This window comes from Panthera tigris, chromosome E3 (genome assembly GCF_018350195.1).
Source record: "Panthera tigris isolate Pti1 chromosome E3, P.tigris_Pti1_mat1.1, whole genome shotgun sequence".
NCBI classification, from domain to species: Eukaryota; Metazoa; Chordata; class Mammalia; order Carnivora; family Felidae; genus Panthera; species Panthera tigris.
This window is the reverse complement of record NC_056675.1, coordinates 16,886,699-16,950,120: the sequence shown is the minus strand read 5'-3', so window position 1 is coordinate 16,950,120 and position 63,422 is coordinate 16,886,699. Positions and strand designations below refer to the sequence as shown.

General features: G+C 41.3%; 1 protein-coding gene across 3 annotated transcripts; it reads left to right on the top strand.

The window, feature by feature from the left end:
- The first annotated feature begins 6,403 nt into the window (after positions 1-6,403).
- On the top strand, positions 6,404-36,358 carry LOC102950314 (integrin alpha-D-like). Of its 3 annotated transcripts, XM_042972110.1 has the most exons (30): positions 6,420-6,610; positions 8,380-8,485; positions 11,103-11,206; positions 11,339-11,409; positions 11,535-11,649; positions 14,867-14,997; positions 15,657-15,802; positions 17,294-17,447; positions 17,544-17,694; positions 17,890-17,963; positions 19,264-19,393; positions 19,508-19,650; positions 19,802-19,942; positions 20,036-20,245; positions 20,947-21,077; positions 21,196-21,353; positions 22,245-22,399; positions 22,658-22,789; positions 23,615-23,688; positions 23,918-24,059; positions 25,592-25,705; positions 25,819-25,898; positions 25,998-26,081; positions 28,357-28,435; positions 28,599-28,706; positions 28,814-28,891; positions 29,095-29,208; positions 29,359-29,460; positions 29,728-29,838; positions 35,967-36,358. In XM_042972110.1, exons 1-30 carry the CDS (start codon positions 6,577-6,579, stop codon positions 36,063-36,065), a joined length of 3,471 nt encoding a protein of 1,156 aa, XP_042828044.1. In that variant the 5' UTR covers positions 6,420-6,576; the 3' UTR covers positions 36,066-36,358. The 3 variants fall into 3 exon arrangements, with proteins under 3 accessions (XP_042828046.1, XP_042828044.1, XP_042828045.1); XM_042972111.1 differs by lacking the exon at positions 19,802-19,942 and having other exon boundaries at positions 6,421-6,610; XM_042972112.1 differs by lacking the exons at positions 28,814-28,891; positions 29,095-29,208; positions 29,359-29,460; positions 29,728-29,838; positions 35,967-36,358 and having other exon boundaries at positions 6,404-6,610; positions 28,357-28,433; positions 28,599-28,667.
- The last annotated feature ends 27,064 nt before the right edge of the window (positions 36,359-63,422 follow it).

The following is a 63,422-nucleotide window of genomic DNA, read 5'->3' as shown; positions in this document are numbered from 1 at the left end:
GACTTCTTTTTACTCTGGGGTCACTTTTTGTACTACTTTTATATCACTCCCCCCCCCCATTGGTATCTATGTTATTTAATGTTCCTAAGAAGAGCATTGGGATGTCTTCCTTCTTTGGTCTTTTAAATATAAGATATAACTCACTGGGTTGGGAAATGAGGCCAACATCTGGAGTTTCTTTCCACATTAAATCTTAAATAAGACTCTGGGGGTCCTCAGAAGTTAATATATAATCCAATCTACCCCTAAACCACCCCCTTGAGTAATTTGTGTATGGTTAATAGGTGAAAGATATTTGGTATTGCCCTTTTGTCTTTCACAACAGTGTTCAAAGTTTAATTTTACCTTTTAAAAATGTTTATTTATTTTTGAGAGAGAGAGAGAGACAGAGAGAGAGACAGAGAGAAGTGGACAGAAGATCCAAAGCAGGCTCTGTGCTGACAGCAGAGAGCCTGATGTGGGGCTTGAACTCATGAACCATGAGATCATGACCTGAGCTGAAGTTTTATGCTTAACCGACTGAGCCCTGCAGGTACCCTCTAAGTTTTATTTTAAAGGTGTTTAATAAAGCATGCCAAAATGTTCATAATGGTAAATCAGTATTACAATAATTATTGTGGCCAATGTTAGCACCCAAACTATAATAGCTCTATAAATTTTGTCTATTCACAGGCTGTTTATAATTTCCATAGAATGCCATAGATGGTAAATAGCATATTTAATTTAAACTTTGCCAGTTCAATAATGGGCTTTATCAGGTTTTGGTCAATTATGAATTGATCAAAAGTTGTCAATCTGTATTTCAAATTTGCAATGGGTATGATATAACCCACAGCACTGACGGCTTCAAATATTATTACTTCAGGTTAAGTACTAATTATGCCAATTATTTTGCTTGGTGGATAATTAACCCTCAGAAACTAAGTTCATCTTTGCCGGCAATTTATTTAACTGTGGGAATTTCACAAGCCAATAACATGCAGGATAATGTCTCTTAATAAGTCATTAAAGAAATAACATACTGCAGGGGTGCCTTGGTGGCCCAGTCTGTTAAACACCCAACTCCTGATTTTAGCTCAGGTCATAATCTTAGTTTGTGGGATTGAGCCCCACACTGGGCTCTGTGCTGACAGCACAGAGCCTGCTTGGGATTCTCTCTCTCTCTTTCTCTCATTCCCTTCCCTGCTCATTCTCTCTCTCTCTCTCTCTCTCTCTCTCAAAATAAATAAATAAACATTAAAAAAAAAAGACATAACATACTCCAAAACAATGATGGATTTGTCACACTATTGTTCCAGGTGAGGGGAGATGAAAGGAATAGAATCCAAGTTTAGTTGTGGTGTTGTTTATAGAGTTGATAATCAGCAGAGACAGTTTAGCCAACCAAGAACTGATGTCCAGCTGCCAGTGCGAAAGTAAAATTCCCTGGTTACTACAGCATGTTGATAGGAAAAGATGCCAAGGTGTAGGTGGGCAAGATGATCTCCTTCACAGAGTTGCTGCATGGCTTTCACCATTGCTAGTTTTACCATGGCAGGAGTTAATTTCCCCAAGGTCTTCAGAAGGCTATTCAGATCAGTAAATTGTAGCCTTGCTCAGACTAAATACTCATGGATATCCCTCACAAAATCTTGGTATTTGTAGTCTAAATGTCCCCTTTTGAGAGTTGCTTCTTCATATATATTTTTAAATATAATTTGTTGTCAAATTGGCTTCCACACAACACCCAGTGCTCATCCCAACAAGTGCCCTCCTCAATGACCATCACCCACTTTCCCTTCTCCCCCACCCCATCAACCCTTAGTTTGTTCTCTGTATTTAAGAGTCTCTTATGGTTTGCCTCCCTCTCTCTGTTACTCTTTTTTCTCCTTCCCTTCCCCCCATGGTCTACTGTTAAGTTTCTCAAGATCCACATGTGAGTGAAAACATATGGTATCTGTCTTTCTCTGACTGATTTATTTCACTTAGCATAACACCCTCCAGTTCCATCCACATGGTTGCAAATGGCATGATTTCATTCTTTCTCATTGACAAGTAGTATTCCATTGTATATATAAAGCACATCTTCTTTACTTATTCATCAGTTGATGGACATTTAGGTGCTTGTTGAAAGCACTGCTATAAACATTGGGGTACATGTGCCCCTATGCATCAGCACTCCTGTATCCCTTGGGTAAATTCCTAGCAGTGCTATTGCTGGGTCATAGGATAATTCTATTTTTAATTTTTTGAGTAACTTCCACACTGTTTTCCAGAGTGGCTGCACCAGTTTGCATTCTCACCAACAATGCAAAAGTGTTCCCATACCACCTCACACCGGTCAGAATGGCTAAAATGAACAACCCAGGAAGCTTCTTCACATATTTTGACTGGTAATCCTTCTTCAGCAGGGCCCTTCAGCAGCTTAGCTACTAAGTTCATATCAGTGAGAAGAGATGAGATACTGATATACTGACACAACTCCTTTATTTTTATATTAAAATGACTTTACTTCTTTTTTAATTTAAATTTTAGTTAGCCAGCATATAATGCAATATTGGTTTCAGGAGTAGAATTCAGTGATTTATCACTTACATTCAATACCCAGTGCTCATCACAACAAGTGCCCTCTGTAATACCAATCACCCTTCTAGCCCATCTCTCACTCACCTCCCACTGCCAACCCTCAGTTTGTTCTCTGTTGTTAAGAATCTCTCATGGTTTTTTTTCTCCTCTCTCCACTTTCTTCCCCCTTTCCATATGTTCATCTGTTTTGTTTCTTAAATTCCACATATAAGTGAAGTCATATTGTATTTTCTTTCTCTGACTTATTTTGCTTAGCATAATACATTCCAGTTCTATCCATGTCATTGCAGATGGCAAGATTTCATTCTTTTTGATGGGTGAGTAATATTCCATTGTATGTATATGTATAGATATATATCTTCTTTATCCATTCATCAGGTAATGGACATTTGGGCTCTCTCCATAGTTTGGCTATTTTTGAAAATGCTGCTATAAACATTGAGGTGCACGTACCCCTTTGAATGTGTATTTTTTTATCCTTTAGGTAAATATCTTATAGTGTGATTGCCGGGTTCTATTTTTAGGTTTTTTTTTTAAGTTTACTTATTTATTTTGAGAGAGAGAGAGAGGAGACAGAGAGAGAGAGAGAGAGAGAGAGAGAGAGAGAGAGAGAACAAGCTGGGGAAAGGCAGAGAGAAGGAGAGACGGAATCCCAAGTAGGCTCTGCCATTAGCACAGAGCCTGATGCGGGACTTGAACCCACACACTGTGAGATCATGACCTGAACCGAGATCAAGAGTCACATGTGTAACCACTGCGCCACTCAGGGGCCCCTCTATTTTTAGTTTTTTGAGTAACCTCCATAGTGTTTTCCAGAGTGGCTGAACCAGTTCGCATTCCCAACAACAGTGCAAAGAGGTTTCCCCTTTCTCCCAACACCTGTTGTTTCTTGTGTTTAATTTCAGCCATTCAGACAGGTGTGAGGTGTTATCTCATTATGGTTTTGATTTATATTTCCCTGATGATACATGATGTTGAGCATCTTTTCATGTGTCCATTTACCATCTAGATGTCTTCTTTGGAAAAGTGTCCATTCATGTCTTCTGCCCATTTCTTAACTGGGTTGTTTTTTGGGTTTTGAGTTTGATAAGTTCTTTATAGATTTTGGGTGCTAACCCTTAATTAGATATGTCATTTGCCAATATCTTCTCCCATTCTCTAGGCTGCCTTTTAGTTTGGTTGAATGTTACCCTGCTGTGCAGAAGCTTTTTATCTTGAAGTATCAATAGTTCATGTTTGCTTTTGTTTCCCTTGCCTTTGATGATGAAAACAACTTCACTTCTAAAAGCAATTTTATTTTGTCTTGGTTATAAACAAGGGGATTTGAAATCATATTAAACCAATATACAACACATGTGCTTCTGACCCATTTCTGATACATTGGAGGTCCCAATGACCCCTTTCTTGGGTTTGATTAATTTCCTAGAGTAGCTCACAGAACTCGGCAAAACATTTTACTTACCAAATTACAGATTTATTATAAAAGGATATAACTCACATACAGCGAGATGGAAGAGATGCCTAGGGCAAGGAATAGGGAAAGGGCATGAAGCCTTCATGTCCTCTCCAATCATGGCCTTCTCCCCAAATCTCCATGTTTTTGCCTACCTGGAAGCTTCCAGAATTCCGTGCTTTTGGATTTTTATGAAGGCTTCATTACATAGGTGTGATTAATTAAATCATTCATTGACCATTGATGATTGAACCCAATCTCCAGCCCCTCTCTCCTCCCAGGAAATTGGGGAGGTGGGACTGAAACTTCCAAACCTCTAATCCCATGATTGTCTCTACTGGCAGCCAGTCACATTTTTAAAATAAATATCTATTCATTTTTGAGAGAGAGAGACTGAGTGGGGTAGGGGCAGAGATAGAGGGGTACAGAGGATCTGAAGCGGGCTCTGCGTTGACAGCAGTGAGCCCAATATGGGGTTTGAACTCATGAACCATGAGATCATGACGGAGCTGATGTCAGACATTCAACTAACTGAGCCACTCAGGCACTGTGACCAGTTTCCATTTTTAGTTGCTTCCCCAAGGTCCCCTTGTAACATGAGACAATTATATTGTTCTTATCACTTGGGAATTCCAAGAATTTTAGGAGCTCTGTGCCAGAGAAGACAAAGACCAAATATATGTTTATTATAAATTATCATATCAAAAGCTTTAAAAGTTTTACAAAGAGTTGGTGGTTCTGCTAAGTGTGAAACCCCTATTAAGTGCCCTGAAGATACTAGAGTTGAGGAACATCACCTACAGCAACTGTTGAAGGAGTCAGAGCCTTGGAAAACTCATTACCAGGCCTAGGAGAAAGATACTTTTGTGACACTGTGTGGTTTTCATAAGTATTTGAATATCTTTTTCCAATATGCCCTTATTATTGTTGTTGTTGTTTTTTAATGAGTGGAAATTAACAGAAAAACTTTTGCTGAGACAAGTGATAATAAAATTGAGCAAAATTGGAAATCTTTACAGTTGCTGAAATCAGTGAAATATTAGTTACCCTCAAGCTTTGCTTGGGAAAGGAAGTCCCAAATTAAAGATTATGTATGAAATGTTAATTCATTTGAGATTGTGTCTAAAAGATGAGGTGTGCTATAGATGGAGGACACGAAGAGATCTTTACATTTTGTGTTAAGAAAGACCACCAAAAATTATTTTGTGGTTCCAAACACAGAGAGAAGTTCACAGGTTCACAGGTTCACAAAACTGATGAGAGAGTGCCGTTTGCTACAGAGGCTTAGCACAAGAGTTGAGCTAGTTGCTCAACTGTCCTTGACATTCTTTGCAGGAAGTAGGTAAATCAGCCTCAAAGCCAGCAATCATACATAATCTTTGGCCCCATTCCCTGCATCAGTGCCCTTCCCACCATCTACTTTATTTTTTTCTGTATATTAAATATCAACTCAAGTAAATTGACCTAAAATTTTTGTTTAGAGATGATTTTATATTGTCTATAGTTGACATGTAAACTACATTTTCAGTATTTTAACTGTCACATATATACTTAAAATAACATGCCATAGTTAGGGATTTTGTCATATATTTTAGCCTTCTAATTCTATTCCTGGTACTATACTCAGTACCTTTTTTTCATGTTTTTGAGAAACATTCATATATGCTTAATTATAGAATATTCAAAACACAAAGAATATTGCAGAGAATAAATAACAACCACGCATTTATCTATCTTTTCCACATTGAAAAATGTTAAAATATTAAAGTATTAAATGTTAAAATATCAAGAGTTGAATGTTAAATTTAACAAATGTCAGAAGTTCCCTGTCCACCTCATCACTGAGGCAATCACTGTTCTATATCTATCCTTAACAGATTAGTTTTGCCTGTTCATGTGAAACGAATCAAACATTTTGCAGTCTGGTGTCTGATTTCTTTTACTTATGACAAAGTTGAGATTTATCCATGTTGTTAAACCTATCTGTAGTCTCTTCTCTTTTATTGTTGACTGGTAAGCCCTTTTATGGCTACTAAGCCCATTTACCAGTTTGATTATCCATTTTCCTCTCAATGGAGTCCGGTTTTATAAACAACACTGTAACTCCTGCTACACCCCCAACACTGCTATCGGAGGTGGAGGCCTGCCGTTCTCCAGGCTCACATCCATGAAGTGAGGGCTCTGTAGCCATCTGTTTCACCCCCTTTAAGTCATATGCACTTTGGTTTCTGGGCCCCAGGGGGGTCCCAGAGTTCCTTGGGTATCAACTGGGTCTCAAGGGATGGGGGAGGGTGGACTTCTGGGAAAGCCAAGCCCTGGACAAGGAAGCCAGATCTCTAAAGGTGGTGGTGGTGGGAGAGTATGGGCGATTTTCCCCAAGAGTGTCTTTGGCCTCCTGTCCCTGCCTCTGTTCTATGATTAACCAAAGACTTCCTCACTGTGCCCCTCCTTCTGTCACTTGAAGGCCTGAGTCATTATTTTAATTCTCCCCGAGGACACTGAGTATCCTTCAGTGCTCTGCTGCTCAGCTCTTCACGCCTCCTTCGATACGCTGCTCAATGATGGCTTTTGGAATTATGCTCCTCTTAGGTGGTAAGTGGGGCCTCAGAGCTGGAAGAGGTCTGGGCGGGGGCGTCTCTGTCTGATAGGGCATTCTGGGGCTGGTGGTCAGCTCATATATCTCTGTGGAGGAGGTGAGGCAAGGGAGTGCCTTAGTGTCTAGAGTCTGGTGTGGAAAGAGGAATGGCCTGGAATCAGGGGAGGGTCATAACCTGAGCAAAGATGAGACAAGATGGACTCATAGGCTAAGTTTGGGTGGAGAATAAACTACTTCTCCACATTCCCCAAGGCTTCCCCCCACCTTCTGTCAGGCCCCTGGTGTGTGTGTATGTGTGTGTGTGTGTGTGTGTGTGTGTGTGTGTGTGTGTGGTATGGTTGACAGGAGTCAGCCTCAGAGCCCCAGGGGGGAAGGCCATAGAAGTCACTAGGGAAGGGAAACTTTGGATATCTCATCCTTGGTCCTTGGTTTTGATTTCAGGTAGGTTGTTCCACGACTGCCAAGAGAATAGTCCAGAAATTGAACCTGTAACAGGATCACATTTCTGTGTCATTTGAAATGATTTGTGTGTCAGTCAAAATCAGATTCCACACAAAAATCCAGACTTTCAGCTTCTCTTGAGAAATGGGAAGGTCTGGAGCTCTGAATTCTAGACCCTGGTAATGCTTACCTCCTTTAAAAGGGCCACATTCTCTAAGTGCCCATAATTCCTTGGTACTCACACCACCCACTTCACTCACTGATGTCACCCTCTTGGCCTCTGAGACATTTCAGTCTGAGACTTTTGGCATCATCCTACTTGTCTGGTCATAGGTTCTTTTTTCAGACTCAGAAATAGAATCATCCTTTGAGGAGATTTGGGATGTGAAGCTCCCTTGCATGTGGCCATGGTAGGGTTATGGCACCTTCAACATCTGGCCTTTTCCCAGAACCCCAAGATTCAGTTGTTTGGACCTTTCCTGTCACATCCTGGCCTAATGGTTTATATTCTTAGAGCTTCCCTACTTTGGGGTTGGAGTTGACTCCTCAATCCAGAGACAGCTGGGAATTCTAGTAGAAATGGAGAAGAAACCTGCTGTCTAGGAGTGAGAGTTGTGGGAAAAGCCCTTGAAATGTAGGGGACCTTCCACTGAGGTTTTTGAGCTTAGTCACCAGAGAGGAGAATGTGAAGGATCAGGAGAGTGGGTTGGAATCCTGGCTCTACCAGGGGCTTCCTGTGCAGTTCTGGGTCAGCCAACAAATAGTAAGTAATTAGTCACCTGTTAAGGGCCAGGCACTGCCTCAGGCACCAACACAAGATGGTTGCAGTCCTTGTTGTCTTAGAGCCTAGCACCAAGGAAGGGGGGCATGGGAAACACATAATAATAAATAATTAATCAAAAAATTCTAAGTCTGTTTCCCCATCTGGACCTTAGGGTGGGCCATGATGTAATTATTAGTGGTGTCCCTTTCATTCTCAGAAGGTCTCAGTTTAGGAAATGAATTGTATTATCATAAGGGGCATTCTTGAGCTAACATACCATGAGGTGACAGGCTCAATTTCAGGTTGTACATGTCCTTTGAAATATCCTTGAGGGGGCATTTCTCTGGATTGTTGCCCTTTGTATTGTGGTTTGATTATTGTTGAGGAAGGGAGAGACAGGAGCCACACAGATGGCAAATCAGGAAACAAAAGAACACCCTTCTCCTGGGAAGATGAGCTGGACTGGGGTGGGCATCAAGATCCCAAAAGTCAGGTATCCAGAGGAGATGAGGCTTCTCTGACTGTTCCTCCCACCCTCACTTCCCTCTCCATATTCCTCAGTCATTGCTTCTTATTATGGGTTCAACTTGGATGTGGAGAAGCCCATGGTCTTTCAAGAGGATGGAGTTAGCTTTGGACAGAGTGTGGCCCAGTTTGGCAGATCGAGGTAAGCCCTGCCCACTCTCCCCACCCTCACCCCTTCAGCCTTCAGGCAAATGGATGAACATGGATTAGGAGGTATCTGGAGGAAGGGCAGCATGGGCAAAGTCTGACACCACTGACACCACTACTACCAACTATTCACGGTCCCAGGAAGGGTCACAAACTCTGGACAAGACACTCCTTCAGGAGGGAGATCTTGAATCTCCTCCAGACAGGTCTCGCCTCATGGCATGTGACCAGTGTAAGTGACGAGTACAGTTACCCTTGCACTTGTAATAATGTTTTGCAGTCTTCTTCTTGAAATTATTAAGAATTGATCTTAGCATTTGTGTGTGGTCATTAAGATTGATGGGGAAGTGGAGATGTGCTGGAGGCTTGGAGCTTTGGCTCACATGCAGTCTAGCCTTCTGTGGAGTGGTTCTTAGCTTCCTGCTTCCCCACACCTATCCAGTGACCCCTGCTGCCCTCAGCCCCTGGTATGAGTTAGGCAAGGTCAAGGTTGGCTGTGCACAGTTTTCCCAGTCTGTGGGGTTTGCACTGGCCCTGGGAAAATCCCTGTGCCTTGGGGAAATCAACACTAAATAGCAAACAGGTAAAGACAGGACAGGTAAAGAGGAGGATCATGGGGAGGAAAAAAAAAGGGACAAAAAACTTTTTTTCTCCCAGAATAAAAGGCCCACATTTTTATCTCACACTGGGACTGTCAATTATGTACCTCACCCTGCTTCCAGAAACTCACATTCTCAGGTCCCAGCAGCAGGGACCCAAGTTGTTAAAGTCCCAATGTGATGCAAGTGTAACGGAAATCTGGAGGCATAAGAAGGAAGAGATCAAACCCAGGAGGGAATTCTAGGAAGGCTTCACAGAGGAGGTCAAGTTGGCAATGAGCCTGAGAATACAAGAAGATTTCATTGGCCAAGAAGTAGCATATTGAGGAAACTGAGTTCTAAGAGCACATCTGTCCCCCTTCCTCACCCAGCTGTCAGGCTGGGACATGGAAGAAAATGCCAGATGTCAGAGTTATGGGTGTTTTTTTTTTTGGTTTGTTTGTTTGTTTTGAAATATACAAGGCAAAAACTGAAGTGCCCAATCTTGGAAGGTCCAACTCAATAAATTTTTCATATGTGTATACCCAGGTAGCTGCCGCCTGGATCCAGGTACAGAAAACATCCTCAGGTCCCCTCCCCTGGATTCCCTTAGGCCTTTTCTGATCACTCAAAATCCAACAAATTCAAAGATAGCCACTGTCCCACTTCCATCACCATCAGTTACACACACACACACACACACACACACACACACACACACATCTATAAACTATTGATTGACTGCTGTTCACCAGTATTTACAAAAAAGTAAATATATAGATTGGATGACATGCTGATTGCTACAAAGTTATTGTTTTTCCTGTTGTCTGTTGAAACACAACCCAAACACTGAAAAGACTAAGCCTATGAATCAGGAATAGATAGGGTAAAGAAAAACATGTAGATGAAAAGTTTGCTCATCCATTTATGCCAGCAGGTCCCAAACTGCTACATCTCTAACCATCTATTTAGATTTTCATCAGCAAGTGTTAGACCCACAAGGATTTCAGTTTTCCATAAAGGAATAGCTTTCTAGAAGGAAGATTTAAATGCTAACCTAATGTGGTTTGCCTGGCTAATTAGTTAAAAACACACAAATATTTGTCTAGTTTTCTCATCTGAGTGGAGAGATTGTTGGCAGAGATAACATTTTTTTTAAATTAAAAAATTCTCTCCTCTCAAAAGGTTTTGTAAACAAATTTTTGCACTTATATGACTGTAGATATTGATATGGAGTCTGATGCTTTTGCTTTAAGTTGTCCAACTCAAATTGCTTATGTTATATTTAAATTATCCAATTAATTACAGAATAATATTTTTGTTTTGGTACCTTATGGCTTAAAATTTTTCCATGTAGGGGTGCCTGGCTGACTCAGTCAGCTAAGCATCCGAGTTTGGCTAAGGAGATGATCTCACAGTTTGTGGCTTAGAGCGACACATTCAGCTTTGTGCTGACAGCACGGAACATGCTTGGGATTCTGTCTCCCCTCCCCTCTGCCCCTCCCCAGCTCATTCATGCTCTCTCTCTTTCAAAAATAAATAACCTTTAATTTTTTTTCCAGGGCACCTGTTGGATTGAGCACTGGGTGTTGTATGGAAACCAATTTGACAATAAATTATATTTAATATAAAAAATTCTTTTTTTCCATGTAACTTGAGGTGATCTATTTCTTGGGTGGCTCAGAATGATGGTACCCCAGAAACAAAATGCACTTACTCATGGCTGGAAAATGTTTTTCTTTTGAATATATTTATTTTTGGTTAATGTTAAAAAACAGCACTCAAACCATTTGTATATATAAATACAAATTTATTTATGTATCCTCACACATACCCAAACAAAAAGTCCAGCATAGTCCTTCAGCACATGTGGGTTAAACTGAAGCTCTCCTTTTTGAGTAGCCTCATGAGTGGCAAATGCCAAGAGCTTCTCTCTCAAACTCTCACTTCCTTGTCACATGGTGATACTTCCTCACTTGAAGCGCCCTGTGCCCTTACCCCTCATACAACTATATGTCATGCTTGTGCCTCCAGACTCGTGGTGGGAGCCCCCCTGGAGGTGGTGGCGGTCAACCGGACAGGACAGTTGTATGACTGTGCAGCTGCCACTGGCCTATGTCAACCTATATCACTGCACAGTGAGTGACTCCACCTGGGAATTGGGGCCCTCAATCCTCCTGTACCAGAATGTCTCTCCTTGGCCTCTAGTCCTGATTCTCCCCCCAAATGAGGGTGTGCCCATGAGTATGATCATGTGTATCTGCCCTCAGCACCACCAGAGGCCGTGAACATGTCCCTAGGCCTGTCCCTGGCAGCCTCCAACAATCGCTCCTGGCTGCTGGTGAGTTTCTCTGGGTCATAGAAGGGTCACAAGGGCGGGATCAGGGGCCAGAGGAGGCTTGGGCTGGGGGAGAAGAAAATGGAGAATTCTGGGGCCCCTTTGCTCACACAGGTCTCTGCCTCTAGGCCTGCGGCCCAACCATGCACAGAGCCTGTGGGGAGAATATGTACGCAGAAGGCTTTTGCTTCCTGTTGGGCTCCCACCTGCAGACCATTCGGACAGTGCCTGCTGCCCTGCCAAGTAGGTCCCTTTAGAGACAGCATTTCTGTTTTATACACATACTGGCACAGAGGAGCGGGCAGAGCCTAAGACTATGGTCTTGGCTTCCTGTGCTCATGGCCCCTTCCCAGAGGCCTCAGTGAGCCCAAGAAGGTCTGGGAACATGGTCTGGCCTCGTAAGAAGGGCAGCTTACAACAGGTTCTCTAAGCTGGTCAAGGGGAAAAGGAGGCATGAGGACCTCACAGTTGCCAACAGGTGCAGAGATGCTTCTTGGGCTTTCAGAGAAAAGGCCTTGGATGGTCAAAAATGTGGTGAGGATGATAGATCCAGGGATCCAAGTACGAGACCATTCCTGATCACTCACTGATGAGTTTCTAAAGGGAGCAAACGTTAGGACCATGGAAAATGTGATGCACAATTTTGTTGCTGATGTCTTCCACAGAGAGTGGTGCCAGGGACACTGAACATCATCTCTCTGAGAGTCATTCTGAATAAGTCTGTCTTCTGTGTCCTTGGGAAAGTGACCTAATTCCCTGGTTTTCATTTCCTCATTGGTCAACTGGGTCTTAATAATCAAGGTGGTTATGAGGATTAAAACATTATATATATATATATATATATATATATATATATATATATATATGCTTAGACCTCTGCTTGGCACATAATATGTGACTACTGTTATGACTGATATTCTAGCTAGCTAGAACCATGTGCTTAGACTAGGAGGAAGATACAGGTAAACTGTCTTCTCTGGGCACTCTAGGTGCTGACTGAGAGCAATGCTTTGGACTAGAGAAGCCATGATACCAGGCATGGTGGGATTTTAGGTAAAGGTGAAATAGCAGCAGAAACACCTCTCAATCAAACTGTGAGAGCAGAGTCTACAGACGGGACAGAGAGAGTGGAGGAGGGGTGTCCAGGACTCTTGGGGGTGCCATGAACTACCTTGGATGTCTGTGCAGTCAAAATAGAGGATGTGGCATTTCAGCACTAGGACATATCTCCTTTATTCTAGATGTCTCCATGGCTCATGAGATGGGATGCTTGTTGAAAATGGAACTTAGGCACATAAGCCTGGTGTAAGCAAGGCAAGTCTGAGTAGAGGATGAAGGGACTGCATGCCAGACAGTGCTGGATGTGTGATGTGCATTTTTATTGCATCCTCATAGTTTCTGGTTGGTAGGCAGGATGATCCCTGTCTCACAAGCAAGAAAACTGAGTCTTAGAGAACTGAGTTCCCACTGTTGGGAAGTAACAAAGCTCAGAGATGAAACCAACCTTTCCTGATGTTAACCTGTCTTTTCTCAGGCAGTGCTCAGCTATAGCCTGGTGCCTGCTGTTGGGAGCCCAGTGGATATAATAAAAGGAACAAAGAACAGAAGTGGTATTGTGAGGGAACTTGCCACTGGGCTGGCCTGAGAGAGGATATGGTGGGTGGTTTTGTGGTCCAGCTAACAAGTACACACAAGTGAAAGATGTGGGGACAGGGAACTTCAGCTACCAAGCTGTTGGGAGATAACAGGTGAGGAGGGGAGCACCTTAGGGCTTCTTGGCCAGCCATGTGGAGGGCTGAATTTTCTGGTCAAGGAAGCAGAGAGGAAAGTGATCTTCCATTTCTTTTCAGCATGGGTGAAGCACCAGCTGGTTGAATAGGCGAGATGGGGGAGGTGTGGGGAGTGAGGAGAAAGTATTTTTGTTTCAGTGGCAGGAGGCCAGCTGCCACAGTTCAGCATCATGCCTCATTGCTGTCTGTGGTGGCCTGATCTCTTACCACACTGAGAGCAACACAGGATGTGGGGTACTGGTGGAGGCACCAACTGTGTCCTTTACACAAGCCACACACTTTATGTGAGTTTGGGGTTGGTCTGAAATGTCTTATTTGTTCATGGGTATAAGGTGTGTCTTTACCCTGTGTGGACTCCATGAAGGCAGGGATGGTATCTTTTCTAAAACTATGGACTTAGACCAGATTTCCTGAGAAGTGAACTCTGTGTCTCATTTGGGAATATTCTCAGCAGCAATACTTCTGAGAGCATGAAGGAAGCAGGACTCATTAGAGAAAGAGGGTGGACTGTGATGGATCAGAACAGAGGCTTCAGCCAACTCAGAGAAGCTTGGAACATGACTGCATGCAGGTTGCCCCCAGGAGCAGGAGGTGTAACTGTGGGCAACTCCTGATGCTTAGTTATCAGCTGGGAGCCATCAACAGCCAACTACCTGCAGCTGATGATAAGCACCTCCGTCCTGATAGGGGGTGTGTCTTGGTGGCACAACTTAGCATCCATGCAGGTGTGTTTTTGGGCCTGAAACAATGCCTGGCACATGGTGATGATGGTGATAGGAGCTAACCTTTATGGGGGGCCAGGCCCAATCTTAAGCATTTTATACACATATTACTTTTTATCCTAGTCCATGTGTTAGGCACTATTATTATCTCCATTTTACAGATGGGGAAAACTGAAGCCCAGTGAAGTTACATTACTTGCTTGAGTTGACCACTAGTAGATGCAAGAGCTGGGATTTGAGCCCAGGCATGCTCAGAATACAAACTCTGAATCACTTTCCTAAATTGCTTTCCCCTGTGCTCTACAACATTCCTAGAGTGTGTATTCAATAAATATTTGTTGACTAAGCAAATGAGGAGCCCACCTTGTCTCTGTCCTTTCCTTCCTCCTCCATGTTCTAGACTTTGTGGAAGGTGGGAAGCAATAGGGACCCTGATGAGGGGGAAGGGGCTTGGGCAACAGATTTTTCTTTTGTGGTTAGAATGCTTTTTTAAATAAAGTTTTAATTTTAATTACAGTATAGTTAGCACACAGTGTTATATTAGTTTCAGATGTACAATATAGTGATTCAACAATTCCATGTATCACCTGGTGCTCATCATGACAAGTGTGCTCCTTAATCCCCATCACCTATTTCACCCATCCACCACTCACCTCCCTCCTGGTAACCAAGAGTTTGTTCTCTATAGTTAAAAGTCTGTTTCTTGTTTGTATCTCTCTTTGTGTTTCTCTCTCTCTCTCTCTCTCTCTCTCTCTTTGTTTGGTTGGTTTCTTAAATTTTGGGCAGTGGATTTGGGCCTCCTCTGTGGAGGGTGCTGGAAACTTGGTGGGAATTGATTCCTAATCCAGGAATGACACTGTAAGTCTGTGGAGCAGAAAGGGTTTCTGGGTCCTGGGAGATGGCTGGGCCCCACACTAGCATCTCTGATTCCTTCCTCCTTCTCTACAGAGTGTCCAAGTCAAGAGATGGACATTGTCTTCCTGATTGATGGCTCTGGAAGTATTGACCAAAGGGACTTTAAGCAGATGAAGGACTTTGTCATAGCTGTGATGGGACAGTTTGAGGGCACCAACACACTGGTGAAGATTGGGTCCCTGAGACCTGGGGAGTGTTGGGGGGGGGGTGGCCGCCTTTGGGAAAGGCCAACCTAGGAGGAGGCCTGGCATTGCTGGGGGTGGGCTCAGTGGACCTATGCCATGATAAGGCTAAGATCTCAGTGCAGGGCTGATTTGTGCCCTTACCTGAGGAAATTCCCCTGTGGCATTTAATATGTCTTTATATGGCCCAGGAAATATAAGTTTTTTTTACTGTTAAAAAGCATTGAAAGGATTGCAAAAATAGTTTTGCTATGAAATTAGACTGAAGATAACTTGGCCAAATACTTCATGATTTCTTTGTTGTGTTTTCCATGCAACTCATTATTTCTCTTATTTTATTTCTCACTAATTAGTGTATATGTGTGTATGAATTCTTGAGAAGTAAGGAAATATAGCCTACAAGTTGATTTCATATGTTATGAAAGTTTAAAAAATCTTATTTTAACAAATATTGCAGTATTTCCAAAGTATGAAAGAAGCATTATTTGGTTTTGATTTCCTAGTTTTCTTTTTGGGCCAATTTCCTCCTGGGTTTTAGCCTCAAAAAACACATGGAAATTGTAAATCCAAAATTATTCTAAAATAAAAGTTAATTTAAAAATAACTCCTGAAACCCAGGGCCTTCCTCTTGGTCTTTGCAGTTCTCACTCATGCAGTACTCCAACCATCTGGAGATCCACTTCACCTTCACTAAATTCCAGAGAAGCTCAAGCCCTCAGAGCCTCGTGGATCCCATCAGACAACTGAAAGGCCTGACTTTTACAGCCACAGGCATCCTGAAAGTAGTGTAAGTTCTCCCTTCTGCCTCATTTGGACACACTGCCACACCACTTCCTCATGCTGGTCGGCACAGTTCTAGGAAGTTCTGGAGAAAGGGGCTCTAAAGGGGAGTGGAGAGGCTGTCCTCCCTGGAGTGTTCCCCCCGATATAGTGTGGGATTCTTCTGCAGTGTGTGTCCTCTCTGCCGGCCTTGGATTCGCTAGATTCTGACTCCACCTGGGGCAGCAGAGACATAAGCTTTGGTTCAGACAATCAGAGTTCTCATTCTGGCTCCCTGCTGATAATCTGGGCAACACTGGAAGTTACTGAATCTAAGTCTCAGTAAACTGTCAAATGAGGATAAATGTACATCCTGGTTGTAAGGATTACATGAGATCTGATGCATGAGGTGCTTCTGAACATGAAGTGCTGGACAAGTGGTTAGAGTTTTATCCAGAAAATGGTGCACCCCTTTTTGACATCCCTGGCAGAGAGTCAGGAATTGTTTTCAAGTGTGTTCTGCCTGTCTCCTCACTCACATCCCTCTACCCCCACATCCTCATTTATGTGAGTTCTCTGCATTAACTGGGTGCTTACAATGTGCCTGTCCAGCATTGGGTGCTAGGCAGACCATGAAGAAATGGCTTAGGTGGTGGGGCCAGAACAGAAGATGTGGCTCTTCTGGGAAAGAACTGGGTGAATGTCTGGGATCTTTGACTTGTGCACCCCAGGGTACCACTCTAGGGGTGGTACTGGAGAAATGCTGAACAAGGCATACTCCTACCAACTTTGCTCCCCAAAGTGCAAGAGCTACCAAGGCTTTTTAAGCCCATAACTAGAATAGTGTCATTTCCATTTCATGCTACTGATTAAAACAAGTCACAGGTCAGATTCACTATGGGAAGGGAATCAGATGTGGCACACTGGGGCCAACACTGAAGATGAGCTATGGCACAATTCTTATTCTCATCTTCCACGAAGACAAGCAGAGGTTCAGGGAGGTAAAACAATTGACCAAGTGTCTGACTCCAAAGCTCCTACTCTGAACCACACTGTCTCCTGTAAATGAGGTTCCATAATGGCAGGATTTTTAGAACAAGACATAGGAGTACATTTATTATTGGTCTTACTAATTATTGTATGGCTTTCAGAAAGGGCTGAGACTATTTCTTTTGTTTAAGTTTTCATTTATTTTTGAGAGACAGAAAGAGAGAGATTGGGGGAGGGGCAGAGAAAAGGAGACAGAGAATCCAAAAAGGTTCCAGGCTGTTAGTGCAGAGTTCGATGTGGGGCTCCAACTCATGAGATGTGAGATCATGACCTCAGCCAAAGTCTGACACCAAACAAACTAAACCACCGAGGTACCCGTAGCTGAGGCATTTTCTTAACATTTTTCCTGGTAAAGTTGAAGGGTGCCAGAACACCAAAGTCTCCCCAGATGACCTTCTAGAGCTGCAAATGATTTCTTTTCAAAATCAGTTTCATCTCAGGAGAGCCAACTCCCTTTCTTCCTTGACAGGAAAGAACTGTTTCATAGTAGGAATGGTGCCCGTGAAAGTGCCAAGAAGATTCTCATTGTCATCACAGATGGGCAGAAATACAAAGACCCCCTGGAATACAGTGATGTCATGCCCCTGGCAGAGAAAGCTGGCATCATTCGCTATGCCATTGGGGTACGTCCTCTTCCTCGTGGCTCTCTCAGACTGAGACTGCATCTCACCCATGCAGAAAGGCTGGTGGGCTCCTCCTCAGCTGCCTCTCTGCCACAGGTGGGAGATGCTTTCCAGGAACCCACTGCCAGGGAGGAGCTGAACACCATTGGCTCAGTGCCCTCTCAGGATCACGTGTTCAAGGTGGACAACTTTGCAGCACTCAGCAGCATCCAGAAGCAGCTGCAGGAGAAGATCTTTGCAGTGGAGGGTAAATACAGGGCGAGCTTGGTCTTGGAATCCAAAGGTTCCCAACCCGATTGTTCCCTACAGTTCTGAGGGTCCATCCCTATTCACATGTCACCCAAAATTGTGCCCCAGAACCTGAGACCCAGACTCATTCTTCTCCTTCTAAGTCCTTGTGGTCTCATGGTCCCCAGAGCCTAAGTGACCTGTTTTCCCACAGGAACCCAGTCGAGGACAAGTAGCTCCTTCCAGCATGAGATGTCACAAGAAGGCTTCAGTTCAGTGCTCACCATGGTAGGTGGAGCATATGCTTGATAAACAGGTCTCAGGCACCAATCCTGGGCCAGCCCTGTGCTGGGACCTGGGACCCAGAAGTAAATAAGAAGGAGATCCTGTCCTCAAGGTCACTGTCCATTTAGAGAGAGACATATAGGCAGTGTATGTAGGTGCTAGGAACACAGCAGAGAACAGGATAGCCAAGGTTCCTGCTCTCACAAAGAGCACACATACAGTGGGAGGAGGCAATAAACACAAACAAAAGATCTTCAGATTATGCTCTGTGTTAGAAGAGAGCAAGAGAGATGATCAGAGGAGGCCTGAGGAATAACAACTGAGGGTGAATGATGAGAAAGGGATAGGTGTGGAAAAATCTGGGGAGAGATTGCTCCAGGGAGAGGAAAAGGCAAGTGCAAAGGTCCTGAAGCATGAACAAGGTTACTGCACTAGAGAGATAAAAGGGACAGCATAGCTGGAGCAGGGTGAGTGAGGGGCAGCATGGAAGGAGTGGGTGGAGAGATGGGAAAGGCCAGATCATGCAGACCAAAGAAATGACAAAATAGCATGACTTATGTGAAAGTAGATGTGTGTTAAAAATATCCATAGGGATTTTCTTCAAAAGAGTTTTGGGGGTGAGTTGGAGGGACATAGAAATGAATCGAGGTTGGTAATGAATTGATCATTGAACCTGGGTACTTACGAGTTCATTGTGCATTTCTTTCTACTTTTGTATATGTTCTAAATTATCTATAGTCAAAAGTTTAGAAAGGCAATAAGCAAGGTATGCAGAGTAGGAAACACCTATCCCTCCCTGAGGGAGCCAAGGAAGACCTCACAGAGAAGGTGGCTTTGAGGATGACTCTTCCCAAGAGAGGAGTTGCGTCTCAGAAAGAGAGGAGAGGTGTCCAGGTCAAACACTCGGTGTGTTCAAAGCATAGAGCAACTCCACAGGTTTGTCTGGGGAGGACCTGAGATGCCATCCTCAGGGTCTTGGTGACAGGGAGCCATCTTGGGTTGCCAGCTGGGTGATGGCTATATATTTGGTCTGAGGAAACCTAACACTGAGGAGGATGGAGAAGAAGAACACAATAGGAGGCAGAAAGGGCAGTGGGTGAGAAGAGCTGGGACTTACTGGAGCAGTGGCACTGGGGATGGACTGAGAGAGACATTAGGAGTCAGGGATTGAAGCTGCTGGACAGGACTGGGGAAGGAAAAGAGAATTCCAAATAATGAGTGGAGTCGGTAGCAGGCATTGCTTTGGAATAGGCTGCCTTGTTTTGACTCAAAACTGCTTAGCCCTGGAATCCTTTCCTCCCAGGATGGACCAGTTCTGGGGGCTGTGGGGAGCTTCAGCTGGTCTGGAGGTGCCTTCCTATACCCCCAAAATATGAGCCCCACTTTCATCAGTGTGTCTCAAGAGAACGTGGACATGAGGGACTCTTACCTGGGTGAGAAAAAGCTGTGGTTGGGGGCACAGGCGGGAGGAGATGAGCTGCCTGGAAAGGGCAGGAACTTAAGGGATGGGGAGGAAGATTTTGTGCTGAGGCCTGCCCTCCCCCCAGGTTACTCCACCGAGCTGGCCTTTTGGAAGGGGGTGAAGAGCCTGATCCTGGGGGCTCCCCGCCATCAGCATACTGGGAAGGTTGTCCTCTTCACCCAGGAGTCCGGACAATGGAAGCCAAAGGCTGAAGTTGCAGGGACCCAGGTTGGGTGTAGAGGAATCCAGAGTGGACCATGAGGGTGGCAGGGTGTCCAAGGATGGAGAGGGAGGAGATGAAGGGGTTTGGGGGACCACGGGGTAAGGTTCTGGTGGCAGGGGGCAGGCAGGCAGGGTGACTTCACGCTCTGCCCTCCAGATTGGCTCCTACTTTGGGGCCTCCCTCTGTACTGTGGATGTGGATAGAGATGGTAGCTCTGACCTTGTCCTCATTGGGGCTCCACACTACTACAAGCTGACGTGGGGGGGCCAGGTGTCCGTGTGCCACTTGCCCCAGGGGGTGAGTGTCTGATGAGACCTGGGCTGGGTGGGGCCTGGGAGTGGGGTGGAGGGGTTGTCTGGGTTGGGGCATGACACTGGTTTTGTTCTGCAGAGGGCTAGGTGGCAGTGTGAGATCATTCTCTGTGGGGAGCAGGGCCACCCCTGGGGCCGCTTTGGGGCAGCCTTGACAGTGCTGGGGGATGCGAATGGGGACAAACTGACAGACGTCGCCATCGGTGCCCCAGGAGAGCAAGAAAACCGGGGTGCTGTCTACCTATTTCATGGAACCTCAGAACTGGGCATCAGGCCCTCCCACAGCCAGGTGAGGCCCCTCTCTGAAGCCTCTTCCAGTTCCACCTCCTTTCCCATGTCTTAGATGTGCCTGATGTCCCTGTGCCTCTTGTCATGGACCTTAGTAGTAGCTATTCTCCTTTTAGGGGTTTATTGCCATGAACTTCACCAGGCCCAGCTAAGTGCAAATTATCTCTCTTTTGTCCTTTGGCTCCAAACAGACTCCAATCTGTTGTGGGCAGTTTAGTGGGTAAGAGATTGCAGGCCCTGGTCAAATGCCTGGCCAGTCATGTCAGCTGTGTTGCCTTAGGCAGTGACTGGTTTAACCTCTGTGAGCCTTAGTTCCCCTCTATGAAACATTAAATGATAAACTCCATAGGCTTCTTGTAAAGACGACTCAATGGAGTACTAAGTACTCTGTTCATCAAATATTTATGAAGGAATATACACGTGATGAGTAAATTAACCTATTATATTTCTATTGTTATGCTTTGATTTTGTCATTAGCCTGTACCCTCACATGAATTGGACCAAAGGAGCTTGCCTCTCTCTGTCTGAGATCCCTGGGGTGTCACTACACTTGCTTTCCATTCCTACCCATTCATCTCTCCTTTTCAATTTTTCCATTCAGTTCTACTTTCATTCACTGTATTCTCCTTTCCAAATCTTTATTCTCAAACCTCTCAAATGACCTTCCCTTGACTTCCACTTCTCCTTTCCCTCTTTGGCCAGCGGATTGCAAGCTCCCAGCTCTCTCCCACACTCCAGTATTTCGGACAGTCGCTGAGTGGGGGTCAGGACCTCACCCAGGATGGACTAGTGGACCTGGCTGTGGGGGCCCGGGGACAGGTGCTGCTGCTCAGGTGATAACTCCCCACATCCCACCCTTTCCCTCTGTGTGTCCAGTTCAAAAGCTGCCGCCTCCCTTGTTCTCCTCCCCAAGGTCAGAGTCAGGTCCTCAGCCCCTCTTTGCACCCTCAGGAGTCAGCCAGTGCTGAATGTGGGGGTGACTATGAGATTCATGCCCTCAGAGGTGGCAAAGGCTGTGTACCAGTGCTGGGAAGAGGTGCCCACCACTCTGGAAGCTGGAAATGCCACAGTCTGTCTCACTATCCGCAAAAGTTCACTGGACCACTTAGGTGAGTTTCTTCCTAGTGAGTCTAGCCCCTTACCCCATAAAGGTTCCCACCCTATCGTCAGGAGAGAATGCGCCCAGGAATCCAAATACCACCTCCACATCCACCCAGCTGCCAGTGTTGGAAACCTGGGTCCCTTTTCTCCCCCTCTCCCCACACCCAGGCCATAGGTTCTATCTCCAGGGTACATCTGCCCATTTCTCCCCACTGGCCCCAGCCACCTCCTACCTTTCCTACCTTTCCTACCTATACTTTGAGCTGTTCCCATGTCTGTTTTTTGCAGCTCCCACCCTATCCCCATAGAGAAACTATAGGAATTGTTCCTAAAATGCAAATCTAGTTTCCTTACTTTCCTGCTTAACACCCTTCAACCACTTTCTTCTTGCATTTAGAAAGACCAAAATCCTTCCCTACAATGTCCTTGCTGACTTTGCTCCTCTCTGCCCTTCCAAACTCACCTCATCCCACTCTCCCTTTTTGTAAATGTGCCATCATCTCTCTCCCTTCTGGTCTTAACCACTGTTCTCATGGTCTGGGATTTTCTCTTCCCAATTCTTCACCAACCCCTGCTCATGCTCCAGGTCAGAGATCAGACAAGGCCCACCCAGGGAGGCACCTCTGACGTCCAGCAAGCCCTCCTTGGTACAACTGAGGATCCCACTGTTGAGTTGCTCATGGTGTGACATTAAGTCCTACATGCTCATCTCTTTTCCTAGACTGTGAGCTTGGGGCTATATTTCTCTATCTCCTTCTCTACCTATATCCCCAGCACCTGTTACATCTCATGACCCATAGAAAGTGCGCAGCAAATATTTATTGCACGAATAAAAAAAAAGCATAGAACTTCAGAGGTTCTCTTTGACTTTTCGTCTTCTGTTTCCCATTCTCCTCCAGGTGATGTCCAAAGCTCTGTCAGGTATGATCTGGCATTAGACCCAAGCCGCCTGATTTCTCGTGCCATTTTTGATGAGACCAAGAACAGGACTTTGTCTCGAAGAAAAACCCTGGGGCTGGGGGATTACTGTGAAACCATTAAGCTGCTTTTACCAGTAAGGACTTTGGGTTCTGGGAAAGGTGGGGGGAGAAGGAGCCCAAGGATAATCTCTGGCATCTCTGCTGCCTGTTGGGTGAGGTGGAAAGGGTGGGGAGAGTGGGGCCTGAGAGAGGAAAGTTGAGGCCAGAGTACCTGGCTGAACAGCTTGCACAAAATTCTGACTGGACAGCAGGAAATGGATGCAGTTGAGAAGGGCCAGTGGTGGAAAGTAAGGAGAAGGATAGTGGGGCTTTGAAAGCCTATTCTCCCTCAGGACTGTGTGGAGGACGTGTTGAGTCCCATCATCCTACATTTCAACTTCTCCCTGGCTGGGGAGCCCATCCCCTCATCTGAGAACCTTCGCCCTGTGCTGGCTGTGGGCTCACAGGACCTCTTCAATGCTTCTGTGAGTCTTCTGACGAAATCCCAGGGATGTACTGATTTTCACTGTATCTCTGTGTGCTTCAAAACCTATTTTGGTTCCCAACCACATCAAGTCCAAATTGCCTCCACCCAGTTACCAAGGCCCTGCCTAGCTAAGACCATTACACATGTCCCAGCTGGTGCCCACTTTATCTCAATATAAACTCTTTGGTTCTCATTTTTCAAATCCTTCCCAACTTTTCTCATTCCTACTTCTGTTCCTTTTTCCATGTGGTATCTCCTACTTGGAAAACATTTCCTTCTCTCCACCCCAAAGATCTTCTCTAGTCCCCAAAGCTCCAGTCTTATCTTCCACTCTTTTGGAAACCACATTCAGCATCTATCACTTCTCTGGCTTCCTATTACTTCATGGTGATACCAACGTTACATGACTGGAATCATAGCAATCTGCATCTACTTTTGTGGGTCCTTTAGAATTGTGGGTTCCATAAGTACAAGAACCATGTCTAATTCACCTGTAGTTTCCAGTTTTTCTAACTCCCTACCCACCCCCTTATTGTTACTTAACAGTGTTTGTTGAATAATTGTTCCAATGTGAGTTGGATTTAACTCCTCAACTAAATTCTGTGCCCCTTGAAACCAAAGTTCTTATCATTCTTTTATATTCTAACTGCCCCTTCCCCACTGCCCCACTTCTTGTCAGTGTCTAGCACACTGTTGTGTGCAGAGTGGGTGTTCAGTAATACTCAATAATGAGTATTACTCATTATTAAGAGGAGTGCTCCTAATGAGGGGAATGAAGAAAGGTTGAGACATGGATGGGAAGAGATATTCTGTTTTGCTGCAGCTCCCCTTTGAGAAGAACTGTGGACAAGATCACCTCTGTGAAGGAGACCTGAGTGTCAGTCTCATCTCCTCAGGGTGAGCTCTATCTGCTTTCATTTCTAGACACTTAAGCTTTTGGGTCTCCCATCCTCATAGGATGAGATGTACTTTTGTTTCCCTTTGGCTCTCCTTCTAACAAAGAAATTTTGATCGGAATGTTCTCAGCCAATAGTTCATGAGTTCCCACAGTCCCCCCCTACCCCCTATCCAATTCCAACTCATTTCCAATGGAGCCTCTTTTTCAGTTTTGTCCTTCCTCCTCCAGCCTGCAGACCCTGGTGGTAGGGAGCTCCTTGGAGCTTAATGTGACAGTGACTCTGTGGAATGAAGGTGAGGATTCCTATGGAACTGTGATCAACTTCTACTATCCAGCAGGGCTGTCCTATCGACGAGTGTTAGGAACCCAGGTAAATAGCTCCCTTGGGCTCCAGTTGCTGGGATCTCTTCCCTGCTCTGGGTTATAGTAGTTTTCTTTTAATTCTTCTCTGGTGAAATATAAACACACACACACACACACACACACACACACACACACACACACAGACATACACAGACACACACATACAGAGTTCCAGAGTCAGAGAGGGATGGAGGGAGGGAGGAAGGGAGATAGAGTGAGAAGTGCATAAAGCTTATGTATGATGAATAATATTAATGAAATGTCTATGTAATTAGCATCAGGTCAAGAAATAATACACTGCTGGCACCCCCAGATGTCCTCCCTGTGCCTTTCCTTATAACCTCACTCTCTCCCCGAAGGTAATCACTAAAGTATATTAGGAACTGATGATCACAGTAAGAATAGTGATTGCCGTTTCTTAGATAAAACCAGTGAGTTTTTGCCAATATTTGAAATTTATATGAATGGAAACATGTTATATGTTCTCTTGTATATTTATTCATTTCTTCAACATATGTTTGTGAAATTCATCCATGTTGTTCCTTGTGGCTGTAAAACACTTTTATTGCTATTTGGAATCCCTTTGTATGACTGTACCACAACTTATTTACCCATTTCACAATTGATGGTCATTTGAGTTGTTCTCTGATATTGGCCATGACTATTCTTGAGCATGTATCTTGGTACACATATGCATAATATTTGGAAGATGTATGTCAGTTATGGAATTTCTGAATCATTGAGTATGCATATTTTCAATTATAATAAGTAAAGTCAAACCATTTCCACCTATTTGCACTTCCATCACCTGTGGCTTTCCATCCACTCCAACACTTGGCATTGTCAGACTTTAAAATTTTTGTCTATCTGTTGATACCTCCTTGAAGTTTTAATTTACATTTATTTAATGAAGTTGAGCAAATTGTAATCATTTCCTGGTCATTTTGATTTCTTCTTTTAGGAAGTGCTTGTCCAAGTCTTTTCCTTATTCTTCTACTGAGTTGTCCATACTTTTCTAGTTGTTAAGAGCTCTTTAATATTCTTGTTACTAATACTTTTCCAGTTATATGTATTAAGTATATTTTACAGTCCTGTTCCCAGTCTTTTCAGTCTCTGTATAGTGTCTCTTGATGAGCCAAATGTCTTAATTTGATTGTGGTTGAATTTTATCAAATATTTTCCTTTGTCGTTTTTTTTTTTTTTTTTTTTTTAATGTGTGGATCTTGTCTGAAATGCTTCCCTACTCCAAGGTTATGAAGATAATCCCCTGTATTATCTTTTAAAAGCTTTATAATTGTGCCTTTTCACATTAAGAATTTTTATCTAGCTGGAATATTTTAATGTATGGAGTGAGGTAGGGATCCAATGTGTTTTGCTCTTTTGTTTGTTTTATTTTGTTTTGAATAGGCCGATTTTCCTAAGACCATTTTTTGAAAAGTCTGTCCTTTTCCCTACTGTTCTGCAATGCCCCACTGTTATATATCTAGCCCACATATGCACATGGGTAACATATTTGAATTTCTTTTCCTCCTCTGGAAGCAACCACACCAGCGCCCACTGCGACTGGAATGTGAGGCAGCGCCCACAGGGAATGAGAGCCTGAGGAGCAGCAGCTGTAGCATCAACCATCCCATCTTCCACGAGGGCACTAAGGTGAATGCTTTCCCCCAAATCCTCATCACTCTGCTCCTTTGTCCTTACCCATTTTCTTCCCTCACTCCCCCATGACTTTCCTTATCCCCATTCTTTCATTCTTTTCCTCTCAGGGCACCTTCCTAATCACATTTGATGTCTCCTACAAGGCCACCCTAGGAGACAAGTTGTTTCTGAGGGCCAATGTAAGCAGGTGAGTCCAGGTGTATCCCTCACTCTTCCATCTTATGCTCCAGTCAGAGGTTTCTCTCTTGGATTCCTTCCCAACTGGGCTCCCCCCCTCTCTCTCCAGTGAGAATAATAAGCCTACATCTAGCAAGACCACCTTCCAGCTGGAGCTCCCTGTGAAATATGCTGTCTACATGGTGATCAGCAGGTATTTAATACCTGCCCTCCCTTGACCTCTGACCTTCCTCTAAGCCTAGTACCTCCCATGGCTGCCCAGCCTGCTCTTGAAAGGGTGGGTATCTAAACTATCCCCTCTGATTCCTCACATGGAAATACTTGTGACCAGCCGTACATTTATCTATAATACCATCTACCATACAGTTCTTGCTTCTTCTCTGATGAATTGGCCTACTATTTGGATGCACATTTGCCACCATTGTGCACTCCTCTCTCTTTCTCTAAGATGGAGGCTTCCTTTAACATGAAGCCAATTCTGGTTTTGGTGCTAGATATGAATGTGCAGAGGTGAAACTAACTAGGTTAAGATTGAGGCTTTTTTAGCACTCTGAAGTGGGGAATATGGTTTGTCACCACACAGAGGAAATAAAAGGTCAGGTTTTCACCAAACCAGAAGGAGAGCAGAGGTGTGAGAAACTGCTGGGAAAGTCTCTAAGAGGCCAAGGCTGCAGCAGGCCACAGGAGAGGCAAGTGCAGGGTTGTTGCTCTCAGTTTTGAAGGTGGGTGGAGGAGCAGGGGCAGGTCAGGCTGGAAGCAGGGCAAAGAGCCCTGAATACCTCACCAAACTCCAGAGGCTTAGTGAGTTGGTCAGAAGCTTATAATATTGCCATGGGACAGAGTTTGCTACTGTTGTTGCTGCTGCTGCTGACACATGAAATTTTAGGGGAACTGGGTTGGGGGTGCTGATCAGTGTGTCATTGCCCTTCCAAACTCTGTGTCCTAATTTCCCCTTCTAACCATGGGAGAACAGTGAAACTTGTAATTTAAGAGCTTCCAGTTATATATACTTATGATATGACAGGCATTTTAAATGTACTTGACACATATCTACATTCCTTTAATCCTTCGAATAACTCTATGACATAGTTATTGTTAACCACCCTTTTTTAGCAACAAAGAAATCAAGAGGTTAAATAACTTGCCCCTGTCAGTCAGCTGGGAAGTGATAGCACCACGAATCACTCAGATGGTCTGACTCCAGAGCTTGTGCTCATGCCCATATACTACTGTGCCTCTCCAAGGATTGGGAAAACTGAGTGATTTACTGAAATTTGAAAAGAGAGTTAGAACTGAAGTTTTAAGGTGAAAAAACTGAAGCACAGAGAGAAACATTTGGGATCAGGAGCATAGAGGAGGGCAAACACACTGAGGGAAAAAAATAAATCCTAACATTTATGTCATTGCTGCAAACTGCCTCACAACTCTATTACAGGCGCTATTATTAGCATCCTCATTCTAAAGAGGAAGAAACTACAGGGCTCCAGAGAGGTTTAGTAGCTTGCCTTAAATTAGTTGGGTAGGAAGTGGTAGACTGAAATGTGAACCCAGATGGCTTGGCTCCAAAACCTGTGTTCTTAATCATCAAACTGACAGTCACATCTGTGGGAAAACTGGGGTGGGGGGCGTGGAGTTTCCGTATGGCTGGCCTGGCTTCTGTACACTAGCTGCTGGTGAAATGTGCATGTCCCGTTGCTTGTTTGCTTGATTCCACTGAGACCTTAGATGATAACTCTGGAAAGACAGGGATTATGGCTTGTTAACTGTTGTATCTCCAGAGTCAAGCACACAGCCAGTCACAGGGTAAATGTTTACTGAAGAAGGCCATGGATGCATGGATAGATGGATGGAAACCCACCTGCAGCCTGGGACATTTATGTCTGCTCCAGGGTCTTGTGTTCATGCACCATCCTTTTTCACATTTACTTAGCTGCCCCAGGATAGCCACATTTATTTTATTCTTTCCATCTGGAGGGGCTTGCACTGCATTTTTTCCTGAGTGATCCAACCAAGATTCCCTTGAGTCCCCTTAGGCTTTTTTGTTCTGGCAGTGGCCTCTGCAAGCATTACCTAAGGCCAACCACGTACCTACTAGAGGAGAAAGCCATGTGAATGCCTTCTTCTCGTGGGAAAGTGTTTAACTGTTATAATAAGTAATGTTTAAGTTGGGCCTTTAAGTGACATTTTCCAGAAGGGGAGTGGTAATTACATTCCAAGCAAAAGAAAGAACTTGAACAAAGTTATGGGAACTTGAAAGAGCCAGGGTATCAGAGGGCAACCTAGCAGTTCTGGGTGACTGCGGCAAAAGTCATGGGAGAAGGGCTGAAGCTGAGTCTGCAGAGGCATGCGGGGACTGTAATTATATCTCTAGGCATTCTTCTGGGCCCACAGAGCCTTTGGAAGACGACTGGGGCAAAAGTGAGGATGGCTCCGTAGCTGTTTCTCACCAACAAGCCCTCTCTCTCCAGGCAGGAAGAATCTACCAAGTACTTCAACTTTTCAACTTCTGGTGAGAAGAGCAAGAAAGAAGCTGAGCATCGTTATCGTGTGAGAAGCCAGGGAGCATCCATATCTTCCCTCCCATGGTGCTGCTAATGTTTGGAGCTTGTGGAAAAGAGACAGACAGTGTACCTGAGGGCTAGAACCAGGAAAGGAGTAGGATTTGGGATGCTCTAGGACCACAATAACGTTCTGTCTCAATTTTCTGCAGGTGAATAACCTGAGTCAGCGAGATCTGGCCATCAGCATTCATTTCTGGGTTCCTATCCTGCTGAATGGTGTGGCTGTGTGGGATGTGGCTGTTGTGGCCCCTTCACAGGTGCCTGCTTGCCTTTCCTAATGCTCCGGAGTCTGACCCACAGTGCCCCACACCGTCTTACCAGTGAAATGTTGATCATTTTGTGGCTATTTTCTCTCTCTCACTAGAGTCTCCCCTGCGTGTCAGAGAGGGAACCTCCCCAGCATCCTGAATTCCTGACCCAGATTCCAGGGAGTCTTGTACTGGTGAGAAAGACCCTGGATTCCCATTGCAGGACCAGCTGCATATTGGGGTATATAGGGAAATGTACTTGCTGGGTTGCAGATGTATACATATGTCCTATAATTGTTCATCTGTTCTCAACCCCAAGCCTGACAGAGTTTATTTTCTGCTGTCGTTCTTGCCTAAACTAAGACCCTCCTCAACTTCATTCCTCTCCTGTCCCTAGAACTGCTCCATTGCTGATTGCCTGAGGTTCCGCTGTGACCTGCCCTCCTTTGGCATCCAGGAGGAAGCTGAATTCATCCTGAAGGGCAACCTCAGCTTTGACTGGGTCAGCCAGGTGTGTAGACCCAACAGGAGAGCCCCCCCTTCCCCCCAGGATTCAGGTGCCACCAGATGACGTCTGTGTCCATCCTCCAGCCAGGACATTTCTTGAACTCTGTGCCTTTCCCAGTGCTAGTTCCTCATCTGTGCCCCCTCTGTTTTGTAGACATTGCAGAAGAAGGTATTGATTGTAAGTGTGGCTGAAATCACGTTCAACAGGTCCATGTATTCCCAGCTTCCAGGACAAGAGGCATTCTTGAGTGCTCAGGTAGTGACTGTGTGGTAGGCAGTGGCCAGGCTGGTAAGAGGGCTCCTAATGCAAAATCTGTGGTGCCTTGTGGGAGACTCACAAGCTTGGAGGGAGGAAGGATGAAGGTCTCTCAGCAGGAGGGTTGTCCCTATGCCCATGAGTTTTTCTGTATGTCACCCCTTGGAGTAAAGGAAGGAGGGGAGAGAGTTAAAGGTTGGGGAACCTGGGAAGAGTCTGGGACAGCAAGAGTTCTGATACTTTCTGATGAGGTCACCTCCACTCCAGATGGAGATGGTACTAGAGAAGTATGAGGTCTACAACTCCATCCCCATTATTATGGGCAGCTCTTTGGGAGGACTGCTGCTGCTGGCTCTCATCACAGCCATCCTCTACAAGGTGAGTGTTTTCATCCTGCTTTTGACACCATCAGTTTTTGATCCCATTCTTTCTGCATTGTGGGGAAGAGCTCACCTTGGATATAGGTACACATTCTTTATTTTTTGTTATTATCAAATTTTTTATTAATTTTTTAAATCTAATTCACATCCAGTGCAATATTGGTTTTAGGAGTAGAATTCGGTAATTCATAACTTACATACAACACCCACGGTTCATAACAACATGTGTCCTCCTTAATACCCATCACCCATCTAGCCCACTCCCACCTACCTCCCTCCATCAACCTGCAGTTTGTTCTATATCACTTAGAGTCTCTTATGGTTTGTTTCCCTCTCTCTTCTTTCCCCTCTTGCCATATGTTAATCAGTTTTCTTTCTTAAAATCCCCATATGAGTGATTTCATATGGTATTTGTCTTTCTCTGATCGACTTATTTCACTTAGCATAATACATTCTAGCTCATCCACATCATTGCAAATAGTAAGATTTCATTCTTTTTGATGGCTGAGTAATATTCCATCATATATATATATATATATATATATATATATATATATATAACACACACACACACACACGTACACATACACACACACTGCATCATTATCCATTCATCAGTTCAATGGAAATTTGGTCTCTCTCCATAGTTTGTCTTTTGTTGATAATGCTGCTATAAACATGCAGTGCATGTACCCTTTCAAATCTGTCTTTTTTTATCTTTGGGTGAATATTTAATAGGACATTTGTGGATCTAGGGTAGTTCTATTTTTAGTTTTTTGAGGAACCTCCATATTGTTGTCCACTTTGCATTCCCTTCAACAGTGTAAGAGGTCCCCTTTCTCCCAATCCTTGCCAACACCTGTTGTTTCTTGTGTCACTAATATTAGCCATACTGACAGATGTGAGGTGGTATCTCATTGTGGTTTTGATTTGTATTTCCTTGATGATGAGTGATATTGAACATATTCATGTTAGCAATCTGGATGTGTTCTTTGGAGGTATTTATTCATGTCTTCTGCACATTTCTTAACAGGGTTGTGTGTATTTTGGCTACTGAGTTTTATAAATTCTTTATCAGATATGTTGTTTGCAGATATCTTCTCCCAATCCACAGGGTGCCTTTTAGTTTAGTTCTTATTTCCTTCACTGTGCAGAAACTTTTTATCTTGACTAAGTCCCAGTAATTCAGGTTTGCTTTTGTTTCCCTTGCCTTTAGCAACGTGTGTACTAATAAGTTGCTACAGCCAAAGTGAAAGAGGTTGCTGCCTTTGTTCTCTTCTAGGATTTTGATGGTCTCCTGTTTCACATTTAGGTCTTTCATCCATTTTGAATTTTTTATTGTGTATGGCATAGGATAGAGGTGCAATTTCGTTGTTTTGCATGTCACTCCCCAGTTTTCCAAACACCCGTTGTTGAAGACACCATCTTTTTTCCATTGAATATTCTTTCTTGCTTTGTCGAAGATGAGTAAACCATATAGTTGTGGGTCCATTTCTTGGTTTTATATTTTGTTCCATTGACCTATGTGTCTGTTTTTGTACCCACACTGTCTTGATGACTAAAGACTTGCAGTATAGCATGAAATCTGGAATCAAGATGCCTCCAGTTTTGCTTTGCTTTATCAGGATTGCTTTGGCTATTCAGGGTCTTTGGTGGTTGCATACAAATTTTAAGATTGTTCTAGCTCTGCAAAAAATGCTGGTGGTATTTATTTATTTATTTACTTACTTTTTTTATTCATTTTTAATTTAAATTTTAGTTAGTTAACATACAGTCAATATTAGTTTCAGGAGTGGAATCCAATGATTCATTATTTATATACAACACCCAGTGCTCATCACAACAGGTGTCTTGGTGGTATTTTGATAAGGATTGCATTAAATGTGTAGATTGCTTTGGGTAGTACAGACATTTTCACAATGTTTTTTTTCTTCTAATTCATGAACATACAGGCTTTTCCTTTTGTTTGTGTCCTCTTCAATATCTTTCATATAGTTTCACTATAGTTCATATAGTCAATGATTTCAGGAGTAGATTCCTTAATGCCCCTTACCCACTTAGCCCATCCTCCCTCCCACAACCCCTCCAGTAACCCTCTGTTTGTTCTCCATATTTAAGAGTCTCTTATGTTTTGTCCCCCTCCCTGTTTTTATATTATTTTTGCTTCCTTTCCCTTATGTTCATCTGTTCTGTTTGACTCTTCTTTAAATGTCTGGTAGAAATCCCCTGGGAAACCATTGCCCCAGGACTCTTGTTTTTGAGGAGATTTTTGATAACTGATCCAATTTCTTTGCTGGTTATGGATCTCTTTAAATTTTATATATCTTTCTCTTTAAGTTTTTGTAGTTTGTGAGTTCCTAGGAATTTTCCCATTTCTTCCAGATGGTCCAGTTTGCTGGCATATAATTTTTAACAGTATTCTTTTATAATTGTTGTATTTCTGTGGTGTTGGTTGTGATCTCTCCTTTTCATTTGTGATTTTATCCATTTGAATCCTTTCTCTTTTTTTCTTAATAACTCTTTTTAGGGGGTTATCAATTTTATTAATTCTTCCAGAGAACCAGCTCTTAGTTTCATTGATCTGTTCTACTGTTTTTGTGTGTTTGTTTCTATATCATTTACTTCTGCTCTAATCTTTATTATTTCAGTTCTTCTACTGGCTTCTACTGTTGCTTTTCTGCCTCTTTTATGTGTAAGTTTAGGTTGTGTATTTGGGACCTTTCTTGCTTCTTGAGACAGGCCTGAACTGCAATATATTTTCCTCTTAAGACTGCCTTTTCTGCATTGTGTTTTCATTTTCACTGGCTTCCATGTATTTTTAAATTTTTTCTTTAATTTCCTGGTTAACTCATTAATTCTTTAGTTAGGATATTCTTTAACCTTCATGTATTTGAGGGTTTTCAAAATTTTTTGTGTGCTTGATTTCAAGTTTCATAGCATTGTGATCTGAAAATATACATAATATTATCTCAATTTTTTTTGTACTTGTTGAGGGCTGATTTGTGACCCAGTATGTGATCTATTCTGGAGAATGTTCCATGTGCACTTGAGAAGAATGTGTATTCTGCTGCTTTAGGATGAAATATCCTGAATATATCTATTAAGTTCATCCGGTCCAGTGTGTCATTCAAAGTCATTTTCCTTGGGGGTGTTAAAGTCCTCTACTCTTATTGTATTATTATCAATGAATCTCTTTATGTTTGTTATTAATTGAATTATGTATTTGGGTGCTTCCAATTTGGGGCCTAAGTATTTACTATTGTTAGATCTTCCTGATGGATAGATGCCTTAATTATGATCTAATGCCCTTCTTTATCTCTTGTTACACTCTTTGTTTTAAAGTCTGATGTGTCTGATAGAAATATAGGTAACCCAGCGTGGTTTTTTTTTTTTTAACATCCATTAGCATGATAGATAGTTTTCCATCCTTTTATCTTCAATCTGCCAGTGCCTTTAGGTCTAAAATGAGTCTTTTGTAGGCAGGATATAGATATACCTTTCTAAAAACAAATTCTATTCTGACACTTTGTGTGTTTTGATTGGAGCACTTAGTCTATTTACATTCAGAGTAATTATTGAAAGATATGAATTTGTGCCATTTTGTTGACTGTACAGTGATGTTTCTGGTGATGGTCTCTGGTCCATTGTAGTCTGTTGTTTGGTCTTTCTGTTTTTCCTCTTCACTCAGAGTCTCCCTTAAAATTTTCTGCCAGGCTAGTTTAATGGTCATGAGCTCCTTCAGTTTTTGTTTGTTTGGAAAGTCCTTATTTCTCCTCCTATACTGAATGACAGCCTTGCTGGAAAAGGACCTCTTGGCTGCATATTTTTTGCATTCAGCATGTTGAATATTTCCTGGCACATTTCCTGCCACTCTTTTCTGGCCTGCCATGTTTCTGTGGAAAGATGTGCTGCAAACCTAATCTGCTTTCCTTGTAGATTAAGGACTTTTCCCTCCTTTCTGCTTTCAGGATTCTTTCCTTATCTGTGTATTTTGTAAATTTGACTATGACATGCCTTGGTGATGACCCGCTTTTGTTGAATTTAATGGGAGTTCTCTGTGCTTCTTGGATTTTGATGTCTGTGTTTTTCCCTAGATTAAGAAGTTTTCAGCTATAATTTGTTCTGATAAACCTTCTGCCCTGTTTTCTTTCTCTTCATCTTCTGGGACTCCCAAGACATAGATGTTATTACATTTTAATAAGCGACCTAGTTCCCTAAGTCTGTCATTGTCATCCATGACCTTTCTTTCCTTCATCTTTTCATTTTCATTATTTTCCATAATTTTATCTTCTATATCACTGATTTCCTCCTCTACTTCACCCATCTTTGTTTTTATAGCTTCAATTTGGGATTGCATCTCAGTTTATACCATTTTAAACTTTGGCCCAAGTAGATTTTTGTTCTTTTATCTCTGCAGTAAGGGATTCTTTAGTGTCTCCTATGCTTTTTTCAGGCACAGCTAACACCCTTAATTGTTTTAAATTATAGTTCAGACATCTTACTTATATCTGTATTGACTAAATATCTCTGACTGTCATTTATTCCTGTTCTTTCTTTTGGGGTGAATTCCTCCATCTTGTGATTTTGGAGAGAAAGAAAGAAAGAAAAATCAAAATACAACCAAATAAATTTTTAAAAAATTGGAGAAAGAAAAAGAAATTAAATAAATAAAATAAAATACATAAAGGAAGCTAGATCCTAGGTGTGTTTTGGTCTGCTTTTTACAAGAAGCTTGGTAGAAAAAGGTAGAAGGAAAGAAAAGAAAAAGAAAAGAAAAATATATACATATAATTTAAAAATGATAAAAATTTTTAAAATAAAATAATAAAAATTGCTCTTTCTGTATCTAACAAAAATAAAGACAAAAATAAAAGAACAAAAAGAACAGACAAAAGAGAGAAGAAAGAAAGAAAGAAAGAAAGAAAGAAAGAAAGAAAGAAAAAAGAAAGACCCCCATGGGGCACTAGGCACTTTTTCCCTTAGAGCTGAAACTTTGCAGCCGTCAATGATCCATAGACTTAGTGTGTGAAGGGATTTGTGCTGGTCCTCTGGGAGTGGGGCCTGCCTCTCTGATTCTCTGGTACAATTGCTGTAATGGAGATATGTCTGCAGGGCACAGTGTCACCGGGCTTGGTGTAGTGGCTCCATTCTCCACTTGGTGGCTCATTGAGTGGTTCAATTTGATGGGTTCAGTCACTGAAGTGTTTCAATCTGATGGTGTCACAAGAAAATGGTTTGGCCCTGTTCGCTCTTATTTGGAGTGGGAAATGCATGCCACCCCTCCTCAGCAAGCCCTCACAGATGTGCAGTGACACTGCCTGTGTCCCTGGTTTCTATCATATACCTGCCTTCACCCTGTCTGTGCCTGAGCTGTCTGCCTGCCAAACGGTGCAGCACTCTGTGATTTAACTCAGGCACAACTGTGTTTCAAAACCTTCCACTTCACAGACCCCCCCCCCCGCCCCGCAGTTCCTTGGATGCCCTGATCCCATGGAGGGTCTCCTCTTGGATGCCCATGGAGGGATGGAGGGTCTTCATGTTTTGTGGCTGGTGCTGGCTTGTTGCAGAAGACAGCTGCCTGACCACACAGCAGATCAGAGTTTATGGTAAATTGCAACACACAACCAGTACCAGGGTTTGCAGACCTCCCCTGGCCTACGTGCACATTCTTGCTAGGGCGCTGAGTGTGAGAGATCCCTTCCCACGTATGACATCACCAGTCCTCATTAGTCCCTATGAATGTACCTTCCTATCTGATTCTCAGGACGCTGTTAATTGCTCTCCCTGTCTTTTCCACTCTCCTCTTCGTCACTACATGTTTCCCTTCATAGCAAATTGTAACATAAAAGCAAAGACCTGGATTTGGTGTGGATACCAGCGCTGATTCCTTCTGTGACTGTAGGCAGCGCCTGGCCCATGCTGGGTCTTGATTTCTCATTCTGAAGGTGATTCCACCCCACTCACAGAATTTTGGTAAAGGCTAAATGACATAGCATGTCTAACGTTTCTAGTGCAGTGCTGGAACATAGTAGGGGCTCTTCCAATGGTGATCCCTCTCCCTCCCCAGTTGTCTCATTTCCCCTCTTCCACTGGATTTCCTAATTCCCTTTTCCTTCCTCTCCACAGGTTGGCTTCTTCAAACGTCAGTATAAGGAAATGATAGAGGAAGCAAATGGACAGACTATCTCAGAAAATGGGACCTCAGACCATCAAGTTGCCCAATAAGAAACTACCTCCTATTCTCCCTTGGACCTGTTCTCCTGTGAGAGGTTTCCTGGACCTCTTACTCTAACCTAAGTTAGACCAGCAGGGAGAGAAATGCTCCATGTGAGGGAGGCCAGGATCAGGTTGCTTTCTCCCTTTGGGAAATGCATTGTGTTCACCCAAAGTGCTTGCCTGGGAAGGGCTATTTGTTTTGTCAAGGCTGCAACTGGAAACCCCAGAACAGGATCTTCACCATTGCCCCTGGGTGGGCTTGATTTTGATTTTTACCTAGAAATACATGAACAATAGCCTCAGGCTCCAGTCTCTCTTTCTTCACTAGCCACCAATGATCTTTCTAAAGTACAGTACTAAACAATCCACAATCCTCATCTATCTTTGGTGGATCCCTAATTTTCATAGAATGGCAATTGAACTCTCCAATTGATATTAGGAATCCAGCTCCATTTCCAGAAGGTGGGCTTTGATACACACATCATGAGTTGCTCTGTGCATCACTATTGTCCTAATTCCTAGTAAAATACTATCAGTATCAGCTCTTTGTCTCAGGAATCTCAGTCCAGATTTTGAAACTGAATTGGGAATAAAATGTCTACACATTGGAATTTGTAAACATGGCTTCCAGCCTTTGTCAGCATTGCTGGCTGGGAGGGAGAAGTAGTACCCCAGCAGGGGTATTGCCCCAATGTCACTTTGGCTCAGCTAGCTCCAGCATCTCTCAAGAGATCAATATGCCCAGGATACTTCCATTTTTTGAGGTTCCAAATATAGTGAATGAAGAAATGCTAAAGCATTATCCTAAAAATTGTGTATTTTAAATGTTTGCATTAACAATTTAACACATTGCACAAAACAATGCATGTGCATTTTTTGGTTACTATGTCAAAGGTCTAAAACTGTAGGGATGGGAGTCCTGTATATTGATGCCTATAGTGTCCACTAACCATGGTGGATGCTGGCCTTCTGTGAAGCCTGGGGCCAGGACAAGAAAGTTAAATACAATGGAGGTTATTAATGTCCCTATGTTAGGGTAACCTGACTTCTTAATCTACTCACTCTATTCTCCAGTCTGTCACTGATAGGAAGCTGATGGGGCTGTGGTGGGGGCAAGGAGAAGGGGCTCAGTTGGAAAGGTCATTAGAGTGGACTAATACACAGATATTTCTTACAAATCCTAGGATGTAATGAAGGGGTCATTATTTGCATATGGCTAGTGATTAGAAGGCACTTTGAAGCCCTATATCAGAGGTCTGCCGCCCCAAATAAGCATTCTTACTCTTATACCACCCATCTTAGCATAAAGGCCAAACCAGTGCCCAGTATTGACTTGTGAGTCAACACATAGCAGGCCATTCCATGCCCTAGAGGGATCCCACTGCTGCTGCCACCTCCCAGGAGTTTGGGCAATTTGGATGTTTGAATTAAAACTACAGAAGGGTGAGACAGTTGATGAGTGATTTTAGGGGAAGCTGGAAAATGACCCTTTACTGCCAACCAAAAATATCTCCTGCATTCACCATTATAGGGCCCAAAATCCCTTTGGAGTTTCCAGAAGGACAAAATACTATGCAATAGCTATGAGTGGGCCTTAAGATTAGAGTATATGAGAATCAAGCTTGAGAATGTTGTTTCTCAAAATGTGTTCCATGAATCACAGTGGTGTCTGGTGGTCTCCTAAGCGCTAAGTTTTAGGGAAAAAAAACCCAGCAAGGAACAGTTTTGAACCCATACATTTCACACATTTGAAACTGGTGACTTTCCCACGAAACCAGCCCTACAAGAGATCCTAAGGGGGATCCTGTGAGACAAAGTACCAGAGACATCACTACAAACATAAAACATACAGACATCACAATGACTCTAAACCCATATCTTTCTATAATAACACTGAATGTAAATGGATTAAATGCGCCAACTAAAAGACATAGGGTATCAGAATGGATAAAAAAACAAGACCCATCTATTTGCTGTCTACAAGAGACTCATTTTAGATCTGAGGACACCTTTAGATTGAGAGTGAGGGGATGGAGAACTATTTATCATGCTCCTGGAAGCCAAAAGAAAGCTGGAGTAGCCATACTTATATCAGACAAACTAGACTTTAAATTAAAGGCTGTAACAAGAGATGAAGAAGGGCATTATATAATAATCACAGGGTCTATCCACCAGGAAGAGCTAACTATTATAAATGTCTATGCGCCAAATACCCGAGCCCCCAGATATATAAAACAATTACTCATAAACATAAGCAACTTTATTGATAAGAATGTGGTCATTGCAGGGGACTTTAACACCCCACTTACAGAAATGGATAGATCATCTAGACACACAGTCAATAAAGAAACAAGGGCCCTGAATGATACATTGGATCAGATGGACTTGACAGATATATTTAGAACTCTGCATCCCAAAGCAACAGAATATACTTTCTTCTCGAGTGCACATGGAACATTCTCCAAGATAGATCATATACTGGGTCACAAAACAGCCCTTCATAAGTTTACAAGAATTGAAATTATACCATGCATACTTTCAGACCACAATGCTATGAAGCTTGAAATCAACCACAGGAAAAAGTCTGGAAAACCTCCAAAAGCATGGAGGTTAAAGAACACCCTACTAACGAATGAGTGGGTCAACCAGGCAATTAGAGAAGAAATTAAAACATATATGGAAACAAACGAAAATGAAAATACAACAATCCAAACGCTTTGGGATGCAGCGAAGGCAGTCCTGAGAGGAAAATACATTGCAATCCAGGCCTATCTCAAGAAACAAGAAAAATCCCAAATACAAAATCTAACAGCACACCTAAAGGAAATAGAAGCAGAACAGCAAAGGCAGCCTAAACCCAGCAGAAGAAGAGAAATAATAAAGATCAGAGCAGAAATAAACAATATAGAATCTAAAAAAACTGTAGAGCAGATCAACGAAACCAAGAGTTGGTTTTTTGAAAAAATAAACAAAATTGACAAACCTCTAGCCAGGCTTCTCAAAAAGAAAAGGGAGATGACCCAAATAGATAAAATCATGAATGAAAATGGAATGATTACAACCAATCCCTCAGAGATAAAAACAATTATCAGGGAATACTATGAAAAATTATATGCCAGCAAATTGGACAACCTGGAAGAAATGGACAAATTTCTAAACACCCACACTCTTCCAAAACTCAATCAGGAGGAAATAGAAAGCTTGAACAGACCCATAACCAGCGAAGAAATTGAATCGGTTATCAAAAATCTCCCAACAAATAAGAGTCCAGGACCAGATGGCTTCCCAGGGGAGTTCTACCAGACATTTAAAGCAGAGATAATACCTATCCTTCTCAAGCTATTCCAAGAAATAGAAAGGGAAGGAAAACTTCCAGACTCATTCTATGAAGCCAGTATTACTTTGATTCCTAAACCAGACAGAGACCCAGTAAAAAAAGAGAACTACAGGCCAATATCCCTGATGAATATGGATGCAAAAATTCTTAATAAGATACTAGCAAATCGAATTCAACAGCATATAAAAAGAATTATTCACCATGATCAAGTGGGATTCATTCCTGGGATGCAGGGCTGGTTCAACATTCGCAAATCGATCAACGTGATACATCACATTAACAAAAAAAAAGAGAAGAACCATATGATCCTGTCAATCGATGCAGAAAAGGCCTTTGACAAAATCCAGCACCCTTTCTTAATAAAAACCCTTGAGAAAGTCGGGATAGAAGGAACATACTTAAAGATCATAAAGGCCATTTATGAAAAGCCCACAGCTAACATCATCCTCAACGGGGAAAAACTGAGAGCTTTTTCCCTGAGATCAGGAACACGACAGGGATGCCCACTGTCACCGCTGCTGTTTAATATAGTGCTGGAAGTTCTAGCATCAGCAATCAGACAACAAAAGGAAATCAAAGGCATCAAAATTGGCAAAGATGAAGTCAAGCTTTCGCTTTTTGCAGATGACATGATATTATACATGGAAAATCCGATAGACTCCACCAAAAGTCTGCTAGAACTGATACATGAATTCAGCAAAGTTGCAGGATACAAAATCAACGTGCAGAAATCAGTTGCATTCTTATACACTAACAATGAAGCAACAGAAAGACAAATGAAGAAACTGATCCCATTCACAATTGCACCAAGAAGCATAAAATACCTAGGAATAAATCTAACCAAAGATGTAAAGATCTGTATGCTGAAAACTATAGAAAGCTTATGCAGGTAATTGAAGAAGATATAAAGAAATGGAAAGACATTCCCTGCTCATGGATTGGAAGAATAAATATTGTCAAAATGTCAATACTACCCAAAGCTATCTATACATTCAATGCAATCCCAATCAAAATTGCACCAGCATTCTTCTCGAAACTAGAACAAGCAATCCTAAAATTCATATGGAACCACAAAAGGCCCCGAATAGCCAAAGTAATTTTGAAGAAGAAGACCAAAGCAGGAGGCATCACAATCCCAGACTTTAGCCTCTACTACAAAGCTGTCATCATCAAGACAGCATGGTATTGGCATAAAAACAGACACATAGACCAATGGAATAGAATAGAAACCCCAGAACTAGACCCACAAACGTATGGCCAACTCATCTTTGACAAAGCAGGAAAGAACATCCAATGGAAAAAAGACAGTCTCTTTAACAAATGGTGCTGGGAGAACTGGACAGCAACATGCAGAAGGTTGAAACTAGACCACTTTCTCACACCATTCACAAAAATAAACTCAAAATGGATAAAGGACCTGAATGTGAGACAGGAAACCATCAAAACCCTAGAGGAGAAAGCAGGAAAAGACCTCTCTGACCTCAGCCGTAGCAATCTCTTACTCGGCACATCCCCAAAGGCAAGGGAATTAAAAGCAAAAGTGAATTACTGGGACCTTATGAAGATAAAAAGCTTCTGCACAGCAAAGGAAACAACCAACAAAACTAAAAGGCAACCAACGGAATGGGAAAAGATATTTGCAAATGACACATCGGACAAAGGGCTAGTATCCAAAATCTATAAAGAGCTCATCAAACTCCACACCCGAAAAACAAATAACCCAGTGAAGAAATGGGCAGAAAACATGAATAGACACTTCTCTAAAGAAGACATCCGGATGGCCAACAGGCACATGAAAAGATGTTCAACGTCGCTCCTTATCAGGGAAATACAAATCAAAACCACACTCAGATACCACCTCACGCCAGTCAGAGTGGCCAAAATGAAGAAATCAGGAGACTATAGATGCTGGAGAGGATGTGGAGAAACAGGAACCCTCTTGCACTGTTGGTGGGAATGCAAATTGGTGCAGCCGCTCTGGAAAACAGTATGGAGGTTCCTCAGAAAATTAAAAATAGACCTACCCTATGACCCAGCAATAGCACTGCTAGGAATTTATCCAAGGGATACAGGAGTACTGATGCATAGGGGCACCTGTACCCCAATGTTTATAGCGGCACTCTCAACAATAGCCAAATTATGGAAAGAGCCTAAATGTCCATCAACTGATGAATGGATAAAGAAATTGTGGTTTATATACACAATGGAATACTACGTGGCAATGAGAAAAAACGAAATATGGCCTTTTGTAGCAACATGGATGGAACTGGAGAGTGTGATGCTAAGTGAAATAAGCCATACAGAGAAAGACAGATACCATATGGTTTCACTCTTATGTGGATCCTGAGAAACATAACAGAAACCCATGGGGGAGGGGAAGGAAAAAAAAAAAAAAAAGAGGTTAGAGTGGGAGAGAGCCAAAGCATTAGAGACTGTTAAAAACTGAGAACAAACTGAGGGTTGATGGGGGGTGGGAGGGAGGGCAGGGTGGGAGGGAGGGCAGGGTGGGTGATGGGTATTGAGGAGGGCACCTTTTGGGATGAGCACTGGGTGTTGTATGGAAACCAATTTGACAGTAAATTTCATATATTAAAAAATAAAAAAATAAAAAAATAAAAAAAAAAAAATAAAATAAAAAAAAATAAAAAAAAAAAAGAAACTGGTGACTTTCATAGAAATACTGCTATATCCTTAATAATTGTGTTCCTAAAGGAACTCTATGGCTCTAAGGGCTCTAAGGACTGCAGTGGGCTCTTGCCTAAAATGAAGGCAACAGGTGTTATTTTCACCTGTTTGCATATTTGCATATTATTACTTATATTAATTTTATTTGCATTTTTCACAGGTGCTCTTGTGTTATGCTATATCTCCAAATCACAAAAATGGATCAATGGCTCAAAATTTTTTCATTGAAACATAAAAGTTGTGATTTAAAAAAAGTAAATTGCTTAGGATAATATCATCAATATCAATATTGAATGAGATTCCAGTGAACATTTAGTATAGGGATATGAATGGTGGGATGAGTTATTCTGAACCCAAAATTAAAATATATCTAGAAAATATTATACCATTGAAATTGGATTTTATTGGGTTACATATCTATTTTCTCCTAGGCCATTATCCATTATGAAACTTTGTCAAATGATGGCATGAAGTTATCAAAGCTTTTGTGTCATTTTCACACATGATAAAATTGACCTCTCAGATAAGGCAACAAAGGTTTCTCAGAACAACTGAAGCATGTTTCTTAGAGCATCCCAAAGCAACAATTTTATCATTAAATACAGAGAAGACAACAAAACTACAGTAGCATAAATTAAAGTTGCTCTTATAGCAAAAGTATGTAATAGTCACATAATTTCCAAGAAGCCTATAAAAGCAGCAACGAGGTTAATATCTATACTGGAAAGTTGGTTTTGGCTGCAAGTAACAGGGAACATTAAAATACATAAGGTATATAAAAAGCCTTCTCACAAGGGGTCCAGATATAGTCATTAATTCAGTCACTCAATAATGACATTAAGATGTGGCTATCTTGTGATGCTTTTGTCTTAGACCATCCCCCTCATCATTGCAAGATGGCTGCCATAGCTACAGGCATTTTGTCCTTGGATAATAGTGCCCAAAGGCAAGAAGAGCACTTTGGTGGAGAAGGTCATTGAAAGGAGGTGACCATTGGTTGACCCAGGTAATTCGAGTCTTCTAATCCCCTGCCCTGTCCTTGGAATATATACTCTGCCCACCATTCCCACTGTGGGAGCCACTTTCAAGGACACATCCTTAGAAAGCAATATGTACTGAGTCTATCTGGGTGGTACATGTGCCTCAATCTAGTTAAGTCCTCTGTATAAACTTAAGATTCTGGTGGGCATGTGCAAAGATCTATTCTTGCAGCTGCCCAAGAAAAGCCTCATATTTCCCTTGCTTATTAACTCTGCTACCTACCAATCTGGAGTGGCCTGACTCTTCATTCAGGCTCTGTCTGCCTTCAATATTGGGACTGGTTTCAAATTTCATCCTGGGAATTCCTGAAGTGCAAACCAACAACTTTCTAGCTAGCCAGGAGACTGAAAAATGGGTCTTGGGAGTTGGCCATGGGATAGATATCACTGGAACTGTGTAGTTATTCTGTCACTTTAAAGGATAGTGACTGGTTTGGGACTGATTGGTTGAGTTGCCCAGATATTTGTTGGGTAACCCTGAATGGGACCCAGTGGTTGTGTGGACAAATCTTTGGCCATGGCTTCCACCTGGGTGATTGGGACACTGCATCCTGGGTTTTCCTTGGGCATGGGAGAGTTGGAGAGTTTATCCCACAGTAACAAAAATTGCTATCCCCCCTCTCCTCAAGGCCAGATGGGAAAGCTGTTTTGCACTGATAAGATCATTTGGCCGCTGTCTTTGTTCTCTTAATTGGTCTGGAGGACATAATAGCACACACAGAAGCCCTTACTAAATTCATCCACCAAGACTTAAATTATAGCTGACAAAGCCTGTATTTACTGAATACTGAAATATCTCTAATGAGAAAACATGTCCTCCAAAGTAGGATCACTTTGTATATTATTGCTATCTCACAAGAAGACAACCTGTGCTATAACCCCAAAAAGAGTGTTGTGTGTTCATATCTGATGAGTCTGTTAATGTATCATCTTTATTAAATCCCATGAGGACACAAGTGAATGCCCTGAATGATCTGACCCCAAAACTAGGGGACTTAATAAATAAATGGTTTGGATTATGGGGCTCTTGGTGGGAAAAAAGGTTACTTATTTTAGGAATCATTATCTTCATCTGTGTTTTCTCTTGCATGTGCCTCTACTGCTACTGTGGTATCTGCCTGCAGTGCATGCAAATAGCTGCTAAAGGAGTCGCCGCTATCCTAGTGAAACTCATTGCTGACCATTCAGGGCACATTGCAGCAGAGAGGTGTGTGTAACATTCTAATAGCCAGTCACAAGGGGTAGAATGTTGGAGGAGGTCACTGACAGGATGTGGCCACCAATTGACTCTTGAGCTGGACCTGGGCAATGGGACGCTCCTTACTCTCTCCCCTGTACTTGGCATGTACACAACCCACCATTTCCACAGTAGAAGCCTCAAAAGAGCAATGTGTTGTTGAGACTATCTGGATGGTATAGATGACAGCATGGTTAATATTGTATATAACTTAAAAATTTTTTGGATATATGTATGTATGTATATACATATGCATTCACACACAATTTAGCATTTAATCCTGCAAATGTGAGCTGATACTAAACATACTGCTTTGTAACCTGTTATGTTTTACTTCACAAAATAGAATGAATATATTTTCATGCATATATGTGAAGCTTTCCAATTGAAAAACAGACCTGGAGAATGGGTCAAAATACAAAGTCCAGTGAGATGTTGGTAACAAGGAAACTTTGTTCTTTTACAAAATTCCATCAGATGATTAAAAGTACAAGGGAGTCAAAGATACATCAGAAAATGCTGGCAGTAAGAAAGCAGAGGCCAGAATTTAATATCAGTCAAGAACAGAATTCAAGCCTAAAGCATACAGAATATGTATGAATTCATATGTATGAAAAGGCTATATGAATGCCTTTGCTTCTCCAATGCATCACCACAAACTTGTTTCTTGTTCTTCTCTTCCTATCTCTTCCATAAGAATTTCCACCTCATCTACTCCTCTTATCATTTCTTCAGGCTCCAAATGCTTCACAGGCATGTCCTCTTTAAACCCATGGCCAGGGGCGCCTGGGTGGCTCAGTCGGTTGAGCGTCCGGCTTCAGCTCGGGTCATGATCTCATAGTCCATGAGTTCGAGCCCTGCGTTGGGCTCTGTGCTGATGGCTCGGAGCCTGGAGTCTGTTTCAGATTCTGTGTCTCCCTCTCTCTGCCCCTTCCCTGCTCGTGTTCTGTCTCTCTCTGTCTCTCAAAAATGAATAAACATTAAAAAAAAATGTTTAAACCCATGGCCAGGCCAACTTCTCTGACCTCAGCCATAGCAACTTCTTACTATACACGTCATCGAAGGCAAGGGAAACAAAAGCAAAAATTATTGGGATTTCATCAAGATAAAATGCTTTTGCACAGTGAAGGAAACAATCAACAAACTATAGCAGCCTATGGAATGGGAGAAGATACTTTCAAACAACATATCTGAAAAGTGTTAGTATCCAAAATCTATAAAGAACTTATTAAACTCAACACCTAAAAGCAAATAACCCAGTTAATAAATGGGCAGAAGACATGAATAGGAGACATCCAGATGGCTAACAGAAACATGAGAAGATGCTCAACATCACTCAACATCAGGGAAATACAAATCAGAACCATGATGAGACACCACCTCACACCTGTCAGAATGGCTAAAATTAACAACTCAGGAACAAATAGATATTGGTGAGGATTTGGAGAAAGGGAACCCTCTTGTGCTGTTGGTGGGAATGCAAGCTGATGCAGCCACTCTGGAAAACAGTATGGAGATTCCTCAATAAGCTAAAAATAGAACTACCCTGTGACCCATCAATTGCACTACTAGAAAGTTACCTAAGGGCTGCAAAAATACAGATGAAGGGTTACATGCACCCTGATGTTTATAGCATCATTATCAACAATAGCCAAACTATAGAAAGAGCCCAAATGCCCATAGACTGATAAATAGTAAAGAAGGTGTATAATGGAATATTAGTCATCAAAAGGAATAAAATCTTGCCATTTGCAACAACATAGATGGAGCTAAAGTGTATTATGCTAAACACAATAAATCAATTAGAGAAAGAAAATACCATAATGATTTCACTCATATGTGGAATTTAAGAAACAAAACAGATGGACATAAGGGGAAAGAAAAAAGAGAGAGGGAAACAAATCATAAGAGACTCTAGCAGAGAACAAACTGAGGGTTGGTGGAGGGAGGTGACTTGGGTAGGGCTAAATGCATGAAGCATATTAAGGAGGGCACTTGTCATGTTGAGTACTGGGTGTTATATGTAAGTAATGAATCACTAAATTCTACTCCTGCAAACAAAGACTATGTGTGAACTAAGCAAAATTTAAATAAAAATTTGAACAAATAATGCAAAATTGAAAAACCAAAACAAACAAACAAAAAACCCTAGTCAGGTGGGTCAGCCCTCCTCTAATATTTCCTTAGGCTTCCTGGCTTGAACCTTCTTTGGAAATGTGAGGATTTCCTTCCACCTCCTGTGGTACATCTTCTGAAGAGTGATCAGTCACAGGCTTTGGCATGTTCTGTGGTTTTCCTTCATTTTCATCACAAGGCTTTGGCATGTTGAGTATTTTTCTGTTATTTTTTTTTTTAAATAAACTAATCCTGCGGGGATCCAGGGGATTTTCCTCCCACTTCTCTCACACATTTTGTATTGTGCCCCAAAGACCAAGAGTCCTGAAAGGATCTGGGGTACTTTCCTCCTTCCTTGGTAATGAGGAGCTGCTGCAGGGAAACAGGCCTTTGATTATAAGGGCTTCTGCACACGTTGACTCCATTTCATTGACTGCTGGATGACTTCTATTCGGTTTTCTAATAGGTCTCAGACAGACCTCATGTCCTCTAGGATCTCATGCCTTGTTAATCAGATGAGTCCATAGAAAAGCCTGCTTTCCTCAGAGCGAATTTTATTTTGGAACTCAAATAAATATTTTGAAAAATAACTTTCATAAACTCACAAAACACTCAGAAAGTATAGAGTTCCCTGTATCTCACCATTTTGTGTGAGGCTTATTAGCAGGTAGAATATTCATTAATACATGGCACTCTTGGGATATTTTTTTTAATTCAAGTTAGTTAACATACAGTGTAGTCTTGGCTTCAGGAGTAGAACCCAGTGATTCATCTCTTATATATGACACCTAGTGCTCATCCTAAAAAGTGTCCTCTTTAATGCCCATCACCCATTTAACCCACCCCCTATCCACCCCCAAGCCAGCAACCTTCAGTTTGTTCTCTGTATTTAACAGTCTCTTATGGTTTGCCTCCCTTTCTTTTTTTATCTTAATTTTCCTTCCCTTCCCCTATGCTCATCCATTGAATTTCTCAAATTCCAAGTATGACTGAAATCATATGATAGCTGTCTTTCTCTGACTGACTTATTTCACTTAGCATAAGACCCTCCAGTTCCATCATGTTGTTGCAAATGTCAAGAATTAATTATTTTTCATCATATATATACCACATCTTCTTCATCCATTCATCAGTTGATGGACATTTGGGCTCTTTCCATAATTTAATTATTGTTGATAGGATAGTGCTGCTATAAACATTGGCATACATCTGCCCCTTTGAATCAGCATTGTTTAAAGTCCTTTAAGTTCCTAGTAGTGCTATTGCTGGGTCATAGGGTAGTTCTATTTTTAATTTTTCGAGGAACCTACATAATTTTACAGAGTGATTACACAAGTTTGCATTCCCACCACAGTGCAAAAAATGTTCCTCTTTCTCCACATCCTCGCCAACATCTATTGTTTCCTGAGTTGTTAATTTTAGCCATTCTGACCAGTGTGAGGTGGTATCTCATTGTGATTTTGATTTGTATTTCCCTGGTGATGAGTGATGTTGAGCATCTTTTCATGTGTCTGTTTCCCATCTGGAAGTCTTCTTAGGAAAAGTGTCTATTCATGTGCTCTGCCCATTTCTTCACTGGTTATTTGTTTTTTTGGGGGGATGTTGGGTTTGGTAATTTCTTTATAGATTTTTGATATTAACCCTTTATCCAATATGTCATTAGCAAATATCTGCTCCCATTCCATTGGTTACCTTTTAGTTTTGTTGATTGTTTCTTTTGCTGTGCAGATTTTTATCTTTATAAGTTCCCAATAGTTCATTTTTGCTTTTATTTCCCTTGCCTCTGGAGACATGTCAAATATGAAGTTGCTGCAGCCTAAGTCAAAGAGGTTGTTGTCTGTTTTCCCCTGTAGGATTTTGATGGTTTCCTGTCTCACATTTAGGTCTTTCATCATTTTGAATTTATTTTTGTGTATGGTATAGGAAAGTGGTCCAATTTAATTCTTCTGCATGTTGCTTTCCAGTTCTTCCAGCACCATTTACTAAAGAGACTGTCTTTTTTCCATTGGATATTCTTTCATGCTTTATCAAAGATTAGTTGGCCATGTATTAGTGGGTCCACTTTTGGGTTCTTGATTCTGCTCCATTGATATGTGTGTCTGTTTGGGGGCCAATACCATACTGTCTTGATGATTATAACTTTGTAATACAGGTTAAAGTCTGGGATTGTGATGCCTCCAGCTTTGTGTTGTTGTTTTTTTTTTTAACATTACTTTGGCTATTTATGCTTCCATATAAATTTTAGGATTGTTTGTTCTAACTCTGTGAAGAATGCTGGTGTTATTTTGATAGGGATTTATTGAATATGTATATTGCTTTGGGTAGTATCAACATTTTAACAATATTTGTTTTTCCAATCCATGAGCATGGAACGTTTTTTTCCATTTCTTTGTGGCTTCTTCAATTTTTCTCATAAGCTTTCTAAAGTTTTCAGCATACAGATCTTTTACCTCTTTAGTTAGGTGTATTCCTAGGTATTATGAGTTTGGGAGCAATTGTGAATGAGATCGATTCCTTGATATCATTTTCTGTTGCTTAATTTTTGGTTTATAGAAATGCGACTGATTTTTCTACATTGATTTTATATCCTAGGACTTTGCTGAATTCATGTATCAAATCTAGCAGTTTTTTGGTGGAGTCTTTCAAGTTTTCCATGTAGAGTATAATGTCACCTACACAGAGTGGAAGTTTTACTTCTTTGCTAATTTAGATGCCTTTTATTTCTTTTTGTTGTCTGCTGAGGCTAGGACTTCCAATACTATGTTGAACAACAGTGGCAAGAATGGGCGGCCCTGTTGCATTTCTGATCTTAGGGGAAAAGATCTCAGTTTTACCCCATTGAGGATGATATTAGCTGTGGACCTTTCATATATGACTTTTATGATGTTAAGGTATGTTTCTTCCATCACTACTTTCTTGAGCATTTTTATCAAGAAAGGATACTGTAATTTGTCAAATGCTTTTTCTGCATCTATTGACAGAGTCTTATGGTTCTTGTCCTTTCTTTTATAAATATGGTGTATCACACTGATTGATATGCTAATATTGAACCAGCCCTGCAGCCCAGGAATAAATCCCACTTGGTCATGGTGGATAATTCTTTTAATGTCCTCAATTCGCTAGTATCTTGTTGAGAATTTTTGCATTCAGTTTCTTCAGGGATATTGGCCTGTAATTCTCCTTTTTAGTGCAGTCTTTGTCTGGTTTTGGAATCAAGGTAATGCTGGCTTTGTAGAATGAGTTTGCAAGCTTTCTTTCCATTTCTTTCTTTTTTTTTTTAAAGAGTTTGAGAAGAATATGTATTAACTCTTCTTTAAATGTCTGGCAGAAATCCCCTGGGAAGCCATTTGCCTAGAACTCTTGTTTGTTGGGAGATTCTTGATAACTGATTCAATTTCTTTGTTGGTTATAGATCTCTTTAAATTTTCTATCTCTTTATGTTTAAGTGTTTGTAGTCTGTGAGTTCCTAGGAATTTTTTCATTTCTCCCAGATGGCCCAATTTGTATTGTATTTCTGTGGTGTTGGTTGTGATCTCTCTTTTTCATTTGTGATTTTATCCATTTGAATCCTTTCTCTTTTTTTCTTAATAACTCTTTTTAGGGGGTTATCAATTTTATTAATTCTTCCAGAGAACCAGCTCTTAGTTTCATTGATCTGTTCTACTGTTTTTGTTTGTTTCTATATCATTTATTTCTGCTCTAATCTTTATTATTTCCCTACTTCTACTGGCTTTAGGCTTTATTTGCTGTTGCTCTTCTACCTCCTTTAGGTGTAAGGTTAGGCTGTGTATTTGGGACCTTTCTTGCTTCTTGAGACAGGCCTGAATTGCAATGTATTTTCTTCTTAGGACTGCCTTTGCTGCATCCCAAAGGGTTTGGACTGTCATGTTTTCATTTTCACTGGCTTCCATGTATTTTTAAATTTCTTCTTTAATTTCCTGGTTAACTCATTAATTCTTTAGTAGGATGTTCTTTAACCTCCATGTATTTGGGGGATTTCCAAAATTTTTGTGTGCTTGATTTCAAGTTTCATTGCGTTGTGATCTGAAAATGTGCATGGTATGATCTTGGTCTTTTTGTACCTGTTGAGGATTGTTTTGTGACCCAAAATGTGATCTATCCAAAATGTGATCTGGTCCAATGTGTCATTCAGCATTGTTGTTTCCTTATTGATTTTCTGTCTGGATTATCTATCCATTGTTGTAAGTGGAGTATTAAAGTCTCCTACAATTACGGTATTATTATCCAAAAATTTGCTTATGTATGTGATTAATTGATTTATATATTTGGGTGTTTCATGTGGAGGCATAAATATTTACAATTTTTAGCTCTTCTTGATGGATATATTTATTAATTATGATATAATGCCATGATACAATGCCCTTCTTCATCTCTTGGTACAGTCTTTGTTTTAAAATCTAGTTTGTCTGATATAAGCGTGGCTACTCCGGCTTTCTTTTGATGTCTGTTAGTGTGATAGATGTTTCTCTATCCCCTCACTGTCAATCTGCAGGTGTCCTCTGGTCTAAAGTGAGTCTTTTGTAGGCATCATATAGATAGATACGTTTTTTTTAATCCATTGTGATACCCTATGTCTTTTGATTGGGGCATTTAGTCCATTTACATTCAGAATAATTACTGAAAGGTATGAAATTAGTGGCATTGTGTTATTTGTAGATTTCATGTTTGTTGTGATGTCTCTGGTCCTTTGTAGTTTTTGCCCCTTTCCACTCACAGAGTCCGCCTCAGGATCTCTTGTAGGGCTGGTTTACTGGTGATGAATTCCTTCAGTTTTTGTTTGTCTGGAAAACTCTTTATCTCTCCTTCTATTCTGAATGATAGCCTTGTTGGATAAAGGATTCTTGGCTGCAAATTTTTCCTATTCTTCACATTGAATATTTCCTGCTACTCTCTTATGGCTTGCCAAGTTTCAGTGGGCAGGTCTGCTACTAACCATATATGTCTACCCTTGTAGTTTAAGAATCATTTGGCCCTAGCTACTTTCAGAATTCTCTCTTTATCTTTGTGTTTTTCTAGTTTTGCTATGATATGTCATTGTGTTGACCTGTTTTTTGTTGCTTTTACAAGGAGTTCTCTGTGCCTCTTGGACTTGGATGCCTGTTTTCTTCCCCAGATTAGGGAAGTTCTCAGCTATAATTTGTTCAAATAAACCTGTCCCTTTCCATTGTTCTTCTTCTGGAACTCCTATGATATGGATATTGTTTCATTTCATGGAATGACTTAATTCTCTAGTTCTCCCCTCATGATCTAGTAATTTCCTGTCCTTTTTTTTCAGCTTCATTATTTTCCATTACTTTATATTCTATTTCAACTATTCTCTCCTCTGCTTGTTCTACCCTTGTTATCACTGTATTTATTTTATTTTGCATCTCAATTATAGCATTTTAAAATTCATGGTGACTAATTCTTCTTTTTTTTTTATCTCTGCAGCAAGAGATTCTTCTATGATTTTTTCTAGTCCAGCTATTAGTCTTATGGCTGTCATTCTAAATTCTTGTTCATATATATTGTTTACTTCTCTTTGAGAAATTTTCTGGCTGTGATTTCTTCCTGAATTTTCTTTTGGGGAGAATTTCTCTGTTTTGTCATTTTGACTAAATTTCTGTCTTTTGCATGTTTTAAAATCTTGTTATGTTTCCTGCAACTGAGAGTACTGCTATTTTAAAAAGGGGCCATACATTGTCCAGGGTCTGACACTTCAGATAGCGTTTTTGGTGTATCTTGCATGCACTCTGTTGTTTCATTTTGGTTGCTCCATCCCACTGGTCAGTGGTCCCATAAAAAGAGAAAAATAAAAAGGGAGAAAAGAAGACCAAACAGAGAATAAAAAAACTATAAGGGAGGTTCAGAAGATGGTGGCGTAGGAGGACACTGGGCTCACCTCATCCAGCTGATAACTTAGATTCCACCCACATCTGCCTAAATAACTCAAAAAACCACCAGAAGACTAGCATAACGGACTCTCTGGAGCCAAAGGTAGACGAGAGGCTCATGGAAGAGATGAGGAAGGGGGGAGAGGCAGTGCGTGCTACATGGACTGGCATGAGGGAACTAGGGCGGTGGAGGGGCAGCCCACCTGGGAAGGCAGAGCCCCTGAAGTCTGGCTTGCAAAAGGGGAGGGGCTGGCCTCTGTGAGTTCTGACAGCCAGTGGGACTTAACATCTAGAATGTTAAAAGTCAGCTCTGTTCAGAGGGCAGGAAGGCAAGAGGACACCGAGAGGGAGAGTTGTGGAGCCCTGGAAGACAGCTCAGCTCTGTGGGGAACAAAGGTGCTGACAGGCACCATCTCCCTCTCCAATTCCCCAGCCAAAATCCCAAAGGGAACCAGTTCCCATCACTGAACTTGCTTCCACTGCGCAAACACCCAACAATGTGCTTCTGTGGATCCATCGCTCTGACAAGTCTGCCTCCCTCCCAGTGCTGTGGGACCCATCCTGCAGGGGACCACAGATGGCAAAGTGAGCTAAGCCTGCCCCTTCTGCCCCTGTGCACCTTGTGGATCCACCCAAGCTAATATGCCAGATCCCATCAAAGCAGCACCACAAGCCTGGCAGTGTGCAAGTAGCCACGCCACTCCACAGTGAGTCTGGCCGATGGGAGAGTAGAAGATAAGGTACACACCAGTCTGACTGTGGCCCCAGCGGTGGGCTGGGGACAGATGTTGAGTCTGACTGTGGCCCCACCTACCGACACAGGTTAACTCCACACAGCACAGGGGAAATGGCGTGCAGTTCAATGCCACCCCAAGGATTATCCAAAATGACAAAAAGGAAGAATTCTCCTCAAAAGTAACTCCAGGAAGTAGTGACAGCTAACGAATTGATCAAAAATGATTTAAGCAATGTAACAAAACAAGAATTTAGAATAATAGTCATAAAATTAATTGCTGGGCTTGAAAAAAAGTATAGACTCCAGAGAATCTATTGCTACAGAGATCAAGGGACTAAGAAATAGTCATGAGAGCTTAAAAATGCTATAAATGAGGTGCAAAATAAAATGAAGGCGACCACAGCTCGGATTAAAGAGGCAGAGGAGAGAATAAGTGAATTAGAAGATAAAATTATGGAAAAAGAGGAAGCTGAGAAAAAGAGAGATAAAAAAATTCAAGACTATGAGGTCAAAATTAGAGAACTAAGTGATGCATTGAAATGGAACAATATCTGTATAATAGGAATTCCAAAAGAGGAAGAGAGAGAGAAAGAGGCTGAAGGTGTACTTGAACAAATCATAGCTGGGAACTTCCCTGATCTGGGGAAGGAAAAAGACATTGAATTCCAAGAGGCACAGAGAACTCCCTTCAGAAATAACTTGAATCCATTTTCTGCATGATATATCATAGTGAAACTGGCAAAATACAAGGATAAAGAGAAAATTCTGAAAGCAGCTAGTGCTAAATAGGCTATAACTTACAAAGGTAGACACATGAAAATAGTAGCAGACCTATCTGCTGAAACGTGGCAGGCCAGAAAGGAATGGTAGGAAATCTTCAATGTGATGAACAGAAAAAAAAATATGCAGCCAAGAATCCTTTATCCAGCAAGTCTGTCATTCAGGATAGAAGGAGAGATAGAGGTCTTCCCAAACAAAAACTGAACGAATTCACCACTAAACCAGCCCTACAAGAGATCCTAAGGGAGATTCTGAGTGAAATGTTGCAAGGACCACAAAGTACCAGAGATATCACTACAAGCATGAAATCTACAGACATCACAATGACTCTAAACCCATATCTTTCAAAAATAACACTGAATGAAAATGGACTAAATGTTCCAAACAAAAGACATAGTGTATCAGAATGGATAAAAAAACAAGACCCATATATTTGCTGTATATAAGACACTCATTTTAGACCTGAGGACAACTTCAGATTGAAAGTGAGGGGATGGAGAACTTTCTATAATGCTACTGGAAGTCAAAAGAAAGCTAGAGTAGCCATACCTATATCACACAAACTAGAATTAAAGGCTTTAACAAGAGATGAAGAAAGGCATTAGATAATAATTAAAGGGTCTATCCATCAGGAAGAGCTAACAATTATAAATGTCTATGCGCCAAATACAGGAGCCCCCAAATATATAAAACAATTAATCACAAACATAAGTAAACTTATTGATAATAATGTGGTAATTGCAGGGAACTTTAGTGCTCCACTTACAACAATGGATAGATCATCTAGAAACAGGATCAATAAGGAAACAAGGGCCCTGAATGATACATTGGATCAGATGGACTTGAGAGATATATTTAGAACTCTGCATCCCAAAACAACACAATATACTTTCTTCTCAAGTGCACATGGAACATTCTCCAAGAGAGATCACATACTGGGTCACAAAACAGCCCCTCATGAGTATACAAGAATTGAGATCATACCATGCACACTTTCAGACCACAAGGCTATGAAACTTGAAATCAACCACAGGAAAAAGTCTGGAAAACCTCCAAAAGCATGGAGGTTAAAGAACACCGTACTAAAGAAGAAATGGGTCAACCAGACAATTAGAGAAGACACTAAAAAATATATAGAAACAAATGAAAATGAAAACACAACATTCCAAACGCTTTGGGATGCAGCGAAGGCAGTCTGGAGAGGAAAATGCATTGCAATCAAGGCCTATCTCAAGAAACAAGAAAAATCCCAAATACAAAATCTAACAGCACACCTAAAGGAACTAGAAGCAGAGCAGCAAAGACACCCCAAAACCAGGAGAAGAGAAATAATAAAGATCAGAGCAGAAATAAACAATACAGAATCTAAAAAAACTATAGAGCAGATCAATGAAACCAAGAGTTGGTTTTTGAAAAAATAAACAAAATTGATAAATCTCTAGCCAGGCTTCTCAAAAAGAAAAGGGAGATGTCCCAAATAGATAAAATAACGAATGGAAATGGAATTATTACAACCAATCCCTCAGAGATACAAGCAATTATCGGAGAATACTATGAAAAATTATATGCCGGTTTCACTCTTATGTGGATCCTGAGAAACTTAACAGAAACCCATGGGGGAGGGGAAGGAAAAAAAGAGGTTAGAGTGGAAAGAGCCAAAGCATAAGAGACTCTTAAAAACTGAGAACAAACTGAGGGTTGATGGGGGGTGGGAGGGAGGGGAGGGTGGGTGATGGGTATTGAGGAGGGCACCTGTTGGGATGAGCACTGGGTGTTGTATGGAAACCAATTTGACAATAAACTTCATATGTTGAAAAAAAAAGAAAAAAGAAAAAAATTAAGGAATGAAAAAAAAAGAAAAATTATATGCCAACAATTGGAAAACCTGGAAGAAATGGACAAATTCCTAAGCACCCACACACTTACAAAACTCAAACAGGGAGAAATAGAAAACTTGAACAGACCCATAACCAGCGAAGAAATTGACTCAGTTATCAAAAATCTCCCAACAAATAAGAGTCCAGGACCAGATGGCTTCCCTGGGGAATTCTACCACACATTTAAAGCAGAGATAATACCTATCCTTCTCAAGCTGTTCTAAAAAAATAGAAAGGGAAGGAAGACTTCCAGACTCATTCTATGAAGCCAGCATTACTTTGATAAGATAAGAACCATATGATCCTGTCAATCGATGCAGAAAAAGCATTTGACAAAATTCAGCATCGTTTTTTAATAAAAACCCTTGAGAAAGTCGGGATAGAAGGAACATATGCAACCATCATAACAGCCATTTAGGAAAAGCCCACAGCTAATATCATCCACAATGGGGAAAAACTGACAGCTTTCCCCATGAGATCAGGAACACGACAGGGATGTCCACTCTCACCGCTGTCGTTTAACACAGTGTTGGGAGTGCTAGCATCAGCAATCAGACAACAAAAGGAAATCAAAGGCATCAAAATTGGCAAAGATGAAGTCAAGCTTTCACTTTTTGCAGATGACATGATAGTATACATGGAAAACCCGACAGATGCCACCAAAAGTCTACTTGAAATGATACATGCATTCAGCAAAGTCGCAGGATACAAAATCAATGTACAGAATCAGTTACATTCTTATACACTAATAATGAAGCAACAGAAAGACAAATAAAGAAACTGATCCCATTAACAACTGCACCAAGAAGCATAAAATACCTAGGAATAAACTTAACCAAAGATGTAAAAGATCTATATGCTGAAAATTATAGAAAGCTTATGAAGGAAATTGAAGAAGACACAAAGAAATGGAAAAACATTCCGTGCTCATGGATTGGAAGAATAAATATTGTTAAAATGTCAATACTACCCAAAGCTATCTACACATTCAATGCAATCCCAATAAAAATTGCACCACCATTCTTCTCGAAGCTAGAACAAGTAATCCTAAAATTTATATGAAACCACAAAACACCCCGAGTAGCCAAGGTAATTCTGAAGAAGACCAAAGCATGAGGCATCACAATCCCAGACTTTAGCCTCTACTACAAAGCTGTAATCATCAAGACAGCATGATATTGGCGCAAAAACAGACACATAGACCAATGGAATAGAATAGAAACCCCAGAACTAGACCCACAAACGTATGGCCAACTAATCTTTAACAAAGCAGGAAAGAACATCCAATGGAAAAAAGACAGTCTCTTTAACAAATGGTGCTGGGAGAACTGGACAGCAACATGCAGAAGGTTGAAACTAGACCACTTTCTCACACCATTCACAAAAATAAACTCAAAATGGATAAAGGACCTGAATGTGACAAAGGAAACCATCAAAACCCTAGAGGAGAAAGCAGGAAAAGACCTCTCTGACCTCAGCCGTAGTAATCTCTTACTTGACACATCCCCAAAGGCAAGGGAATTAAAAGCAAAAATGAACTACTGGGACCTTATGAAGATAAAAAGCTTCTGCACAGCAAAGGAAACAATCAACAAAACTAAAAGGCAACCAACGGAATGGGAAAAGATATTTGCAAATGACATATCGGACAAAGGGTTAGTATCCAAAATCTAAAAAGAGCTCACCAAACTCCACACCTGAAAAACAAATAATCCCGTGAAGAAATGGGCAGAAAAGATGAATAGACACTTCTCTAAAGAAGATATCCAGATGACCAACAGGCACATGAAAAGATGCTCAATGTCGCTCCTCATCAGGGAAATACAAATCAAAACAACACTCAGATACCATCTCACACCAGTCAGAGTGGCTAAAATGAACAAATCAGGAGACTATAGATGCTGGAGAGGATGTGGAGAAACGAGAACCCTCTTGCACTGTTGGTGGAAATGCAAACTGGTGCAGCCGTTCTGGGAAACAGTGTGGAGGTTCCTCAAAAAATTAAAAATAGACCTACCCTATGACCCAGCAATAGCACTGCTAGGAATTTACCCAAGGGATACGGGAGTGCTGATGCATAGGAGCACTTGTACCTCAATGTTTATAGCAGCACTTTCAACAATAGCCAAATTATGGAAAGAGCCTAAATGTCCATCAACCGATGAATGGATAAAGAAATTATGGTTTATATACACAATGGAATACTACGTGGCAATGAGAAAGAATGAAATATGGCCCTTTGTAGCAACGTGGATGGAACTGGAGAGTGTTATGCTAAGTGAAATAAGTCCTACAGAGAAAGACAGATACCATATGTTTTCACTCTTATGTGGATCCTGAGAAACTTACCAGAAGACCATGAGGGAGGGGAAGGAACAACAAAAAAAGAAAGGTTGGAGAGGGAAGGATCCAAACATAAGAGACTTTTAAAAACTGGGAACAAATTGAGGGTTGATGGGGGGTGGGAGGTTGGGGAGGGTGGGTAGTGGGTGTTGGGGAGGGCACCTGTTGGGATGAGCACTGGATGTTGTATGGAAACCAATTTGACAATAAATTTCATATTAAAAAAACAATAACTTTTCCTAAGCCTGTTGATCAGAACAAAATTCAGGCTTGCACACCAAAGCTTGATGAATGTGTTAATGATTATTACAATCAACTCCAAATTGTCTTTAAGTAAAATTCTGATCTTCTTTTAGATGTTGAATCCACCTAGGTAGCATTTAACTCTATGTTTATCAGAGGGTTAAGCTTTTCTCTTTTAATTAAAGAGGAGCAGAATGGAATGGGAAGTAACCCACTCCAAATATACTTAATATGGCAAACCAACTCACGCCCTACATGAGGCAACTAGAAGAAAGATTGCTAAAATTCTCAATGTTCAACTCCAGAAAATGAAGACCCTTGAACAAAACCAAATAGCCTTTCTGCTATTATTGAATTTAAAAAAAGAGAGAGATTGTTACAAATTTAAATGTTCCATGCATCCTCAGCCCTCTGGTCAGTCTTTCCAAAGCCCTCTGAGTTGCCAGTGACAAGGCCCAGGGAACTACAAAGGCTCTTCCCAATCCTTCTTCTTAATCAGCTCAGAAAAAACACTTTTCAGATTGGTAATTAATCTCTCCCTGTCCTTATTGACATCAGACCTACACTCTCAGCGCTTAACACCCCTGATATAAAGCAGTCCCTGTCTTGGAGCACTAAAACAGCTCAAATACTGGGGGTGTCTAATAAGCATCAATAATTTCCTGCCTCTGAGCGTATTTTCTTTTATCTAGGCCCCTTGAGAGACACCCATCCTTTTTTCTCCTTTGTTCTTATGCCCTCGTTCATTTATCGGACCAAGATTTCTTAGAAAAGTATCATAGCAAAATCTCTCCCAAAAGGGGGAAATCATTCCAGAACTTGACAGTTGTAACCAAAATAGCCAACTAGGGGAATTAAATGACCATTCGACATCTTTTGTTTGTTCTGTCTCTGACAGCACTATTGCTGAGTCTGCGGACACTGATTATTCTTATTAGATCTGATACCATCCTCTTTATGCAAGAAAATCCTCAACTTATATGGGCAGAATCTACACTGCATCTCCCATCAGGATTTAAATAGATCCTTTAAAGCCTCCTCCCATAATAATCAATACCTTATAAAGAAGTCCTTCAAGGCATCAGGCCCATTATAAAAGATTATAAAGCTCAGGGTCTAATTACCCCTTCCAATGGTCCCTGCAACACCTCTGTTTTACCTGTGAGAAAACCCCATGGCCACGGATGGAGGTTTCTCCAAGACCTCTGAGCAATAAATACAAATAACCACAGTTATCCCTCAGTACCCTAAAGTTCATAACTCCCGTGTGCTAACATCCATTCCCACTGAGAGCAAACTCTTCACTATAATTGTTTTATGCAGTGCATTTTTAGTATTCCAGTTGATAAAGATAACCAATATATTTTTTGTCTTTTACAGGAAAGAACAGAAATACACCTGGACAATAATGCCCCGGGGATTCGCAGAGAGTCCTTCCCACCTTTACAAATCTTAAAAGCTGATTTAGATGATATAAAGTCTTCTACAGTCTCTAATTTATTACGGTATACAGATGATTTGCTTCTCCCTTCCCCTTCCTCAAACCTCTTCACAGAAAAGTTCTTGGCCTTAAAGGACACAAAGTCTCCAAAGAAAGATTACAGTTTACTCAGGCTCAGGTTAGATACTTAGGGAATTGGATCTCAAAACAAGGACTGCATTTGATCCAGAAGAAACTCCTCACAACTGCTTAATACTGACAGGTTACCTTTTCAATCCCAATGAAAATTTACAGATAACTCCTCTAACCAATACAGGTTGTTCCTAGTTTCCTGATGGTTCTTATTTAAAGGATAAAAATGGTAAATATTGTCCTGGGTATGCTATTGCAACTCTCTTTGAAGTCATTGCAGTCATTGCAGCACTTTTACCTTTGGCTATTACAGCTGAATTATACACCCTTACTCAAGCTTATACTTTAGCCAAGGATAAAACCACAAATATTTATTTTTTTAAAACTTTTAAAAAATAGCTTTATTGAAAGAGGATTGACAACTAATAAACTACACATATTTAAAATAAATAACTTGATAAATGTATTTGGTCATCTTACCCATTAAGTGTGCAAACCACAAATATTTATACTGATAGTCAGTATGCCTCTGGAGTAGCTCATGATTTTCAAATATTATAGAAACAATGAGGTTTCTTTACCCCCAATGGGGATAAGATTTAAAATGGCTCCTATGTACAACATTTATTAGATGTCATACTTTCGCATGTGGCTCTAGCTGTTATTAAGGTTCTGGGGTATTCCAGACTCAACTCCATAGATGCCAACAGAAGCCACCTCACTGATATATGTACCAAAAATGCTGCTTATAATGAGACCAATAGCCAAATCTCTGTCATGTTCCAAAGGGATGTTCTCCCAAATGATAAGTTTTGGGAAAATTGACCAGAAAAAAATTGGGGAAACATGACCACAGAAAAGGAGAAGCAATATTGGAAATTTATTAATTTTTGGTTTGATAAAAAGAGAAAGAGAGAGAGAGAGAGAGAGAGAGAGAGAGAGAGAGAGAACTCTGGTTTCAGCCAAATAACAATCTGGTCATTCCAGTAATTCTAAAATTCTCAATACTTGTAATTGTAACATGCATTAAGCCATTGGTGTACTGACAAAATGACAGCATTCGTGGACCCATATTGGTGGAGAACAGTTAATAAGACCATAAGAAGGGCCTACCTTACTTGTCCCACTTGTCCAAAGTATAATCCAGGAAAAGCTGTTCATATGGATGGATTTCATACAACTTCTCCATCTCGTAGTTTGTATGTTTTCTCACTGGACCAAATCTTTTCCTTCGTGGATAGGCTTGCATCTCTTCCGTGGCTAAAATTCTGTTAGAAGAAATTATCCCTACCTGGGGAACCCCTCTAAAACTTCATGGTGATCAGGGAACCCATTTTACCGGTCAGGGGGTTTGACAAGTTTGTGCTGTTTGGCCAGTTTTACAACACTTTCACTGTGCAGTGATAAAGGTATCTTCTGTTACATTGCTGAGGTGACTTTGAAAATCACCTAAGGGTAGGGGCTAGTTGCCAGTAGGTACAACAATGTGTTCGGAACTTTCAGGTCCACCCTGAAATAACAACATCCCGGGAAGGAAGAGGGGCTAGGGTTAAACCAATCACCAACAGCCAATGATTTGATCATGCCTATGTAACAATGCCTCCAGAAAAACCCAAAGGGGTGGGTTTGGAGAGCTTTTAGTTGGTAAACACACAGAAATTTAGGGAGAATGATGAAGTTGGAGGTGGTATAGAAGCTCTCACCTTTTCCCAAACCTTACCACATGTATTTCTCCTGTCTCACTATTCTTCTTCATATCTTTTATAATAAATTGGTTACCTGGAAAGTAAAATGTTTTTATGAGTTTTGTGATCTGCTCTAGCAAATTAACCCAATGGGGGCGGGTTGCTGAAACCTCCAGTCTATAGTCTGTTGGTCAGAAGCACAAATGATAAACCGGACCTACAGTTGGCATCTGAAATGGCAGTAGAGGGCAGTCTTGTAGGACTGAATCCTTAATCTGTGGAATCTCCAGGTAGATAGTGTCAAATTGAGTTGAATTGTAGGGCACACAGTTGGTGTTGAAGAATTGCTCATTTGTGGGAAAACATCACACACAAACTTCATTGGGATTGGGATGCTCAGAACCATTATAGCTACACTTAAAAAAAATTAAGCAACACATTTAATAATTTTTTCAAATCAGTGTGAAGGAGGATGTGTTTCCCATCTTTCACCAGAATGATTTCTGCCTGCCTCAGTAATGGAAATCATGCCCGCAGGTCCACACAACTTAATTTCCACATCTAGTGTGTGTGTGTGTGTGGGGGGGGGGGGTTGGTCCCTACTTTTTATTTGATTAAACGAGAAAATCCTGATGAAAATTATAAGTCAACAGGATAGTAGCATGTGTTGACAGCTGTGTATATTTCTATATTTTCAGATAAAATGTAAACCCTAAGTTATGGAGAAGTCTCTCAGATCGCTTTCAGAATTTTCTTAGGCTTTAAGTCAATGAGAATTCCAAAGAGAGAAGTTTGGGTGCTGAGATTCAAGGATAGTAGCAAATGGATTCCTAGCCCTGTCTTTGATTGCATGTGATCAAAGATTCTATGCTGTGCTGCACCATTTGGATGTGTGTTAAAATATGTCTAACAATGCATCACTTGTTTCTTTGTCTTTCTTTGATGAGTAAAGAACATCTTAAAGTCAGGGGGAAAGTTTGTAACACAATTTGGTCTTAAGAAATTCCCAAAGCTTTTCCTTAATATTTAAAATTGTGCTGTTTTGGTCCTAGCGGGACAGGTTTAGTCTCTTTAATATGTGGAACAATATATTGCTAAGATGTGAAGCTTGAAAAAACTACTTGAAATTTTAAAACTGGACCTACAAGTTATCTTCTGACTCTGATAAAATGCTTTAAGCCGCATTAATTTTTAAATCCCATATGATTACAATGGAATACTACTCAGCAATAAAAAGGAAAGAAGTATTGATACCGACAACAATATGGACGAATCTCAAAATAAAATCTTGCCTTTTGCAACAACGTGGATGGAACTAGAGTGTATTGTGCTAAGCAAAGTAAGTCAGTCAGAGAAAGACAAATACCATGTGATTTCACTCATATGTGGAATTTAAGAAACAAAACAGATCAACATAAGGGAAGGAAGAAAAAACAAGATGAAACAGAGAGGGAGGCAAACCATAAGAGACTCTTAAATACAGGGAACAAACTCAGGGTTGCTGGAGAGAAGGTGGGGAGGGGGGTATCTGCTAACTGGGTGACAGCATTAAGGAGAGAGGTTGTTGGGACGAGCACTAGGTGTTATATGAGCGGTGAATCACTGGGTTTTACTCCTAAAACCAATACTACACTGTACGTTAACTAATTTCAATATAAATAAATAAACAAACAAATAAATAAATAAAGGTAATTACCTTGAGTGAAAGAAGCCTAATGAAAAATAACAAATTCTATGTGATATGATGTATAGAAAGTCTTTTTAAAATGCAAACTAACATATAGTAACAGAAATAAGATCAGTGGTTGCCTGAGGATGGAA

Bases quoted from the DNA above. Each gene is read 5' to 3' on its own strand.
- LOC102950314 (XM_042972110.1), top strand. From the start codon at position 6,577: ATGATGGCTTTTGGAATTATGCTCCTCTTAGGTG. The intron at 11,410-11,534 runs GTGAGTTTCTCT...CTCTGCCTCTAG, and splicing joins ACAATCGCTCCTGGCTGCTG to GCCTGCGGCCCAACCATGCA. The intron at 19,943-20,035 runs GTGAGTGTCTGA...TTTGTTCTGCAG, and splicing joins TGTGCCACTTGCCCCAGGGG to AGGGCTAGGTGGCAGTGTGA.